This window comes from Mixophyes fleayi, chromosome 7 (assembly GCF_038048845.1).
Source record: "Mixophyes fleayi isolate aMixFle1 chromosome 7, aMixFle1.hap1, whole genome shotgun sequence".
Lineage (NCBI taxonomy): Eukaryota > Metazoa > Chordata > Amphibia > Anura > Limnodynastidae > Mixophyes > Mixophyes fleayi.
The window spans coordinates 20,550,310-20,614,533 of NC_134408.1; the positions used below are offsets into that span (position 1 = coordinate 20,550,310).

The window sequence follows — 64,224 nt, forward strand, 5'->3', positions numbered from 1 at the left end:
TGTGTATTATTGTGAATAGAAGCATTGTGGTGTTTGTGATTGTGCAGTAAGCTACCATATATTTACAAGGACAATGCTTTCCATATGGCAGGACTGTTAAAGCCACAGGACCCTCGAGCAGGATACTGAGGGAATGATATGCATAGGATCTGAGGCAAATGCTGATATTAGGCAAGATGGATTGTGTTATACTTCTGTGATCCTCATCTTGGCCAGTCCAGTCCTGGCATAGAGGACACAAAGCCAAGCTCGTATCCAACTATTAGCACTACTTCCCCTCCGCATCTTCACCCTCAGTATTGCTCATTCATGACTCTGTGCAGCTATACAGTTCTGATTCTAATGAAATGACCACATACGCCATAAGTCCTGGTAGGACTGAATATCAGTCTGTCCATCAAAAAATGTTTACATCAATATTGTAAGAAATCTCCACACATAAACATTGTCAACAATATTGCACCAACATACATCTCATCACTTGTCTTAAAATATCTCCCGACTCAACACCTCCGTTCTGCACAAGATCTGCGTCTCTCTTCCACTCTCATCACTTTCTCCCATTCTCGGTTACAGGACTTTTTTCGGAAATACGTGACGGGGGCTCTTTTGAGGGAGCTTACCTTGGACGTCTGCGCTTGGTAGGAGTGTCTTTGGGGTTGGTGCTGACGGAATTTTCGGGTGTTCCAATTCCCGAGCTCGTTTTTCTCGTTGTCTGTGCCGTGGCGCAACCTGGGGTGGAGAAAGAGAGGGGTACGGGGGGGGGGGGGTTGTGTAGTTTATTGCTCTCTATGTTGTTGGATGTGGGTGCTTCAGGCTATGTGGCTTTGTAGCAGGTATGGTTGTGTATTGTAGTTTTTGTACTAGGTGCGTAATAAATATACTTTTGCTCAAATTGCTCTTATAAGAGCAGTTTATCGATATTGGAATCCTTTTTGCTTAGGTCCGTTCTGGCTGATGCGTGGGTAGAGGCTGTAAGTGGAGTTAATCGTAGCGTGTACCGAGCGGGCTGTGTAGCTCTGGCCGAGCGTATTCTCCTGATGCCTCCTGGAGCGCATGCGTGTGACGGCCGCCGAACTTCCGGTATTGGTGGAGCGCACAGTGTCTGTGCGTTCCACTGCGGAGTGGATCTCGCGTGTGCCTTTACTGCTACCTTTGTATTCGGAAGTTAGTTGGGTGGTATTTCAGCGGTGTGCCCCCTACCCCCCCCCCCCCCCCCCCCCGTACCTCTTTCTCCACCCCAGGACTTTTTTCGGGCTGCACCCACTTTGCGGAATTCCCTCCCTCGCACAGTAAGACTTTCCTCTAGTCTGCAAACCTTCAAGTGTTCTCTGAAAACCCACCTCCTCAGACAAGCTTATAATATTCCTCAACCAGCATCTTAACCTCACTAGGTTACCCTATTACCACCCTCTACACAGCTAACACAAGACAACAACCCTCTGGCCAACATTGCTGTGTGACTGATCACACAGCTCACTCAATACTTTTTACCTTTGCATTCTAGCTGGTCCAATGTGCAATATGATGTAGCACATGCCCCTGTGTTTCAAACTCCCATTGTCCCATAGATTGTTAGCTTGCAAGCAGGGTTCTCTTACCTCTCTGTCTGTCTGTATTACCCAGTATTGTCTTATAAATGTTTGTTCCCAATTGCAAAGCTATACGGAACTTGCTGGCGCTATATAAATAAATGTTGATGATAATGATGATGTTAAATTATGAACCACTTACCCTTAACCAGGAAAACCAGGGCCGTAACTAGCGCTGTGTGAGAGAGGCTGAAGGGGGGGCAGGTTATGAACTTTTTAAGTTAATTTGGTTAAAATTGAAGGCTAGTGGGTGGCAGTTTTCCTTCTCGCCCCGGGCGCTAAAATTTTAAGTTACGTATCCATGTGGAGCATGTGAACACTGCAATTTAGCTTGGTGTAGGGAGAAAAGGGTTAAAACATCCTGCCAGCTCCTGAACTTCTAAGTTTATCCAGGACTCACAGCCTGGAGATTTAATGTCAACTGCTGCAGATGGAGCTTGTGGAAGCAGCTCACTGCACAAGCCAATTGGCCAGTCTTCATTCTCTCCAAATGTTGATCAGTGTGAGGGACGGGTACCGTCCAGTATAAGAGGATACAGATGGCTCATTGAGAGAACAGCCATGAAGCGTTTTTTAGACGATAGATTGAAAAAGTACCTTGTATCAAACCTACCCTTTAATTTTGTCTGTGCATTTATAGCATTTAAATTGTGATGTTGGGGATCTGTGTGTGCTTGCCCGGCACAGGGGCAGGGAGACAGGATGGAGAGATCAGACCATTTTTGTTTGTCACGGACTGCGATTCGCAGTGTAGGTCTAGCGATCTCTGGCTGGGGGCATCACACAAAGAGCAGCTTATCGAGAGCCAGGCACCTGACACTGGGGCAAATGTGCCTCCCTCTCCTTTATTCCAGTTCAGCGGAATAATCATTTGGCCTTCTACAAAGCCCATTCTTGTAGTCTGGCCAGCAGCCCAGGGGTTAATGGCCTTTCAGAAATAGGGGGGGGGGGGGGGGGGGGGGATAGTGACAGCTGGATTTGAAGCCTTTCCATGGGATGAACTCATGAACAACTGTTGGGAATAACTTTATTCAGGCAGCTTTAAGACCAGCCGCCTGCAAATGAGGAATAAGTGTAAGCCGTCCTCCCGGGACGAGCGGGGAATCAGGAGAGATGTCTGCTGAGAGGAGTACAAGATGTCACAGTGCGGGTTCAACGTGTGACCATTGCTGCAGCTCAATCACTCTTTATTGTTCCATGAAAGATTCCACACTTTCCATCATTTAAATAACCAAATGGAACGTAGAACAGTATCCTGTGTTCTAAAAGTTTGTAACCTAAATGCAGTGTTCTAGCAATGCTGTGCGGTGCCACATTCAATAGCAATATAAAGGAAGAACAACTGGCATGAATAGTAAATGCTGCTTTGGATATAATCAGAAACAAAACAGTACCACTTATGTCCTCAAGGTGGCGTCTGTTTCCTGTATAGTGGTCACTGTGGCTTGTAGACTAATCTAGTACATGGTGAATATACTGTATATTTATAGCTGACAAACCCTAAAAGTGGAACATCCCCATGAAAATCCCCGGCAGTTGCTACTTAATTTTACAGTATGCGCCGCTGGCTAAGAAGCAGCCCAGGAATTTAGTCATTTATCGGGTAAACTGAGCAGCCATTTTATTTTACGCCAGGGTTACACCAGTAACAATGTTAGGCGTGCTATGGGGTGCAGAGTAAGTGATGGGAAAGCACTACGATTAAGCATAAAAATAATGTTTGTGGCTATGCAAAATAGTGGGTGTGGTTTAAGTGTGGGGGAGTCTGGTATGAAAACTTACCGGCCAACTTCCTCCATCTAGTCGGGGTAGTCCGGATTTGATGTGAGCGTATGCTAATTCAAGGGTGTTTTAATGAGGAAGGGAGAATTTCAGGGCAGCCTAGTACTTCTGCAGCCCCCAAAGCAGCATGACCATGCCCCCTTAACCCGATTCTTAGGAGGCCAGTGTTGAAAGGTAGGTTTAATAAAATTGTATAAAATGTTTGTATTTTAAATAAGATATCAACGTCACATATCCTAAGATAAAGTACAAGAGGATGGACACTAAGGGGGAAATTTACTAAAGTGCTAGTTAGTGAAAGCACCAGAAAAAAGAGGAACACTTATTAGTTGTGAGGGCAATCAATTTATTTATGGAGGGCTCTAAAATAATTAATAATGATCTAATCGGGGTAAAGTTATTTCGTGAATATATTTTTTTTCAGGGGGGGGGGAATAAATGTATGATTATATTAAGCGCGCAATATTATTTTATATTTATAGTACAGGTAATACTACTTTATTGCTATTGGGGGCAAGTTGTAGTGCGGCAAGTGTGCAATATAAATGGTACCCACAATATGAGAAAATAAGTGTCATAATGAAATTATTATTGCCCCTGTTAGCAATCAAATAGTATAAACCAATTATGAAGTAATATTGCCTCCTAAACATGATGTTAAAATAATATTGCTGTCTTAATAAAGTCATACAATAATTCGGCCCGCCTAATATATTCATATAATAATTTTGCCCCATAAGATCATATTATTATTTTCGCCCTTTTAATCAATAACTAATGATTCCCCTCATAATTACTATGTGTATTGTACCTCTTCCTATGTTCTGAATGGCCGATAGACCAATAGTATTTGGTTTGCGCTTCTCACAACCACGGCGGTTTTTAAGACGGTCCTTTTTGGTGGTTTTTGCCTAAACCACACACCCACCAAAACACAGGAGAGATCACTGGTTAATAAATTTTCCCCTATATAATTACCAATATACTCAGGGCTAACTCAACACAAGAGTGTCCTCTGGTCTACAAATTTTAAAGTGGTCTCTGAAAACCCACCTCTTTACACAAGCTTATAATATTCCTCAACCACCCTCTTAACCTCACTACATTACCCTATTACCACCCGTTACACAATTTCACACAAGACAACTACCCCTTGACCAACATTGTTGTGTGACAGGATCATTTAGCTTATGAGTCACTTTTACCTTTGCAGTCTGGCTGGACCAAAATGCAAAATGTAGACTTAACCTCATGTATCAAACTCCCATTGTCCCATAGATTGTAAGCTTGCGAGCAGGGCCCTCTCACCTCTTTGTCTGTTTTACCCAGTTTGTTTATTAGTTTACTGTGTTTGTCCCCAATTGTAAAGCGCTACAGAATATGTTGGCGCTATATAAATAAATGATGATGATGATGATGATGATGAGTGGGTTTTTCTTCATTTACATTACTTTAATGATTTGCCCTGGCTGTATTTGGCTCTATTGTGCTGCTTAGTACAACACCGTGCCAACCTTGCGGGTTGTCGCTATCTCAGCTCCACCATTGGGAGAAGAAGAAAGTGTTGTTTCTATCAAATTACATTAAAGTTTCAGAACTTTTCTAGAGCAAAAAACAAATATTGGATGAGAAACAGATGTGGATCATTTTCAGAACTCTGCCCCTTTCAGTGTCTCATAACCCTTTCTAAGCACAGCCGCAGTACCGCAATACTCAGCTTATCTTATCAGGAGGCAAAACGCAAGCTGACAATATTACTCCTTTTATGTTCAAGGATGTTGCTGTCGTGGGAATAACGTGAAGTATTACACTATCAGAATGTCATTTTATCATCAACAAATATGTTTTTGATAGAGTGATACTTCCCTTTTAAACGTCTGATGCTGTAGTATTTGTAACACTCATTATTATAAACCTATAACAAGTCTCTTGTAAAGATGTAGCTACCCAGCAGCAGAAACTGTGTATCAGTGCCCTCTAGTGGCAAGATACAGTAATTATCCATAAATTAAGATTTTTATGTTTTGTTTTCCCTTTCATTTAATTTTGTTGGTATAACTAGTAAAACAGACCACTTAAATTAAGTATTTTGTCACGTTTTACCATCTTATATGATTATGCCCAAAAGGTTTGTTGTGAGATGTCAGCGTAGTGGTAGAACCTTAACACTGTTTAAGGCTAGGAAAACGTGGACTTGTTATTAGAAGTCACAGGGTACACTCTCTTTGAGGGAATGGTTGCGGACTGACTCATTTTTTAACCGATGTTTATGTAATATAATGCTAAATGCTAAAGGGGAAATTTTATTCAATGTACCCTCGTATGCTCGTCTCCTGCAGTGGAGGCAGCCATTTTGTTGGCTGAACCAATGTCCTGTTCCGGATCTCAGGCGGGCATGCTGTGCATGCATGCGCAGTGAAGCAGCGTCCTGTTGCTAGGCAATGGGACGCTCTTCATTCCTTCTGTCGGCGGTCAGCTGTATCTGACCGTCGAAATCCCCATCCACCAATTAAGGGCCATTTCCCTTTATTTAAGGCTCCTCCTATGTTCTGGTGGCAGAGTATTGGTTCACCAGCTCTAGCGTTCCTGCTGCCTGCTACCTATTCCTGTTATCTCCTGTTTGGCTCTGACCCCTGGTTTGTTCCTTGACTACTCCCTTGCCTATCGTTTGGTACCACGTTCTCCATTCTGGTCCTGATCTCTGTCTTGCCTCTGACCATTCTCCTGGATCCTCCCTGTGTACTGCACTATCGTTTGACTTTGACCCAGATTGTTCAACCGTTCCTGTTCACTACTCTATTGCATCAGTGACCGCGACCTACACACCTCACGCAGCCAAGTCCATACCTCCTTGCGGGGGTCCCTGGTGAACACTGGGGAATGCGCCTCCCTGTTCAGCTGTGTAAATACCAGTCAGTGATGATTCCAGCATCATTATCATCACACCCATCCAGTGGATGGTACGGCCCAACGCTGTTTATAACCACGTCTTCCTTTCATTGAGTAAAACTTACATGTCTTTCCTAAAAGACTGCTTGGTCTAGCCTCACTTATAAATAATTGTTAGAGGGGACATCAGGACTGTCTTTATTACATGTGGCTCTTGTGTGATTGAAGCTTTGTTTTACATTGTGCATGTCTCTGCCAAAATGCAACTGAAAGCAGCAAAATGCGTCGCTTTAAAAGTATTGGAAGAAACATAATTTCCGCTGGCTCCAAATTCAAGTTCTTTTGCGGAGTGGAAATGGATATGTGACCCTCCACACAATAAGGAATGTCCTTAAAATTGTGCATGTTCCATCCCTTCCACCCCATCTCATTTCAATAATCTCGCTCTACATAATAAAATAGTGTTTTTGTTCTGTACCACAATGCCAACTGCTCTGACAAACCTACTCCGTGCAGAGCAAGAAAAAACCTCACTCCGCCAACTTCTCCATCGGCCAGTGCAAAGTTCTGCGCCTCCACAAATGTTGCTATCATTCTCTGGCAGAAATATACTTTGCCATTTTGCGCTTGGTAAATCAAGGAAAAAATGGGCTGAGGTTTCTGTCAAATCTCCACCATCTCCCGGACGTTCCGGAGACATTTCGCGGTTAATTGAATCCCCCCTATAATATGATGATCTTTTATTTGATAATGTATAAACATTGTAGAACATAATATATCATTTCATGTGTTGTGATTACTTTTAAATCACTAATCCCATTTAATTTTCTTGTTTCTCATAACAAACATTAACCCTTTAATTATTTGCGGGTCCTTTGTTGGTTGGGGTCTTTCCTCTCTGTTGTTTGCATCCAGTGAATCTCACTTTGAATCCAGGACAGAGTGGACCATGGTGAAAACTCCGGCAAACAGAACATGGGAACCAACACACTATGGTGATGATTCTTTTCAAGTATTTTAGTTAAAAATAATACTTCTCCTATTTGATAAACGCATGCATATATTATGTGGGACAGGGAAGTCTATAATATGACCACCGGGCCATAAGCATTCATACAACTGTGATCTGTATTAAAGGCCACGCCAGCTGTTAACTGTCTCAGTGCTGATCTGAGCTGCGGAATGCTGGGGGTTATGTAAGAATGTCACATGTACGGCGTTATGATGCATGAAAGACATGACACGGAATTTTCAGACAGGCCCATTTAGCAGCGTGAAATCAGGCCTGTAACAGGCAGGGGCATGTGTGTGTGACACAAGGGGTCCCCAGTGATGGTTCACCTGCTACTAGGGGGGAAAGTTTCCCTCCTTTTCTCAAAGCCAGATGTCCAATGTGTAGATGCTGCAAAACTGTGTGAGAGTGAAAGCTAATGACAGTCGTTAAAAGGAAAATATTGAAACATTTATTTAAACATTTATAAATTTATTTCAAAGTTCAATTAAATGCATTTGCACCAAAATTATGCAGTGGGCTTCCACACTTCTCCCACTACATAAATGATCCTTTTTGTTTTGGGATGTTTTTCAGGCAGTTGGCTAAGGTCCCGTGTGTCTCGATGTTCCCCATGGAGCATACCTTAGATGTATTGAAGAAGTTTTTGTGATTATAAGGATGGCGTTCTCCTGTGGCTGCCAGGTGACTTCTTCTATAGCAGGCCTGTCCAACCTGTTGCTTTTCAGTTGTTGTCAAACTACAAGTCCTAGCATGCTTTGCCAGTAGATATCCAGCTGACAGCTGCAGGGCATGCTGCAACTTGTAGTTTGACAACACCTGGAGAGCCACAGGTCGATCAGACCTGTTCTATTGATGGGGAGATCCCCTGGTGGACTGGATTGTCTAAACCTTGTGAGAGTTTACAGAATCCCAGGAGGAAAGACTGTGTTATGCCAATGTGAATAACCTGGCTATAGGCAGGTGGCTGAATATGCTCGATAGTCATCTCCAAGTTCCATGGAACCAAAGCCATGAATTACGCGATACATATATTATATAGTAAAATATTTTATGACTTTTTTTTTCTGAACTATTGAAACCAATCACACAATATAAATTGTTGTGAGTGGCACGTTCCCTTAGTTGATGATGTCTCGTGCATAGAATAATTATTTGATGTTATGCAGCTTCTAATTCATGCAGTGTGATGGTCCATGGTCACTTCGGATGGAATTCTCTTAGTTTTCCAGCCTTCTACAAACATTGAGGATTCTCTCAACCTGTCTCTTCCTGGCTGCCTACAACACCTGCTCCAAACATACGTTCTAATAAAACAGAATGCTCACTGCATGCTCAGATCCTGCCTGCTGCCCACAGCCCTGTTATGTGATGTCTGCCCTCATGGCAATGCCCAGGACAATGAGAACCCTACATTGCAGGATACACAGCAGGTGCAATTGCATGTTATTATTTCTAAAGTATTCGATGCTTTACATAAATGTCAAAATGAGTTTATTCATAGAGGATAACATACCCTAGGACATAACATGGTTATGGCCAATATCTGCTAAGACAACCTAAAACTATTATTATTATTATTACCATTTATTTATATAGCACCACTAATTCCGCAGCGCTGTACAGAGAACTCATTCACATCAGTCCCTGCCCCATTGGAGCTTACAGTCTAAATTCTCTAATATACACACACAGACTAGGGTCAATTTGTTAGCAGCCAATTAACCTACCAGTATGTTTTTGGAGTGTGGGAGGAAACCGGAGCACCCAGAGGAAACCCACGCAAACATCGGGAGAACATACAAACTCCTCACAGATAAGGCCATGGTCGTTAATTGAACTCATGACCCCAGTGCCGTAAAGGCAGAACTGCTAACCACTGAGCCACCGTGCTTTCCCAACTAGACCATAAATGACACCCAAACCAAGGCCTGTCTGGTCAGCTTCATTACATGCACAGCAGAAGAGGTCTTCAGCTGGACACCAGTGTATAATACAGTTTGAGTCACCTTCAGCCCCAAGACATTTCTAGGAGCAGCAGCCCAAGGTGGTAGTCTAAAGGCCTAGAGCAGGCCTGGCCAACCTGTGGCTCTTCAGGGGTTCTGAAACTACATGTCCCAGCATGCCCTGCCAGTTATCAGCTGGATATCTACTGGCAGAGCATGCTGGGACTTGTAGTTTCCCAACACCTGGAGAGCACACAGGGTGGCCAGGCCAAGTTTAGAGGGAGACTAGAAAGGACGGGTAATAGGCAGAGAGAAACCGACAGCCAGGACCTTATGTAAAGTATCTGTTGCCCAATGCAATAAATAAATATACCATACAGAAGAACACCCTCCGTGTTCATGGTACACTGGTTTATTAAATGCTTCTGATTGGCTAAGACGCAGTATGGCAAATAGGAAAGGAAAAATTATAATCAACATGAAATAACTTATATGCTATTCTCTGTTAACCCATTAATCACCCAGAGCTGGTGTCTGCCTGTCCTTCTCTGGCTGGGCATTGATGTCCCTCCATAGAATATACCATATTTACCAGCATTCATCTCTTTCAGACCATTCAAACATTTGTGGCTCCTCCAGCTGAGATCATTCAGATACCTCCATTTCCCAATCCTCTGTCAGTAATATATGTTACATCCACTCCCAACCCTTAGGGATTATTTCCTCTGTTTCCTCTTCTCTAACCCTGGCCCCTACTGCTCTCTCCTCCGCTGCCCCTTCCATGATGAGCAATGGGGTCAAATCTGGATTATTTATGTAAAATGTTCTCTAAATATTATAACACTACAGATCTCTACGTCTTTACTCAGAAATACCTACTACACAGTGACGCAGGGGCCCATGCAGGGGTGGGCTCGGCAGGGGGGCATCGGCCCCCCGGGCCGCTCAGACTTTCCGCTTTTAGGGCCGGCCGCCTCCCGATACAATTTCCCTGTTTTTTTACCTCATCAGATGTGGCCGCGTCAGCGCACAGGCGGCCGCATCACATGACACGGGATGCGGCCACATCATCAATGACGTGGCCGCATCACGTGTAATGAGATGCGGCTGCCTGTGTGCCCCCCGCCTGAAGTCTCCCAGCCCGCGCCTGGGCCCATGGCAAAATTTAGGAAGGGCCCGGTGATAACATTCCATCCTCCCGAGGTCCCAGGTCTGCTCTCAGAAGTGGCCCTCGCTCTTATGAGCAGGTGCGGGGCCCTCACATTAAACCACTTTTGGGGCTTCTACCTTTGCCTCGACCCTGCGCATTCTCAGAAGAGGCCTACAGCACACTATGAACATGGAGGCCGTCAGTATGCTTATCCTCAATGCAGGGTTAATAGTTATTATTAGGGAAAAAATTCTCATTCAGACCCAAAAGTTCACCTTACAAAAGGGCCAAGAGTGCACCCAGTATGCTAATTACAAAGCTGGATCTCTTCTTCTCCAAAGCTGCCCCCTCCTGGACCTAACAGGAACTGTTTCATATAGAGATGTGTCTGACACCTCCGTCTTCCCACATCAGTTTTACACAAGCGTCTCTACTATATGTTTTTGGGGACCCTGCTCCTTCTACTATCTTTCGCTGGTGGCTTCCTGCTGCCTCCACTCCCCTCCTCACATCATGTTACTGCTCCTGTCACATGCAGCCCTGTCCTCACTAACACATCACTCATCTCCTGGTATACTCTGTGCTGCTGTGGACCCTGCTCCTTCCACTATATAACTCGCAGTCTGTGGCTTCCTGCTGCCTCTATTCCCTTCCTCACATCATGCCACTGCCCCTGTCACATGCAGCCCTGTCCTCACTAACACATCACTCATCTCCTAATATACTCTGTGCTGCTGGAAGACTCTGCTCCTTTCACTATATAACTCTCAGTCTGTGGCTTCCTGCTGCCTCCATTCCCCTCCTCACATCATGTTACTGCTCCTGTCACATGCAGCCCTGTCCTCACTAACACATCACTCATCTCCTGGTATACTCTGTGCTGCTGTGGACCCTGCTCCTTCCACTATATAACTCGCAGTCTGTGGCTTCCTGCTGCCTCTATTCCCTTCCTCACATCATGCCACTGCCCCTGTCACATGCAGCCCTGTCCTCACTAACACATCACTCATCTCCTAATATACTCTGTGCTGCTGGAAGACTCTGCTCCTTTCACTATATAACTCTCAGTCTGTGGCTTCCTGCTGCCTCCATTCCCCTCCTCACATCATGTCACTGCCCCTGTCACATGCAGCCCTGTCCTCACTAACACATCACTCATCTCCTGATATACTCTGTGTTGCTGGGGGACCCTGCTCGTTCCACTATATAACTCTCAGTCTGTGGCTTCCTGCTGCCTCCATTCCCCACATCACATTATGTCACTGCCCCTGTCACATGCAGCCCTGTCCTCACTAACACATCACTCATCTCCTGATATACTCTGTGCTGCTGGGGACCCTGCTCCTTCCACTATATAACTCTCAGTCTGTGGCTTCCTGCTGCCTCCATTCCCCTCCTCACATCATGTCACTGCCCCTGTCCCATGCAGCCCTGTCCTCACTAACACATCACTCGTATACTGATATGCTCTGTGCTGCTGTTCATCCCAATACTCTCCGCCCTTCCCCCACCACCACTTCCAAATTGGGGACATCCTGACGAGCAAGTGATGAAAACTGATCACAAATTACCTACCTCCACTGCAGTGGGTGCAGTCGTTATGGGTCCCAGAGGGGAGGGGGCCCAAGAATGCCATGTAATCCTCTCGAAGGCCCCTATCAGCTCAGAAGAGGTGTTATAGCTGCGTCTCTGGGCCCTCACCAAAATTTTGCTATATGGTCCGGCAATGGCGGGTTCCCCTGACTTTGACTCTAGGCACATGACTTAAACCTTAAAAAAAAATGCCTTAGTTAGTAACTTGCAGGAGGTAGATGGTGCTGGGGAAAGAGAGGTCTGCTCAGTAACCCCCTCACATCCTTCTGTACTAGAGATCCAGCAGAGGAGAAATGCAGAAGAGGTTATAGCTCTCCCACTATACTGGCTGGCAGCGGTAGGTAAAGTCTTGGGCTTCCAGTTTCAGATTCCTAAAAATATATATTTTTAAATTGAAAAAGAAAATGTGAAAATTAAAAAAAAATACCTTTATTAAAAAAAATACTTTATTTTACATATAAAACATTTTTCCTTAGCTGATCCCCAGTTATGGTCATCCTGAGATGGTGATAGTCATAGGAGGGCAGTATATCGGGCCTGGGGGCTTTGCTAACTATTGTTATCACCAGGTTTAGGGCTTTTCTCCCTGTTAAATAGAGCCCTAACTTTGAATATTGTAGCAGCGCTTGTTGTCTGGTCCTATCAGCCTCTGAGCGTGGCGCCTGCAGTACCGCTGGATGCATTTTGCAGCGTTACAAAACGCAAGTCATTAAAATACTCTCTGTGCGCACATTTACACAAAGTACAGTATAACCTCATAGCTGTCTATTGTGCATGTTGTGAAAGCTGCAATCTACCTATCTGTCATCCGTCAGTGCTGACAGCTACAACTGTTATACCCCTGTAACATTGCTCAAATTGCTGCATAGTTAATTAGTGAGCGCAGTGTAAAACAACGTTATGGTCTATAGAACCTTGTCACAATCCCTTCTCCTGAACTTCTTCATTAACAGCTGCTGGCAAGATCCACATGTTATGCTGTATATGCCGATGACTCAAGCCTGACCCCTACTGGCCATTCCAGTTACTGCAGTGAGAGGCACCAATGGGCCACACACACTGGGGGTCAGTTATCGACTGGAAAATCTAGGACCACTATGTCCCTGTTTTTCTGTATTGCCCAGGCGTTTGCACAGCAAGATGGTACATTTTGCAGGATGCTCAGTCATTTTCTCAGGGTAATAGGCACATTTATGTGGTATATTGGCTGTTTGGAGGTGTTCCCAATTTGCCAGCAGTTCGCTGTTTAACCACACAAAGCGGACATCATTTTACCAGCCCAGGGAGGATCTGGACAGGGTTTGGATGGATCAGGGGTGGGGCTTATTTTGTCCTGATTTTGCATGTCTCAATGTTGAGAGGTATGAGTTAGACAGAGCTTTATCAATCAGGAGAGGTTCTGTTACTTGTCTTCTCTTTGCCATAATCCTTTTATTGTTTATCACAGATCTGCTGACAATCTTCTTGAGATGTGATAATCCACTCAGACTACAATATTTTGGTATTGTGGTCTGATGACAAGAGATATGCAGGACCGCCAAGAGGAAATTTCAAGGCCCCGATACAGCATCTTGGGGGAGTGCCCACAACAGGTTGGTGGCTCCTCCCACTACCCAGAGCCCCCAGGCAGACTAATAGGGGACTTCCACACTTGTCCTAATTTTAGTGGAAACCAGTCCAGGCTGTCTGGTGCTGGTTATGGATTTTAATAAAGGGCCAAATGCCAGTTTTGCCATTTATTTCAGTGGGAAATCCAGCATACAAATAGATTGTTTCCCTCAATATGACACCTGTGTCTAGTACGTCAGCAAGTTTGCTTTTCCTGTGCGCTTTTGCACTGTGCGCCACCTCAACGAACAGCAAGATGCACTTTTAGTTTGCAGAGGCTACTGCCGTGTGCGCAGAGGACTCGTGCAACTTGAGGTGCGCCGGACAGTTCATCAAGGCAGACGTGCAAAACATAAGCCAAGTGCAGTGCACTTAGGTCCCTGTATTGCTGTAAATACTCTGAACAAACTGTGCTCCAAACGGCCAAGCAGATTAAGAGTGACTACAATAAGGTGCTCTAAATCTAGTCAAGTACATCTTAAAAATACACACTTACTTAGAGGAGCTACCCTTCCACTGGGCCTGTTCTGTCATGCTGCAAAATGATTCAAATCCATTCACAAGCCTGACTCAGTGACCTCACTGGTTCCTACTGTTACATCCTACTGGTTCCGTCCACAAAGTGGCTGCTACCACTGCCGGCAGGTGACAGGTCTCCAGTTTATCGCCTCTCTAATTGGTGCAGTGCACCTGGGAAATGTCTGTGAGCACCGTTGGTGAGAACCAGGCTGCCCTTACAGAAACCAGCAACGAACCAGACCCTGCGTTCCACCTGAGGGAATGTGTTTTTATAATCAGTCTGCAGAGAGGTAGAGCTGCTGAAAGATAGTTCTGATCAACACCTGGGGCTCCGTAGGTTGTCTGTGTCCTCTCTAACAGGATGGTGATATGGTAATGGATTCCACATGTCCAGGTGGTGACAAGGACCAGGATGCCGGGAGATGCCTGCGACTTTAATATCAAAGGATCAAAGCCGAAGGGATTGAGAAACTGACAACTTCTCCACACCGTAAAAGTCGGTTAAACTAACACTCAGCCGCCAAGTACTAGAATCAGGGTGATTTGGCACTTTAATCAAATAGTAGTGCTACAGCTGAATCCAGATAAATGGGATTGCCAGAGATTCATACAATAACCGGATAACAATAGGGTAGAAATCTTTACGTACGGAACGCTGAGAACCAGGGGTCTGATTCATTAAGGAACTTAGGCAAGAAATTTCTTACTTAAGTGTCCTGGACAAAACCATGTTAAAATGCAAGGGTGAAAATTAGTTTTCTATTTTGCACATAAGTTAAATACTGGCTGTTTTTCATGTAGAACAGAAACACTTGATAGCTTATTTTTGTACACTGAAAGTTAAAGTTGATATTTGTGTGCTACATGAAAAACAGACAATATTTAACGTATGTGCAAAACAGAAAACTAATTTTCACCCCTTGCATTTTAACATGGTTTTGTCCAGGAGACATAAGTAAGAAATGTCTTGCCTAAGTCCCTCAATGAATCAGGCCCCAGATTCACAGGTGTAACCAAAGACTGAAACATTTGCCACTAACAAACATCATTAGGAAACGTCACAACAGAAAGTCGTCTTACAGCACTTAACCAATGTCAGATGCCACATAACCATGACATAAGACCAAATGCCAAATTCCATATAAGTTTTTTGTGATGTGTCCTAACTGCAGAAAAAAGTTGATGTTGAATTGAAGCAAAGCTTTTATCACTATCATCTTTACTTAATCCAGATGCGGGGGAAAAAAGTGGATACAAAATTAACTTGTAATGGAGACAATATATTTTTGGGCAATTGTTTTTGCTGAGAATGTGTGAGTGATACAGTTTCTCAATAAAAGGTTATTATTATGCATTATTTATAGACTTATTACGCAGCGTGTACATAGAGGGGATCAGGGCCAGGGGAATACAGGAACCACAGGAGGGTGGGGGCCACAGGACACACTGCCAGCAGGTCGGTAGGGTCTGTTCCACATTCCGAGCAGGACACAAGTTCGGGGGTATGGGTGAGTGACATCAATTATTATTATTATTATTATCCTTTATTTGTTAGGCGTCACAAGATTTCCGCAGCGCCGTACACTGCACATACAGTAGACTACACAAGGTGAAACATTACAAAACAGAAAACAAAAATACCAAAACTTCAGAGACTCCAGATAGGCTAATGCAGTAAAGACGGAGCAGGTATGGAGAACAAAGGGAAGAGGGCCCTGCTCAAATGAGCTTACATCCTAAGGGAGGGTAGACAGAACTCAGGCACAAAGGGAGCCAGTTGAAGTAGGTGGGGAGAGAACAGGGGGGCTGGGAGGAGAGAGGGAAGGACAGGCGGAGAAGATGAGGGGGTTAGGTGAAAGGTTGGTAGGCTTTTAGGAACAGGTAAGTTTTGAGTGCCAGCTTGAAGGAGGACAGATTGGGAGAAAGACGGATGGAGCGAGGGAGGTCGTTCCAGTGAAGGGGAGCAGCACAGGGGGAAGTCTTGGATTCTGGAGTGGGAAGAGGTAATCAGAGTGGAGGAGAGGCGGCGGTCGTTGGCCGAGTGCAGGGAGCGGGCAGGGGTGTGAATGGAGAGGAGGTTAGAGATATAGGGGGCAGTAGACTGGGAGAGAGCCTTGTAAGTGATGGCCAGGAGTTTGAAAAGGATTCTGTAAGGAATTGGGAGCCGGTGTAGAGCAAGGCAGAGTGGGGAGCCCGACTAACTAGGGCCTGGTGCCCTTATAATTCCCTACCTATACTTATCTGTGCCAGGGCCTTTTGCCCACTACAGTGCCACGGGCCTAGTGCCCGACAGTGCCCACGGGCCTTGTGCCCGACCTAGCTGCACAGGGTATACTTACCTGCTCTGCGCATGATACTCAGCTTGTCCCCGACATGTTCTTTTCCGGGTCTTCCAGACCCTCCAGCGGGCGGCGCCTCTTCTCCTGTTCGGCGCGGCTCTCTTCTGGGCAGGGGCGCTGTCAGCCCTACAAGAGCTCCCCACCGGCGACTCCACCGCTGTCTTCTCGTGGCAGGGTAGCTTCCTGACCTTACAAGGCACACTGCCATTTCTGCCGGCGTCTTCCGTCTTCTGCTTGCTGGACGTCCCTCCGCGTCATCCTTCTTCGGCTCTGCCGAAGAACTGTTCTAAAGATGGCGGCGCCCGGCGGCTTAAATAGCCGTCGGCGCGCTGACGTCACTTGGCGTCGCCATGAGTGCTGATTGGCTCGCTATGGCGCCAATAATTCAAACGGCCGAAGGTGAGCCAGGATTGGCTCACCTATCTGGCCGCCGATTGGCCAGCAGGGGGAGGTAAGCCCTGATTGAGTCACTTGCCCTCTGCTGCCGGGACCGGCGTAAAAGAAAAAGAAGTACTCACCGGTGGAACACAGGACCGGTGAGTAGATTTTATTCTCTTCTGTCTTCACCCTCTTCACAGGCACAGCAGCGGGGCACATCTTCGCCCTCTTCTAGGGCACGGCAGCGGGGCACACCTCTACACATCAACCCAGAGATGTTTTTCTATAAAATAAAATAAAAATCGGTGCCACTTATGACCACCAGGTGGTGATACAGATCCCTTCCATGGAAACTACAGCTTTAGTGTCCAATGTATTTCTAACACCACCCATGGGCAGAATATATATATATACCAAACTGCGTAATTAACTTTAAAAATGTGGTTTAGCAACTGGAATTAGGAATAAAGGGATGCCACTGGTTCCTAGCTGCATTCTCATGCAGGTGACTGCTTCACTTTAAATACTTAGATGATTATTAAGTATAATGGTGACATTTTGTTGAAGTCAGCTTACACTCTCCAGTTATCCATGATATCCCTGGTCACAATACACCTGTGACACTAAGATAATCCTTCTGGTGCATGCAAGACTCCTAATACACCATAAATTAACCATAGGTTATTAAATTTGGCTATGACAGGGTGAGGGGGAGCCTTGTGGGATCAGGGACAGACCCAGTCACTGCCAGCTGATCTGGATTAGTGCTTTATTAACGCAACGCGGCTCTTCTCAGGATTTACAGAGGCTTATTACTTCTATTGTTGCTATTGCACTGAGATGGCTGAAATGTTTGACTGCCATCTCTTCTGGAAAAAAAAATGCAATATCCATATATCCCTCCTGGGTCCACATATCTTTCAGGGTTTAATCCTTCCTGTTGTGCTGCTCTAACACTTTCCCTACTCATTTTTGGTCTACGCTCTATGCGTAGACCCGCAGGGTCCTGAAAATCATTACTTTAAAGTCTAGGGGCTGATAGGATATTGCTTACAGCACTGATCAAATAGGAGTGTGGTTATTTAGTAAGAATAAATGTAGACATTGATCATTTATAAGCCATGAGGATGCACAGGCCATAATTTTGCAATTTGCCCATCTTGAGCATGCATAGGTGCAGGGTCACGCTCTGCTTTTGGGAAATACCCCCATCCACGTGGTCTGCATAACCATTTGCAGGATTGTGGTCCTAGAAGCGTATATTGGCCAAAGGTCGCTGCAAAGTCCTGTCTGCTATTATAACATTTCAAACACCCCCCAAAATGACAATAATTTTTCTCCTAAAATACTGCTCTTTTGAGTCTTACTTATGAGTTAACTTTGCACACTTACATGTTTATTACAACTATAAGCGTCCTTTTCCATATACATTGATATTTAAAGCACAGGCCAACGCCCAATTGTCACCTATGAGAACATGTGAAAATCAATTTGTCTTGAATATGGAAAAAAAAAAAAGTTTTGTGGCCACCTGTTCACACGGAACCAACCCCGACATGCATAAATTCCCGTAAGAGTCTTGTTTTGCAAAACGAAACCTCCGAAAGGGCCAGCCCCCCCTCCCCCCCCCAATCAGAACCTGCTAAATTTCACCTCCGTAGATGACGTCATTTCAACGTGCAGACTTCATGCTCCTCAAATACAATCATCTCTTTTATACCATATACTGGGCCTGAGTCATTAAGGAGAGCTAGGTAAAAAAAAAAAGGAGTAAATTTGATGCTGGACAAACCATGCTACAATGCAAGGGGTGCAAATTAGTTTATTATTATGCACATCAAGAAAATACTGACTTTTTTGTCATCTAGCACACAAATCCCAGATATCTTTATTTTTCAAATGAAATTTAAAGTTGATCTAGGACAAGCCCTACCCCAACTATAAATCTGTCCCCACATTTTAAATTTACCTCCCCCTCCAATGCAACATGGTTTTGCCGAGGTGCAAAGATACTACTTTTTTTTTTGTTGCTTTGCTCTCGTTAATGACTCAGGCCCACTGTGTCCATTTTTCTTACTATGGACTTTTCACATTATCATGAAATAACATGTTCTGATCACTTATAACATGGAAAACTAGCAGGATAATCAGAGGCATAGATACAGTTGCCCCTGCCTTTAGGATATTAAATGAAAATGCCCCACTTTAGTGTCTGTGACCTCTATGATACACTCATAAATAGAAATTTTGTTAAAAAAAAAATTGCAATCAATTTCAAGTTTTTTGCTTCATATAAGCCCAGCCATGCGATTCTTTCTCCTATTTCTGGATAACTTCCATATCTGTTTAGATGATCACCAGCTCTGATAGACAGACCTGCTGTGCGGACTTGGCACTGTACTAAATAACCATCAATTTCATGCCAAAATTCTAAATAAGGCAACGCTAAAACCTGTTGCTAACAGCAAACCTTGGAGTGCAAGCTTCATTGGTCCAGTGGTCTGAAAATGCATTATCCACGTCTTAGGATAGATTTATCAAACTTTCCAAAAAGGAAAAGAGGAGGTGTTTTCCTTACAACCAATCATATTCTAGCTATCATGTTCTAAAATGTACTAAATAGATGACAGCTAGAATCTGATTGGTTGCTATAGGCAACATCTCCACTTTTTCAAACCTGCAGTTTAGTAAATCTAGCCCCAAAAGTGTTAGGGAAACAGGTTCAGCTTGAGATCCCCATATGATGTTGTAAGTGGGCAGCTGAGTCAATCATCTTCTCATTTTGCAATGGCTTTCTGTATTCTGCTGGGAAAGCTCTGTGCTGTGCAGTTACCATTACTAATGGAAAACAGCTCCTCTCGGTATGCCTTCAGGAACCAGAGTTCACGAACGTCTCTCATAAATACAAACTCTTAAGCGCTGCTCTGAGAGGACTCCCCCCCCCCCCCCTCCCCCCTGGGTCCTCGATTGCAATCTGATGGCAGGAAGTGTTTGACATCTCTCTACAGCTTATTAAGCTGGTAGCGTCCAATGATGTGAGATTTACAGCTGTTGGGACACTCGGGGACCACTAACCTGACAATTTGTTCAATTTCTAAGGCAGACCTGTGTCCTGTCTCTACCTTGCCTGCTCTTTATAACAGCGGGGGCTGGGGGACTTGACACTGTGTAATTGAGGGAGTTGAGAATTGTATTTTAGCCAGAAACTTATATTAAAAAAAAAACAGTGTGTCTGAAGAAAGGATGCTTATCGCTAGTACGATTTATTACGATAAACATATTTCTATCTTAGGGCATTAAAAGGACTCAATATTACAATAAGGTTTAGTCCCATACTGGCTGCCTGTCTTCTACCGAATCCAATATAAAATACTTTTACTAACCTACAAGGCCATCAACAAAGCTGCACCAACATAAATCTCCTCTCTTGTCACAAAATATCTCCCAACTCGGCAACTCCGTTCTGCAAAAGATCTGCGTCTCTCATCCACCCTCATTACTTCCTCCCATTCCCGGTTACAGGACTTTTTTCGGGCTGCACCCACTCTATGAAACTCTCTCCTTCCTTCGCACAGTAAGACTCTCCTCTGGTCTACAAAATTTCAAGCGTTCTCTGAAAACCTACCTATTCAGACAAGCTTATAATATTCCGCAACCACCATCTTAACCTCACTACCTTTAGCCTGTTACACAATTTCACACAAGACAACTACCCCCTGACCAACATTGTTGTGTGACAGGATCATTTAGCTTATGAGTCACCCTACCTTTGCAGTCTGGCTGAGCCAAGATGCAAAATGTAGACTTAACCTCATGTGTCAATCTCCCATTGTCCCATAGATTGTAAGCTTGCGAGCAGGCCCTTCTCACCTCTTTGTCTGTTTTACCCAGTTTGTTTATTAGTTTATTATGTTTGTCCCCAATTGTAAAGCGCTACGGAATATGCTGGCGCTATATAAATAAATGATGATGATGATGATGATGATATGTGTATTGCATGTGCACATGGTTGTGTACACAGCCTCATAGAGGCTGGCGTTTCATGCCTGGGGATCAATGTGCGCGATAGAGGTGCCATAATGGTCTCCACTCACCATCAAGTTACCACCATACCTCCCAACATTGTGGTGGTTCAAATGGGGACAGAAAGGGTGATGGGGCATGACCATGGCATGGCATGGGCGTGATTCTATCATTGGGAACATGGTCACATCCCTGCGGGCATGTACTGAGCTTTTGAAGCACTTGGCCACCGCTTACTACTCTCCCCTTCCCTTAAAAGACCATGAAATTGATGCAATCATGGGTCACACCTTCACCACTGGATGAAAGAGAATGGATCTATAGATACCTCCCACCAATCCGTCCCGATTGGGCTGGTAGGACACAGCCCTCAGATCCGGACTGTCTCACCTAAATTGGGACAGTTGGAAGGTATGAGTTACTTAAAGATGCACAACCACCTAAGTGGCTAAACATTTCAGGTTCCCCACTTTGTGAGCAAGAGGACCAATCAGAAGCTGAAATGTCTGGGATTGCATCTTCTGATTGGTCTTTCTGCTCACACTCAGCCTCCGTCCCTTGGATCTGAGAGGATTTCTGCAAGGAGCAGCTGGAGCTCCGGGGAGGTGAAGGACCAGGTCACTCATAGATGATAACACAGCTTGGACTGCAATATGACAGTCAGGCAAATAGTTAAACAACAGTGACTTGTGAACACTGCTGTAATAAAGAGGTAGGCCACTGGCGTGCTACAGCGCTAGGCAGCCCTCTGGGGGAGTGGCCATTCTCCCATTTGGTGACGTGACCACACCCACTGTCCCGATCCTGGGAGGTAGACACGAAAGCATGTGTGGCAGCACACAAAGAGCCCACAAGCCTCATACACAGTGGCAGGGGAATGTATACACTGTGTGGGTGTCCAACTATGCATCATGGTGCAGGACACCACAGGGTTCAATTACATTACATTTAACACTAATTACCCTGATGGATTTACTTAGTATTGATAAAAAAAAAAGAACCTTAGGTCTGAACCATTCCTTGTATAGGGAAGATGTCAAGCTGAGCACAAGAAAAGAAGACTCACTACACTATGGTACCTATTATACACGTGGTACAATGTCTGGCCATTGTGCATTGGTCTGTGCTGGGGGCAGATTGAGGAGACCTTGAAACTCTTTCTCCATAGGCCCGATGGACACTCTACACTGCTTGCTCCATTCTTGGTCCAGCAGACGTTTGGGTAAAGTAGGGCTGGATACATCTTCGGAGCACTGCTGGTGGTACTTAAGCTTCGGGAGAAGATTCTAGGGACGTCAATGGATGCCCCACGTCCCTGGCTCCTTAAAAGGTTTCCTAAAATTTAACTGACTGGCTCCTGAACCCTACACAATTCCTCAGAGCAGTCTATTGATCATTATTTGGACGTCTACTTAAGCTGACCACCATCCGGTGAATGCAGCCCATGTTAATGAACCACAAGCAGATTTAAAACCGCCCGTGTACACCAACCCTTCCCCAAACATTAAACAATATTTAATTAACAGTACGAAACCCATGAAGAAGCTCATTTAAATATGAGCATCAGGTTTTCCTTTGCGGAAAGACAAAAACTACCTATTCTGTCTAGCCCGGTGTGAAAAGACACTTTATCAAAGACACTATCAAAGCAACTGTACGGTCTCGTTTCCTGGGGATATGTCCCCCAGACGGTGTTTACTTCCACCAGTCGGATGACTCATCGTCTGCTTACAGGGTATTTTTAACCAGTCTGAATGAGGTAATCCAGACATAGAAAACTATTGGCATATTATCTCCTAGCTTTACCTAGTGTGTTAAAAGAATCAGCAGAAGATTATTTTGTTTCCTTCCCTAAACCTAAAATTTCTTTGTCCGTTTTTTCATCCTTATTTTCAGTTTGTTGCGTAAACTAAGATCTATTTTATGAACACTGGTGCGAAGGGAAAAAGGTTGCATTGCCTATAGCAACCAAGCCAATATCTCCTTTCATTTTCAGAACTGCACTAGAAAAATGATGAAACGGTATTCTAGTGAAGTGAAGGATTCTGAAAATGTTCTTTAAAGGATGGAATTCAATTGCCGATGATGTGGCGCACAGACAACGCGTCGTGCACTTTGCCGGCAATTACGGTAGAAATATCTGCTCATTTTTCCTCGCACTTATGGGGTACGAGGAAAAATGGGCTGAGATTTCTGTCAAAATCTCCACCGCGAAGTGTCTCACAGACGTTCCGGAGATACTTCGAGGTTAATTGAATTTCCCCCTAAATGTTGTTGCTGAAACAACTATACATTGTTTGCACAATGTTTAAAAAAAACTATTATTTATAATATAAAATGTCCTTTTTTTTTCATTCTTTCAAGTCGTTTTTAACTTGGCTTCCTTAAGAAAATACACAAATAAATGGCCTCATACTACAAATAGCCTAATGGCAAATGCTGATTAGGTAAGAAAAATCATCAAAATTATTTTTAAACAAAAAATGGCAATAATTGAATTCTCCCTTCAGACAGTCATCATCCAGGTTAGCTTCAGAGTATCACTTTCGCTTGGTTGAGATTAATTAAGGGGAGCTGAAGTAGTGATACAGCGACTGGGACGGTTCTCAGTACTCACTAACACTGAGAAAGAGGCTTTTTAATCTCTGCTAATCCCTCCTTATACACTTACTCCTGTGGAGTCTTGTAATATTGTGAGGGGAAATCCGTCCTGTTTAATGCGCCGTGTTAAAAAACAATTGAATAGCTTTTAAAGCGGCTGCCTCTTGCACACCCTATACTTTCAATAGACCTTATACTGGAGCGCGAGAGGACTGTTTCATGAAAAAAAAACCAGAGCCTTAAAAATGGAATTGAATCGCGGGTAAAGTTAACCCGCTCGAAAATGATAAAAAACAGCATTAAAATGACTTAACGCAGTGTTAAAAAATATCTTGCGGTCAATTGAATTCCCTCCCTGTAAGTCAGCCTCATGGACCAGGGTATTGTACCAAACTTGGGGTCTGAGTAGGATAATGAGCACTGACGTGGTAGTGCATAAAGTGTTTTACTCGCTTGCAAAGGAAGTAATGTCTACACTGTCACATGCAAAAGAATTTCTGCCTCACGGTGCTTTAATCATTTGTTCCATTCCTATTTGTGTGCATGTGTGGTAGGGAATTTAGATTGTAAGCTCCTGTGGGTTAGAGACCGATGGAAATTATTACATATTCGTTGCACAGCACTTCGTAATATGAATCACTATATAAATAAACATATTAATGTGTTCCAGAACTGGTTTATAAGGTATTGATCAGAACTCAGCAGTGGAATGGTACGTTGTGTAAAATTCAAACAGGTGTCCAAGGGAGGTATGTAGGAAGTTAGATCCTGATTGGACAGGTGCTATAGCCGTCCAATCAGGTGTGCCCTTTTCTACATACCTCTTTTTAAAACAACAGAAAGTGCAATTTAGGGCATTTCTTTTAACACCTATTTAACACGATAAAGACTTATTTAAAGTGGCTGCCCTACTAGGAACAACCACCCCCTTGCAACCCCCCCACCCCTAAGAGTAGTAAATTGGTGGGGGCCTTTCCATGAGACTCCCAACTCCCGCTCAATGACGATGGAGAGGAGGAGATTTGTTTGGTGCTTAAGACTGTGACGGGACAGAAAATTCAAAGGACAGGAGGTGATTCCTGAATGCAAAATCTGATTGGACAGGTCCCATCCAACCAGCAAGAATGCCTAGGAAGGGAGAAAGACCTCCAGCATTCAATGGTGGCCACTCTTCTTTCCTATCCATTGGCGCTAAGCGGCAGCTGATAGAAGGTAATGGTGAGAGTTCACAAGTTGAACAAGTCATTTAATATTTTAAATGCATAAATGTGAGGATGTCAGGGCTACTCTAAGTGACCCTTCATGGCAATTAAAATGCAAGTCGTCAAAGAATGTTTCGACATACCGATAAACATCGTTAGATTTCACGACACGTTACTTGGAGTGATCCCACTCAGAGTGTTATAATTTGTCACAAAATGGAACCAGTGTTAGAATTCCTTACAAGTCAGAACAGCTGACAATGTGCTGCAAATCCCCTGCAGACAGCTGGCGGCCCTGCTCTCTGAAAGACCTTTCTCCAATACATACTCAGTGTCCACGCATCGCATTTTATTTGCTTCTGGATGGTTTCGGCTTCATAGCGATATTCCCCAAGATGCAAGAAAAAATTTGTAGCATGTTGTTGACAGACAGCAGCATCTTAAGCCCACCAAATTATTTTAACAGATGAAAGTCGAGACCAATAACAAGCTCTTGTTTCCATACCTAACCAGTGATGTAAGACAGCGGTGGACAAAATACTGTACAGTTCAGGAGTTAGTCACACCAATCTAGGAGTCAAGAGGATCTGTTAAGGAACTAGGGAAGATATGCATTCATTGGACATCATGTATGGAACACAAAACCGCTTCTCTGAAACACTAAGCACCTTTCAAATGGCTTTTCACCCCCAAATGCACAAATTTCCATCGGCAGATAGATCTGTGGAGCAAAATCCGTGCATCTGTGCGGAGCAGAAGTTTACACAGGCAGAGGGGAGAAATGAGCAGAGTGAAGGTGATAGGCGCACAGGTGTGCCACGTTTTTGGGGAGCAGCACCAAGACGAGGTTTCAGTTTACAAAGAGAGACTGTGAAATAAAGGGGTGGGAGGGAACATTTTTAGGGTGTTTCCCTGCAATGTTGAGGGGAGTGCTATCAATTCCACAAAAGGATTTAGATTCTGCATTAACTCATGATTGGCGGAGATCGTGCCTTGTCCTATGCCAAGCATAATGTAATAAAACATTTCATACACACATAAAAGTGGAACATGTATTAAAAATAGTATTGATGTCCCCTTACTCTCATAAATTATTTAATCCAGAAATAAGATTCAACCATGCAGTATTTTAGGGAAAAAATCTGAAAAGTGCTGCCTCTTCCAGATCTCAAGCCTCACGCTGCGAGCGCATGCGCAGTAAAGCGGCGTCCTGTTGCTAGGCTCTCAAATCACCAGCCTCCTGTCAGCCTCTATTTAAGGCTCCTCCTAACTAGAGTATTTTTCCAGCTCTAGCGTTCCTGTTACCAGTTACCTGTTCCTGTTGTTTGGTTCTGACCCCTGGCTTGTTCCTTGACCTCTGTTTTGCTCATCATTTGGTCTTGCATTGCCCGTTTTGATCCTGACATATATCTTGCCTCTGACCATTCTCCTGGATTCCCCCGTTTGGCTTCTGACCCGGACTGTTTGACCATTCCTGTTCACCACTCTATTGCATTGGTGACTAACTTGGAGAACCATGAACTACGCACCTCACGCAACCAAGTCTATCCATACCTCCCTGCGGGTGTTCCTGGTGAACACAGGGGGGGGGGGGGGTCGGGGGGGTTTGCGTTAGACTCCACGCTTCCCTGTTTAGTTGCGTCGATACCAGTCAGTGGTGGTTCCAGCATCATTTTCGCGACAAGTGTGCTTTGTAAATTAGTCCCTGAGAAGGCAGTAATGCATCTTGAGAGAATTGAGAGTCAGGTTTTTTTCCAGGCTCCTCTGGAGGAAAATAAACCAACAAAAATACCTTGAATATAAAACATCTCAGATAGGAGGTTAGACTTTAATCTGACATTTACACAATACACCCTCTAAAGACTTTCCAGCACTTTTCGTGGAGGCCACTTCAGAGGACGGAGAGGAGGGGTGTACTGTAATGTGCCCCGGGTGTACCATCGAGGTGCACTAGCACAAAGCAGAGCTGTTTTTCAGTCACATCGAAGGTGCTTTATGATCTCCTGAGAGGGCAGAACTTGCACCTTGAGAGAATTGAGAGCCAGACCTTCGTCCAGGCTTCTCTGGGGAAAACGAGAGATATCAAACACCTCAAGTGGAAAATTGCAAGTGAGTTCCCTATAAAGCAAATTGAAGAAAGCCATTATAGGGATATGCATATGTATGTTTTGCATTTAGGGACACCATAAATTCCCCATTCCTCATGGCCTGAATCACCAACCAAAGCCGAAAACCAAAGCAGATGCCCGCCTGCCCCCCAGACCAGCCAGCCCCTGTTCCCCAGGAGCCTAATTGGTGGGGAAGTAGGATGCTTGTGTTTCAGGGAACAAGATGTCTGCAAACCTGTAACATTCCTCAAAACATTGAAAATGGGTGTAATTGGGGGCCTAGCCAAGGCTGGTTTCTGGGATGGAGGTACTTGGGCCTTTCCCGCGTCTTCTGTCAGGATAAGCAGGCAGGAAATGCGGTCCACAGACTGGACGAATGACTGGTCCCACCATGGCTCAGCAGCAGATCCAGAGGGGGGTGATTGGGGCAATCATTCATACTAGTAGCACACTACATATGGCTGCATGGCGGCTGCACCGATGACATTTTTAACAGTACACCAATCATAGTGAAATAGGGGAGTGTATACTAAAACACCCCAAACCCTAAAAAAAAGTCAAGCTCTGCCCCTGCTATGGCTCAGGTGTTGCCTGGTGGGTTTCAGCGTCTGGGCACCGTCTGGGGATTTAGTCAGGTATTTGGTACAGACATGATGGGAAACTACTAAGGAACCTTGTCTTCGACATGTATCGCTCAGTATCACATCTACACTAGAGAGGAAAAAATTGTATCTGAACTACCTTGCCGTCCCAACAATTGAGGATAAGTCTTACTTGTCACCCTCTAGCTGGAGAGCAAGAGTAAAAGACAAAACATTCACTGAGATCGAAAAATGCTGAGGGAGCAGGAGTCACTCCAATGTTGGCCGGTACCACTGTGTCCTCTGTGGAGAATAGATTAATGAGTGCTACAAGGAATGAAGTTTGGAAGATGGATGCACTTTGGAGGCATGTTGTAGTAAGCACTGGATCAGTGTGGCACTCTGACAGCCTTATTCCAGGCTTATATTTGCTGGTCCATGTCACCTGTGCAGGATCTGATTACTTCTGCACTCTCTAAGCAATCTCCAGGAGACCCCTGGAAACTCTCACTTCTGCAGACTTCTCCGCACTATGGTGTACAACAGAACATCCATGTTGCAGATAGCTACGAGATATATAGATGATATCATACTTGCCAACTCTCCTGGAACGTCCGGGAGATTCCCGCATTTCGCATGAGTCTCCCTGACTCCCGGGAGAGTGTGGCAATCTCCCTGATCTGCCCACTTCCTAGTGAAGTGGGCAGAATTAGGTCCAAAACGCCGAGATTCACCAGGAATCGCAATGTTTTTGACGCGCTTTTCGGAGCCTCGACCCCTGCACGCCCACCTTCCCCGGCAGGCTCCCGGATCATACTTGCCATAAGTTGGCAAGTATGTGATAGATACCACCTCACCTCACAGTGCTGGAGCTTGTGTGTTAGTAAATATGTGTTTGTGTGTTAGGGAATATAGACTGTAAACTCCCATCGGGTGCAGGGACTGATGTCAGTGAAAAATATTCTTTATACAGCTCTGTATAATATGGTGGCATTATATAAAAAAACAATAATAGATATCATATGGGAACATTATATATATATATATATATATATATATATATATATATATAAAGTATATGTTTCACATATATCATAAATATATATCTTGTTTGCGTCCAATATTGATTATTGTGTAGAGAGAGAGAGATAAAATCTATTTATTAATCTTTCTCATTTATTCATCTAGTTCATATATATATATCTATGTGTATGTATATAGATATAACATAAATGAATAAATATGAGGTACAGTGATTGCTTACACTATATAACAGACATGGAGGCCAGAGCTCACTGTGTGATGTCCTGTGTCTGAGGCACATAAGTAACAGCGGGTACTCTAACTGCTCTGGGTACTCTGACTATTCTGAGTACCTGCATCCGTTGTCACGGCAACCCAGCCGGAAGTGCGTCACTGTACGGAACCGGAAAACGGAGGAAGCGCCAAATTTTAGCTGAGAAGTGAACCCTGAGGAGGAAGATTTCACCGGCGGAGAGAGAAAGAGAGACGGACCGGGACCGGGAAGTGAGAGCTCCATGTACCTGACTGAGATAGGATTATCATACTATACATGAGGGGGGTGGTGTCTCATATCCCAGCATGTCATAACTGTCGGGGAGAACTACAAATGCCAGCATGTCATAACTGTCGGGGAGAACTACATATCCCAGCATGTCATAACTGTCAGGGGGGAGAACTAGAGATCCCATCATGTCATAACTGTCGGGGAGAACTACAAATGCCAGCATGTCATAACTGTCAGGGGGGAGAACTACAAATCCCAGCATGTAACTGTCAGGGGGTAGAACTACAAATGCCAGCATGTCGTAACTGTCAGGGGAGAACTTCAAATCCCAGTATGTTATAAATGTCAGGGGGGAGAACTACAAATCCCAGTATGTTATAAATGTCAGGGGGGAGAACTACAAATCCCAGTATGTTATAAATGTCAGGGGGGAGAACTACAAATCCCAGTATGTTATAAATGTCAGGGGGGAGAACTACAAATCCCAGTATGTTATAAATGTCAGGGGGGAGAACTACAAATCCCAGTATGTTATAAATGTCAGGGGGGAGAACTACAAATCCCAGTATGTTATAAATGTCAGGGGGGAGAACTACAAATCCCAGTATGTTATAAATGTCAGGGGGGAGAACTACAAATCCCAGTATGTTATAAATGTCAGGGGGGAGAACTACAAATCCCAGTATGTTATAAATGTCAGGGGGGAGAACTACAAATCCCAGTATGTTATAAATGTCAGGGGGGAAAACTACAAATCCCAGTATGTTATAAATGTCAGGGGGGAGAACTACAAATCCCAGTATGTTATAAATGTCAGGGGGGAGAACTACAAATCCCAGTATGTTATAAATGTCAGGGGGGAGAACTACAAATCCCAGTATGTTATAAATGTCAGGGGGGAGAACTACAAATCCCAGTATGTTATAAATGTCAGGGGGAGAACTACAAATCCCAGTATGTTATAAATGTCAGGGGGAGAACTACAAATCCCAGTATGTTATAATTGTCAGGGGGGAGAACTACAAATCCCAGTATGTTATAAATGTCAGGGGGGAGAACTACAAATCCCAGTATGTTATAAATGTCAGGGGGGAGAACTACAAATCCCAGTATGTTATAATTGTCAGGGGGGAGAACTACAAATCCCAGTATGTTATAATTGTCAGCGGGAGAACTACAAATCCCAGTATGTTATAAATGTCAGGGGGGAGAACTACAAATCCCAGTATGTTATAAATGTCAGGGGGGAGAACTACAAATCCCAGTATGTTATAAATGTCAGGGGGGAGAACTACAAATCCCAGTATGTTATAAATGTCAGGGGGGAGAACTACAAATCCCAGTATGTTATAAAAATCTGGTTTTTACTTGATCCCAGAAAGCTGAATGGAGACACTGGTTGTCTGGTAAGGACATGCTGGAAGTTGTGGTTCACAAAACAGCTGGAGTATAACATACCTGTAAGTCAGTGGTCAGGGAACAGGGGTAAATTCCCCCAACTGGGGTAAAAATGAAATTCCTGGGGGTAATTCTGCCGATTCACAGCTGTCCGTTGGATTGTAGACCCCTTTAAATGTGAAATTGATGTTGTACCAGAAGAGCCTCAAGGGTCGGCAGAGGCACTTCTTGAGCTTCGATGCAATAATGAAGCACGTATTGCATTTGAAAACAAAGCAGAACTGTCATATTTTTGGATGTCAACAGCTGCAAAGGCATCAAAACTGCACATGAGGAGGCAGTCAAAAATTTGCTGCCTTTTACAACAACCTACCTTTGCGAACAAGGATTTTCCACTCTAACGAACATAAAAACAAAGCAGAGAAATCGATTGGACGCTGAAGACTGTATCCAAATTGCTCTGACATCAAAATGCCCCAATATTGATGCTCTTGTATCAAAAATGAAGCCAAATCATTTCTCCAAAACCTGAAGTTTTGAAGTTGAAGCTTTCAAAGAAACTTTGAATAGATTCAATAAAATTTTGAATTCCAATAATTAATAATATATGATTTCCTTCCTTTCAAATTACGGTGGTAACGTCGGCGTATCTAAATATATTTTGGGGTAAAAGGTAAAAAAGTTCTCTGACCCCTGCTGTAAGTGGTACCATTGATAGAGATCAGATAGTTCTTATGCTGATTAATTTTGGGACCATACTTGCCAATATCAAAGGCTTATATCAATGTTTTAATGAAATTTTACTATTTATTACACATCCGTGTGTATGTTAAATAATAGATGTATGTACAAGATTTAGTTCATCTCAAAATCCAATTATTGAATTACTTATCTTTTTTTTCCTTTTTCTCTTTTGGCCATCAGTCAGTCACAATGAGGTCTGGGGGCGAGGGTCCGTCTGAGGAGAATGAATCTTTTGAGGCCACCGTTCCAGAAGAGAGCGTGATAGTTATTAGCGATGACGAAGGAGACGTGTCACTGGGACTAGGGAATTCTGTGCTGTTGATAGAAGATGCAGGCGGTAAGTATAGTCAGAATAGTTTCATTTTGTTGGGTAAAATACCAATCTATATAGGGGGGGAATTCAATTCAATTTTTATTTTTTAAACTCTTTATTTTCACACCGTATCAGAGTTATATTGCAACATGAGATCCCAGTGAAAAGATACATTTTCCGAATCGTTTGTGGTTCAGATACAGAAACAACAAACAAGCAATATTTGTTACTGATCAGGCAATACCAGGAAGGCTTTTAAATCTTATTTGTTTTTACTTTTAAACTTACATTTCCTATTGATGCTCACAGATGGCTCGCTCGTAGAAGAGAAGAAGGTCTTAGAGGTTCTCGATGAGGAAATTGCTATAACCTTCAGCAAAAAAGCACACGTGATGCCACATGCCCGATATGATTGCTCAACACACCCTTTTGTGTAAGGAGAAAGTGGTCTCTGTTGTGAGCATAATATTGTACAGCCACGGTGTGGTAAGAACTAACTGTTTCTTTATTAGGCGTACTGAGCAAGAGACACAGATACCGATAGAGGTGAATGCAAGCTTTTGTGCCGAGTGCTACTGCTACCTATGTGACAAACCTGCTTCGGAGGTAAAGATAATCTTAAGTATACTGTTTTATTGTATAAGAAATATAGTCGCTGTAACCTTGGTTATTAAATATTTTGTGCTGGTAAAATCCCATGGATTCAGAGAATTGGATCCAACGCAAGTACAAAAATGCCATTTTCTCATTCATCTTAGGGGGGGGACACTGGAGTATCATGGGGTGGTCCCAAAGTTGCCCCTAAGGGAGGGTACGCTGTGATGCAGTAAACCTTGCAGATTACCAACGTTATTTATCTGGGAATAGTCTGGAGGCTAGACAACCCCTATTTTGGGCATCATTAAAATCCAGAAGGTTCTGTCTGGCTCAACTCCTTGGTCCTGTTGACATAAATAATTAAAGCCCTGACCACATCTAAACAATGAAGAGAGGCTTCTTCATCCTGGGATTTACATTGATGCAAGGCCGGAACCTCTGTATCCTGTTCAGGTGGAACCTGGTAACAACCTTTGGTTGGAAAGAAGGGTTAGTCCCAAAGATAGCTCTGTCCTCATGGAAAATGAGGAAGGGGGACTGAAACCACGCAGTGCGATTTTTGGACTCCGGCTAATAAAGCAGAGAGACATGGCAACGTAAGTCTGACAGGTTCTTCTTAAATGCCGCCAGGTAAAATGTAAATGGGGGATAAGTGAGGATGTGATGTCTGGGTTAAATAATTAGTGTACGGATGTATAATGCTATTACATCTCTCCTGTTCAGTCAACCAGGTCATTGTTATACTGGTATCTCTGGATTAGGCTCCTAGGGGTATAATTTTTAAACTGCGGGTTTAAAAAGTGAAGATGTTGCCTATAGCAACCCATCAGATACTAGTTATTTATTTAAAGCATTCTACACAATGACTGCTACAATCTGATTGGTTGCTGTAGGCAACATCTCCATATTTTTTTTTAAACCTGCAGTTTAGTAAATATACTCCCTTGCCACCTTCTTCACAGGGAGCCAACAGTCCCCAATCACCATGGGGGAGGACCCTCAGGGTTATGCCTTATCACTGGCCCACCTATCATAACCTGGTTACTGCTGCTAGTCCGCCCACTATTAACTCCACCATTGTGGGAATATTGAAGGGGATATAATCTATGTTTTGACTGTACTGAGATGTCATGAATAGGTGACTAGGAACTGCGCTTCCGTCACGTGTATGCTGTGCCTGCGATTCACAGCTGGTGATTGTACATCTGCTTGTCTGTATTGCGATCTACGGAATAAAGTGCGTTTTTGCTGCAACAACTGTCTAGGTGATTTCCAAGAACCCTCTAGGACATGAAGTCCTCACAGAGACTCGCATAGCTATAGAGACAGCTAGGAGGGAAAAAAACAGTCTTTCATGTCAAGAACTTGAGATGCACCCAGCCCTCAACATGGTCTGAACCACATAATCCGTAAACCTCATGGCTTCAATAGCCACGCTGTTAGAGCCAGCCGAGGTAATCTCTGGTGCAGGAAGGGACCTTGGTCTTGGAGGGAGCCTCTTCCTTTGTGAGGTCAGAGTACCATGACCTCCTTGGCCAGTTCGGAGTTAACAGGATCACTCAGGTCGCACTCCTTGGTGGGTGTTAACTTACACCTGAGGGTACTTTGGCCTGAAGCAATAGGTCTCAAACTTGTGGATCAACCAGGACACCATCATGTCGATGTTCATCAAGTGGTGGAAGACATCTGGGTGTACAGACCACTGCATGAAGGACCTGTCGGCTGAGATGGTCAGCTACCCCTGCAGTAAACACTGCCGCAATGGGCAGAACATTTCGTTTTGCCCAACACATGATCCGGCCAGTTTCCTTCATGATCTGGGCACTCTTGGTGCCACCATAGTGATTTAGATATGCAATGGTGTTGTCGGACTGGACATTTACTGCCCTTCCTTGCAGAATGGGCTGAGCCCTGACCAGGGCGTTTTACAATCTCCAGTACGTATATCCGAAGCTTTGCCTTCTCCGGTGTCCAAAGTCCCTGAAAACGGTGCTAAAGGGTAATCATCCCCCCAACCTTTGAAGCTGGCTTCTGTGGTTACCATGGTCCAATACCATGTGGTGAATGGGAGACCCCTTTTGAGGTGGTTGCTCCTCAACCAAAGACCAACTCGCAAAACCGTGGAGAAGGTCTGATGCACTGAGTGGTCAGTTGCAAGTGAGACTTGTTCCGCTTTGAAACTTGTTAATTTTGTAACTCCCTTGAGTTGAACCTTGTGAGCTGTACCGCTTCAAAGATTGAGCCAATCTTTCCTATTTTTCCCATATAGCTGTCTACAGACGCCAGTCGTCAAGCCAGGAGGGACTCCACCAGTCCCTGCAGGGAGAGGATTTTGTCCTCTGGCAGGAGAATTCTCTGAATGCGAGTGTCGACCAACAGCCCCATGAAGACAATTAACTTGGAAAGAATCAAGTTGAATTTTTTAAAATCGATTATTCAACCATGTGACTCTAAGGTTTGTATGGTCTCCTGAAGTACGTCAGAGAAGCCCCCTTGATCATGAGGTCATCCAGGTAGGAAAAGATAGTCACACCCATGGAACTCTACCAAGACCATGTGAGACATGGCTGCTGTACAAAGACCCTCAGAGCTATGGGTAGACCAAAGGGGTAGAGCCCAGAACTTGAATTGCTGGGACTGTACAACAAACTTGATGCTCCTCCCAGATCGGCACGTGTATGTCGACATCAAGGATGTCCATAGATACCATAAACTCCCCACGTTCCATGCTGTTGATTACAGACCAGAGATTCCACCTTGAATTTGTCCACCTTGAGGTGGACATTCAGAGATTTTAAGTTTAGGATGGGCCTGAAGGACCCATCTGGCTTCTGTACCAAAAAAAGATTGGAGTAGCGCCTCAGACCTTCCGAACTGGGCTCACTACGCTGGAAAAAGATAGGGTCTAGATGGTTTCCCGCAGAGCCTGACGTTTTACGTCTGTGTGAAGAACCGCTTTTGGTGGCTGCCTCATCTGATCTATGACATGATTCTTCCGACCCAGGCGTTGGTGGTTGAATTGAACCACATGTCCTGGAAACTCAACAAACTGGCAAACACACACACCACAGGGGACCCCCAGGTGAGAAACCTGTCTGTCATGCTGACTGCTTGTCTGTCCACTAGGCAGCTGGACGCCTAGTTGCCCAAGCCTGCCTAACTGTCTGCTGGCCCCCACAAGAGGCCTGAACCACCCTCCCCCGAGAAAGTTTTCGAAACATCCAATTTTCTTTTGCCCCTCGAACAGTGAAATGTCCGGGTTTACTGTGACTTAGTATAAACGTCAAGCTAGCACTCGCAGGCTATAGTACAAACGTGTTTTATTATGCAAGTAGTTGCTTTCTAACCACCTGTCTGCGTCTCCCAACTGTAATTCCAAAAAATTACCCTTTACCAGTTGTTCATATAAGTCTCTTGTTGAAATGGTTCAGAGAGTAAATAATTGAAAATGTGTATAGAAGTAAAAATAACGGGTGTTTAGCTGGTGGAGGAATCTCATTGTATGGTTTCACACTGGTGTTGATGGAATCTAGCTGCTATGGGCTATATCCCTTTTTATTATCCACCAATTTTCTTAAGCCCGCTATTACTTTATATTGCTTTTTGTTGTTTGCCCTCCCATATCCTCTATCATCTGTATGGGCTTTTACACAGTTTTATCCAATTCTTTCCCCATTAGTGTTCATACTGGACAGTTTTCTCGGGCTGTCATTGCAATGCCCACAACAAGAGCAAATACTGGAAAGAGCAGAGAGACGGGGCTTTGGCTGGAGTACTAACCATATTTAACCTGGATCTTACGGAGATCGACTCTGAGCTTAGGGAAGGAGGTGTGTATTTCACTTCATTTTATATATTTTCTTTTGTACCTGTTTTATGTTGCAAAGATGTTCACAACAGGTGTTTTGATCATTTTTATATAAACAAAACCGGTTTCCGTCCGGAGCAGTAATTGAACAGGAATATCAAACCATATAGGTATAAAATCAAATAAGAAACACAAAGAAAAAATCCGGACAGGGTCAGGACTATCCTCCGGTATAAAATCAACACAAACTAGAAAATAAAGTTTAAAAAAAACAAACAACTTGGTGCCATACCTACTGGTGAACTTGGAGAGCAGTGCTTGTAAAGGCTGCTTCAGAGAGGTTGTCAAAGTTGGAGATCTTTGTAGATATTATTTGGCCAACTGCACCTTCTGGGCAGACCCCATCTATGTACGTAACCTTATGTCATTTTGGATTTCTCCTTCCCATTGCAATTTTTTTTTTTTCTTTTAAGTTGTGAAAATAGGAATTGGGTTAGTTGGGAGATTTAATCTTGACAAGGTCAGGATGCAACACAAAACTTTATTTCCTGAGAGTTTCAGGTCGTAGCCTTCATCGGTTGCCTACTGGAGAGTGATTAAGGGATGGGCATGGAGATTTTGACTGCCATCATATTGTTTTCATGTGCTTTTATATTTTTTTTTATTAGTGAAGCATTAGCAGGAAGAGTCTGCTTTGCCTTCTGAGGCTCCAGTGCAATCTAGGGTAGAACTATTGTTCGGTTTGATCCGGGGTGCTGTCTGCTTGGTGTTTGTATGTTCTCCTTGGCTTTTCTCACACATGTCATTGACATTTTTATACACTTCATACTGCTATTTGGCCATATATGTGTGAGTGTTTGTGTGCCGGCGTTAGGGGAGTGAGATTGTCAGCGCCCCACTAGGACCTGATTTTTACAGCGCTGTGGAACGTGTTGGCTGGATATAACTAAATCATTTTGTTTTTTTGTTTTGTTAGGAAACCTGTTGGAGAGTTTCCTGTCGGAGCTGCCGCCAGTGTACCGCCAGTACTTGGAGGGCACAGTAATGACACGTGACAGTATAGGCCAGTGCTCGTGTGCATGCCACAAAGCGAAGAGGAGATACAAGTGTAATATATGCGCATTGCATCACGCAGAGACCCGCGTACACACGTAATGGCAATTACTGTCGTTTAGCTGATATTCCTTCTGTATGTGGGTAGTACGTTTGTACTATGAAAGGCTGTTTAGTGGAAATGTTGCTAACTTGCCTGAAATCTTGCTCCTTCCCAGCGACTGGTGTCGTCTCCTCTCCCCATGATGCCATTGGCCCTTTCAGGTCACAGAGTTGCTATCAGCCTGCACTATTATCGGTGGTTGTTTGAATTGTCGACTCTGACAAAGCAGACGGACCTAGCCGCTACAAATTAACCCCGAAACCAATAATAGCGATAGTATGACAATATGGACTTGCCATATAGCAGGCAGTCATTCTGTCCGGCAGCTCTAATGACCTACAGATGTAGAATGCAGCTGTCGGAAAGATCTACATAAAAAAAGGACGTCATTCTTAATAGACTCGGTGCAAATTGCGCTTTTAAAGCAGCAATGCCTGGATTACATTATACAGGCGGTGGGGGTCGCCCATTGCCGCTTTAACAGTGCCATTTGACTGCCTATTAAAAATGAAGTCTTTTCTTTATGTAGATATTTCTGACAGCCACATTTTACATCTGTAGATCATTAGAGCTGCCGGACAGAATGACTGCCTGCTATACGGTAAGTCCATACTGTAATACTATATACTATTGGTTTTGGGGTTAATTTGTAGTGGTTAAGTCCGTCGGCTTTGTCAGAGTCGATGACACCACTACCACCACTATTATCTACTGATAGTATTCAGTGTTCTGCCTTCCATTAAATCTCTTCCCAGACTTAAGGCAGGATAGCAGCTGTGTGACTGGACAGACCTATGTGCATAGTGAGGTCTTACGTTGTAGCATTGGCCATATTATGGTAGCCAACGAGTCCTGGGGTTTGTTACAGCGCTCATGGTACATAATATGCGCTGCTTATATGAAACTATAAAGAAAAGTTGAGTCAAGAATGAAGCGTTGACATTAACGGACCACAAAACATAAAGTTCCATTTTGCTTCCATGAAACCACTAATAATCTGTTATATATGTACAAGATTCAGCAATTTATGAGCGCTGAAGTAAAATGTTGGTGAGGTTATCCTTATATAGAGCTTGCTATAAACACAGGTCTTTTGTGAGTGGAGAAACAATTAACTAAACGAGAGTTCCACCACAGTCTACATTCTGTATTTCACATGCTGTTACTTCTGTGCTGTATAAAATGTTAGTGCTATAGCACCACCATGTGGAAAAATGATGGTCCTGCAAAACTGGACAACCAATTCCAATGACTAAATTGGACAACTTTTCTTTTTTTTTTTTTTTTTTTCTTTTACATGACGGGTTTACTTCATTCATTGTTTATTGTCTGATACTTAATTCTCACAATAGATCATGTTTCTAATGCAGTTATAAACAAGTGCACACTCTGGTGATTGATTATCTCAGCAAAGCGGATAAAGAAAGTCCAAAGACCACTGCAGTGATGCTGCTTGGAGCAGCCAAGGAACTGGTCTCTCACAGGCCATTGCCCTGGTAAGTGTGTTCTTCACTGGCGTAATCTATTGTCTGTGCGGTTATTGGGGTTACTGTCTATGCTCCGACAATGGACGTGTCTAAACTTTACATGTAACATCTTGGAGAACTCTGGGTAAAGGTGGAGACCCTTGGATCCTTTTCCTACTAGTTTGTGTTGCAGGTTTTCACAGGGGATATAATGAAATATTCAGAACCCTATAATGATTCTGACCAGTAATGTTTCTCCATTATATTAAAACCACTGCATAGCTGAGCGAGAGACCTGTTGTTTAGCAGTATTGGGCGTCATGTCATGTTCTTCCACAAAAGGGATTGTTATATTCTGAATTAATATATTTTTCTTTTTTTCACCCTGGAAAAAAATAGCCCATTTCTTTTTAAGGATCCAACTGCAAATTTTAAGGAAGCCTCTTTACACCTAATGACCAGGTATGTCTAACTACACCATTCCGATGGGATTGAGCTGGAATATGAGTGTTTGTGGCTACCTGCAGCAGCAGATGTTTAGTTGCACTCAGTCAGGTCATGACCGATGTCTTTGCAGCTAGGTGTTTTGTGGCTATGACGGTTGCTGGGTGTAGATTTTCTGTGGCTATGTGCATTTTATACATTCAGCTTTTCGCTTTATATATTAATATACCTGAAATGTAGTAAGTGCAACAATGCTGAATGCAAATGAATGAGAGCTAGAAACCAGTCAGTAGTTGGATCATTGCAGTGTATGATAGAGTTGTATTGTACTAACATACAGTATCTGCTCTGCAAAGGAGTAACTTCCTGTCTGGTCAATAGCTGCAGCTCTGTGACCGGCACATTTACTAATGCGCGGAGACAGCACTAACACGTTTGCTTTACAGTTCCTACCTCATTCTATTGTATTGACGCTTTCAACTTATGTTTCAGCAGAATCTCTGTCCTTCAGGGCAAATTTAACATGCCAAGTTATTTTGTTATTTTTTTTTACAAATATTGGCAGCTGCGTAATGCCATCGCAGCACAGTCAGTGCTGGCCTGACATATTCCTCATCGGTACATTCCAAGGTTGTAAGGGGTATGAAGGGCTTGAGATCTAACCTGTGCGCTTCTCAATCAATGGATCAGACAAAGAAGTTTAAGTTGCCAGCTAGGACTCCATTTATTGGCTTCTGTCAAAAGTGGAGCCTAATATGTGTTGTGTTCGTGGTGGTAAATTTAGACTGTAAGCTCCAATGGGTCAGGGGCTGATGTGAGTGGTTCAGTATTCTTTGGAAAGCACAGCGTCTACACTGCAGTTACTTTTTATTAGTCGAAGAAGAGCCTTTATTTCCAAAACGTATATTTGATTGTTTGTGATGCTTCATGTGTTGTAAAAGCAAAACAAACGGCTTGTTTAATAAAGATTCAATTTCAAATGAATTAAAATAAAAAAAAATCATTCCGTTAATGTAGTATTGGGCATTTATGAATATCATTATTCATAAGACAGATTTGGCCTATTTTTCAGGTTTATTAATAAATGCATTTCACTGTAATTTTTTCTCCTTTTTCTTAGGATTGTAACCACTTTGCAAAACCTCCTGGTCGTGGCAAATTATCCACCAAACCTTCATGAAAAGTTTGTTTGGTTTTTTCAATCCATTCCGCTCCCTCCACACTGCTACTCTTTAATAAACTGGTAAGTGGCCTTATACACTCATGTAGAAGACCAATGAATCTCTGCCTAACAACCCTTGTAGAATCCTTACTTGTGTTGTCTGTTTTTATTTGTTTTATCATTAAACAGATTTTATCTATTTACTATAGATGTATTTTGCACAAAAAGTGTATTTCGGTTTTCTTGTTGGATGATTTGATCATTTTAGACCAAGTTTGTTTTTTTAAATTGGCTGCGTTTATGGGCCCATCAGAACTGCCGGAAAGTCCAGTTGACGTTAATTGCGTCCGTCTCCTGTGTTCGTCCTTGGACGATCGCACTGGCTGGGCTCATATGATTTGGCCATCTGGGTTACCGTCTGTGTACGTAGAGGTAGCCGCTTGCTATCCTTTCCTGACTTTGGAATTCGTATCTCTTCAGCCTAAATGTTCTGAGATGGGACAACTGCTTCTTGACGTCGGTGTTGGCTGGTCAGAACCTGTCAGGAGTGCGCACAAATAAAGGCAAGAAGGAATTCCTGTGGGAGCCCATGACTGTAGTGCAGGCTAGGGTCCAGAGACTGGGGAACGAGCACAGGTTAGTTCTCCTATCTGTTGGTGGCTTTCCTGCATTTATAGTTGCTTGTCTAATATTCACACGGTGCTAGTAAATTAGTGGTGAAAATGAGAGGTTCCTAGAAAATGTAGAGGCTGCAATGCTTGTAGATATTTATTCAGCCCACAAAATCTATTCTAGAATTGATGTGAGTTTGTGTCCTGTAGTTACAGACAGTTGGTGCGCTATCTGAATGCCGTACGAAGCACCAATATGGCTGGGTAAGCCCCATTTATACTTTGGTTTAAAGCCAGACTCGTTATGAATGACTGGCTAGCTGTGACGCCTACTTTGTGCCCGTCTTTTGTCTTGCAGGTTGAACTTCTTGAAGCAGAAGCTGTGCTTTTATATGTGCAAGTACGGCGATTTCACCTCGGCGGCCCACTCTCTGCTGCAGATAAAGGGGATGCAGGGTAGCATTAGCAGCCTCCTTACACCAGCCCAGTTTGAACTCTACATGACTATGCTCCGAACCAAAAGCTGCCCCCCAGGAGAAGAGCCGGCGGGGCAGGAATTGTGCACAGTTCATGAAGGTCAGTGGTTAGAGAGGGCTCAGGCAACGCAGCAAGCCGCATCATATTGGAGAAAGTTGGGGCTTTGTGTTTCCTGGCTGAATGCTGACCGTTGGATAAGCTGTTTCTCTTCCAATCCATTTTCTGTGTATTTTATGAGTGTTTGTTGTCTTATTCCTTCTATTCTAGAATGTGGGTCGCAGCTGTATTACTCTTCCTTGTAAATGTTGTGTGCTGTCTTCACACAGAGCTCTGTGTATCTTATACAGAATGTATGTATTTTTCCAGGTATACCAGTAAAGAAAGGCGTCTTGGTGCGGATAGCATTAAGAATACTTTTCTGTAATAACAAGCTGCTATATGAGGTTAGTGACTCCTTATTTACTGGTGTTTTGGTGTTCAGCCTACAAATTAACAGGGCTCTCATTTCTGTCTTGTGTGATAATCTCATAATTAGGCGGGGGCAGAGCATGTTGTTACTGAATGTGTATCCAGGTTCTAGAGTCCCAAAATATATTCAGAGTAGGCTGAGAGGGGTACACAGAGATCCTTAAGTTTGCTAATAACCTACTGAGAAAGAGTACAGCTGTAACATGCTTTCTCTTGTATTCAGCAAAGAAACATTGCATTGAATGTCTTTTAACACAAGTTGCATGTGAAGCTAATATTGCTCTATTGCTTATAAAGGAATGAATAGATTTCAGTTTACTTATTTTGTTCTGTTCTGAAGGTTACTATACGAATGGTAAATAATTGGTACTGAATCATTTTTTTTGCATAACTTGCAATACTAGATGACTGCCTTAGTCTTTTGATGTGGGCACACTCCTCTTTAGAATACATCTGCTTCAAATGCTGCCCTACATCAATCAACCCCCCAATAAAATAAGCTGTCAGACTTTCTTCTATTAATGCTCACTCCACTCTGCTTTCTTACTGTGTGCTGTCTGACCCGTGGCGTTAATTGTTGATAACCTAGATGCTTTTCTCTGTCATCCATTGGGGGTATAGAGAATGGACAGGGGAACTGGCACTTTAACTTCTGTTAAACTAAGCCCTAGCTCCTCCCGCTCTATACCCCACTTCCTGTCTGAGCTTCAGTCTAGTTTAAGTGCCTGGCGAACGGGCTGTGTCTGGGCTGCTCGGCAGCCGATTTCTGTGTGGTTTTTTTTTGGGTTTTTTTTTTTTAAGCTTTATTTTACTTTTTAAGAATCGGAGACTTGTGTCTCCTAGACCTGACAGCCGGCGGCTCACTGAGCCGCATAGACGGCTGGCGGTCAACGATATCGCCGGGTGCCGGCTTCTAAGTTTGGAGAGTGGTCAGTAACACTGCCTATTAATTTTTCTCTGCCTGTTGTTTTATTAGAATAAACTAACTACAACAGCGCGCCGAGCAGCCGGAAAAAGTGAAAGTACAGCGCACAGCAGGGACGGCTGTGCGCTGTCTGGAGGGGGGGATCGGAGGTGCCGTGAAGGCGCCTCCTTTGCCAGCCCTCCCTCTCCCAATGTTCAGAAACCCTCCTAGGAGCCGGGCACAGTCACTGCAGGCTGTGTCCGTCGTCCTGTGGTCAGAGCAACTAAGCTGCACACACTGCGTGAGGAGGGATGGCAGCAGGTAAGTGAAACCCTCTCCCAGCACAGTGCTGAGAGAGGGAGGTAGAAAATCGCAGTGGTCCCCTGAGCAGGCTGCTTCTTACTAGAAGCAGTCATTTAAAAAAAAAAAAAAAACAGTTCTATTTGTAGCTCAGGAGACTGGGTCAGGCTAGGGTCACTAACATAGTGAGCCCTGCTAGGCACTGACAGTGCTGGGCCCTGGGGGAGTGGTGTTTTCCTGTTTTGCACTCCTCCGTGGTGGTCTCTCACTGCTTAGTGTGCAGACACCAGAATAGACAGCCATTTTATAGCTTCAACTTCTCCCCTTTTCTGTCCTGAGTCCTCTTAGGTAAAGGGTTTGTGGTTGTTAATTTCAGTTTTGTGGGCTGCTTGATATTTATATTGTGTTTTGTTACACTGTTTATTACAACTGTTTTTAGTGTGTTTTGTCCCATCTGTTAATCTGTTAACATGTCGGGGGAAAATCCATGCGTGGTAAGGCTGATGTTACATCTATGCTGAGTTTCACCTGTGCTGTATGTCACGTTAAGTTACCATATGGTCAGTCAGAGGCGCAGGATGTGTGCGCAGCCTGCCGGCCGTCGCTGAGCATACAGAGTGATGTAGCAGCTGCTTGTTTAGATACAGCAGAGGCTGCCTGGGCTCGAGATCTCTCCAATACGGTGGCTTAACTTGCTCTGTTGGTGCAGTCACAGGTTGTGGCTGCACCATCTTCTGAATCCGCTTTTGCTGTTGCGACAGACATAGGTTCTAGTTTGCTAAATCAGGGTTTGATTGTTTCAACCCCGGCGGAGTCTGTAGAACCAGCTTGGGTACAGGGTCTTGCAGCCTCTGTACAGGGTTTGGTTTCGGTTTCTTCCTCTTTAGAAGGGATTTTGTATTCTGCCGCCCTGTCTTCCTCACATAAGTGTAAGAGAGTGTAGCACCTCCACCTGGGAACCACAGTCAGAATCTGACTCATGTTCCTGAAGAGGGTGAATTAGCAGTGGATTCAGATATAGATGCTCCTTCGGTGGTGGAGGAGGTTAATTCTGATCGTCGGAGTGTAGAAGAATTAATTCAGGGTGTGCGTCAGGTACTTGATTTTCCTGAGGAAGAGGTTCCTGATGCTGCAGAGGCTTCTCTCTTTTTGCACACCAGAAAAACAAATGTTGGAAGATTTGTTGTCAGAGCCTTGGGCTTTCCCAGATAGGAAGTTCCAAGTGTCTCGGCGACTGCAGTCCTGTTATCCTTTTCCTCCTGAAGTTCTTGCTTAATGGGAGACTCTTCCACGCGTGCATGGTTAGCCAGGGTAACTACTATTCCTCTTCCTAACGCAGCCTCTCTTAAGGATGGTACAGACCGTAAGGTTGAGGCCGTCCTTAAGTCCATTTTTGTAGCAGCAGGTGCCTCTTTGAGGCCTGCTTTAGCATCTGCGTGGGTTAGCAAAGCTGTAGAACGCTGGTCAGAACAGCTGTCTGAAAGTTTGTTGGCAGGCAGTCCGTCCTCTGAATTGCTTCCATTAGTGCAGCAAATTCAGAGGGCTACAAATTATTTAGGAGAGGCCGTTATGGATGCGGCACTGATTAGCGCACGTATTTCTGCCTCTGCAGGTTCGGCTCGTCGCACTCTCTGGCTTAAGTCTTAGGAGGTTGATGTGGAGTCTAAAAAGGCTCTTGAAACCATACTTTTTTCTGGGGGTGTTTTGTTTTGACCTCAGCTTGACTCCATTATCAGTCATGCAACTGGAGGAAAGAGCACTTTACTCCCTGTTAATGCTCCCAAACAAAGAATGTCCAGATTCCGGTTCTCGGGAAGGGTTCGGGGTTCAATATTCTTCAGGCCAATCTTCTAGAGGCCAGTCATCCATCCCCAGGGGTGGTTTGCAGTGGGAGTGCAAGGCCTGGTCTGCTCGACGTCCAGCAGCGAAACCTGCAAATAAGCATGTTTTTAGTCTACCACCGATGTCTGGGCTCTGGGGGTGGTAGACCAGGGATACAAGATCGATTTGCTCTGTCTTTCTCCCAGGCGGGTCTTCACCACAGGTCTTTCCACTTGTCCACTAGATCAACTGGCTTTACAAGAAGCAATTCAATCCCTCCTTTCTTCCGGAGTGATTATTTCGGTGCCAGATTCTCAAAGAGGTTTGGGTTTTTTTTCCAACCTTTCTCTCGTGCCAGAACCAGACGGCTCATTCAGACCAATTCTAGATCTGAAATCTTTGAACACCCAGGTCAGAGTGCCCAGGTTCATGATGGAGTCTTGGCGCTCGTTCATTCACATCATGGGGGCTATAGGCCTCTTTGATGTCTATCTCGAAAGGTCATCAGTCCATTTTGAGGTTTGCTGTTCCAATTTCACTTCCAATTTCAGACTCTTCCGTTTGGTCGAGCCACGGCCCCACGTATCTTCACCAAGATCATGGCGGTCATGGCTGCTCTGCTAAGGTCCAAAGGGATTATAATTATCCCTTACCTAGACGATCTTCTTTTAAAAGCAGATTATCCAGAGGTGTTTCAGTCACTTTTCCAAGTTGTAATCCACACCCTAGAGCAGTGATGGCTAACCTGTGACACTCCAGGTGTTGTGAAACTACAAGCCCCAGCATGCTTTGCCAGCTATCAGTTAGTTATCTACTGGCAAAGCATGCTGGGGCTTATAGTTTCACAACACCTGGAGTGTCACAGGTTAGCCATCACTGCCCTAGAGTCTCGCTGTTGGGTTCTCCAAGTTGATACCATCCCAGGCATGATCTCTTATTCGACACCCGACTACGACGGGTGTTCTTACCCCAGGACAAGATTCTAGCCTTGCAGACGATGGTGAAATCTCTGTTGGCCTTCGATACATTTCTCCATGAAGTGTCCGAATTCTTAGGAGCTTTTACAACTACTGGATGTGGTCGGGGCCCTCGGATGCTATGTGGACCGTACTGCTTCAATTCAAAAGACTAATAACTATTTCATTATGTATGATGTGCACAAGCATGGTTGGTTGGCATCTAGATAATGTATTGCTCGTTGGATAACGTCCACTATTCGTTTGGCTTTTATTGAGGCTGCTAGACCGGTGCCGATTGACTTGAATGCTCATTTGATCGGGGCAGTTGGCGCTTCCTTGGCAGCGTGTTATGGTGCCTCAGCCGAACACTTGTGTCGGACGTCTGTCCACATTTTTGGGTGCAAGATCTTGGACGCAGCTTTTTTGGAGCAATCCCACTCTTAAGTTAAAAAAAAATCCTCTTTTCTTTTTTCGCCCTGTCAGGAAAACTATATCTGTGAGTCCATTGGGAGACACTGCGCTTCCTCCCCTTGTTGTGGCTTTTTGATTGCTTATGTTCTATGTATGTTGTTATTCCTAGTTAGGCTCTCTCTTCTGTGCTTTGTTGTAAAACTGAGGATGGGCCCGGATGGGAGGGGCATAGTAGGGAAGTAGCGAATCCACTTTACAGTTTAAGAATTAAAGTGCCCTTGCTTCATCTACTGTATCCCATATGGACTCTGAGAAATGGATGTTACGTGGATTGGGGGGTGGAGGGTGGTTTTACACCAGCAATTCCTCCTATTTGTTTCCAGGGAGCAGTTTCTGGTGCTCCCTTTTGGTTTTTTGTTGGCTCCACAGGCCTTCAGCAAGGTTGTGGCTTCTATGGCAAAAAATACATTTGAGGCTGGGAAAGCTGAGAGTCTGACTTCCTGAGTTATCGACTCCTGGACCCAGGCGATTGGTTGGTTCATCTTGTGTATATATACTTGTGGAATCCCTGGAAATGTATCTACTGGTCACTCAGTCTGACAACTAATCTGGTCTTCTGACCCACTCATGTGCTGCATATTGGTTGTGGGGACAGTGGTGCAGTTCAACATGTGTCCCCATCTCATAGGGTGAAGAAACCCTTGTTCTTGGAAACCAGCTTATTGCAATAGAGCCTATAATCACAGCAAAGTTACAGTACCACTGTGCAGATGTGTGCTGCATATTTGTAAAATAGCTTCAGTGCATAATGTAGTTTGGACCTGGCTGAATTATAATTTGTTTGAAGTAAAAAGTAATAGAAGAGAATTGAAATTCAATATTATTTTACAGTAGATGGCAGCAGCATTACATCTAAATGTATTTTATTAAGTTATGTTTATCAGTGTTAATACCGTATTTGAACTGATGGGACTGAATTGCGCCTTCATTTTTTTAACAGCCAAGCAAAATAACAGGCGTTGTATCAGAGTGGTGCAGCGTAGCCAAGGACATAGTGTAGTTACAACAAACAGCATCCTGATTACCGTGCGATCTTCTGAGACTTCACACATACAACATAAAATCAGTGCATCTAAAAACATCTGTGTAACAGTAAGACTTAGTACAGATATTGGGTAATGTCTGTAGCTCGGGGGCATTTTCATTCTCCAGACCACTTTGAAAATAGGATGTAGACAGTTGAGATTGACAGAAGTTATGCCTGAAATACTGAGTGTGGACAACTTGGAGGCAGACGTTCTAAACCAGTGTTTCTCAAACCCAGTCCTCAGGACCCCTAACAGTGCAGGTTTTCCAGGTGACAAGGGGAATAATTACACCACCTGTGGATCTGTGTCAATCTGTAATGAATACACATGTGCTAAAGCAAGGAGATATGGAAAACATGCACTGTTAGGGATCCTGAGGACCAGGTTTTAGAAATACTGTTCTAAACCAGCAGAGTCCAGATCACTTTACTCCAAGGTTTTTCAGCATCTAGTAGCTATATTGGGATCACCATATATAGACCTGCTGGCATTGCATTGAGCAGCCTCTTTAATGTTCTGGCGCTTCTCATTGACACTCTGGGGGTCCTGTGGCTGTCCTGATTCGTTAACCTTTTTTTGATTTCTTGGATTTTATAGAATTTCAGGCTGAAAGAGGTTCTAGTTCTGTTTTATTGCCAGTGATCGGCCAACATTGCCCTGGTTTGACGTTCTGGTCAATCTCTAGTTTGACCAACCACAGCGTCTTACTCTTCAATCTGATCTCCTGTTTCTGGGCACTATCTGTCAACAAGACCTACAGCAGTTGGCTTTAATGATTAGGCTCTTGATGCCATGATCCTTAAATGGAAGGGCCTTTCCAATGAGGTGATTGAGTCAATGTGCAGAAACCATCTCCCTTGTCTACCACAAGGTTTAGAGGTCCTGTGTTGGCTGGTCTCCGTAATGGGGCTTCCCAATATTTTTTTTTTTAATGTATCCCATCTGCCCCTGAGTTTGCTTAAGATACCGTTGTCTGCGCTCTCTGTTCTTTCTGTACTAATTGGCTCTAATACCAAATGTGTTTTGGTGAGATCATTCTCCTGTGGGGCCTCAATTTTATTTTAAAGTTTGCATGGGGCTTCCTTTTGAGCACTTTCATTTGGTTCCTTTGTTTTCTTACCTGGAAAGTGTTTTTCTTCTGCCCATTGCCTCATGTAGGCACATCTGAAGCTGCAACTGTGTCCTACAAGGCAGTTTTACATAGAGAGAGTACGGAGAAGGAGGTGTATATATTTGGGTGCACTCTGGATTGTGTAAGTGAGTATACAATCCATGGAGTGCACAGAAATACACCTCCTTCTCTGCACTCCTCTCCTCTTTAAGACTGAAAATTGGTAATTGGTTTGCACCCTCCAACTAACATAGGTATACACTTGATTGACTTTGAATGGGAATTTTAATCTCTAAAACTATATTCCCCTTGGATTATCCTCACACTCGGTGCGGAAGTAATTTCTCTTCTCTTACAGTTTTACATAAGACACCTGGTTGTCTCCATCATCATCATCATCGCCATTTATTTATATAGCGCCACTAATTCCGCAGCGCTGCACAGAGAACTCACTCACATCAGTCCCTGCCCCATTGGGGCTTACAGTCTAAATTTCCTAACACAGAGAGAGACTAGGGTCAATTTGTTAGCAGCCAATTAACCTACCAGTATGTTTTTGGAGTGTAGGAGGAAACCGGAGCACCCGGAGGAAACCCACGCAAACACGTGGAGAACATACAAACTCCACACAGATAAGGCCATGGTCGGGAATTGAACTCGTGACCCCAGCGCTGTGAGGCAGAAGTGCTAACCACTTAGCCTCATACCATTTTCCAAATTCTTTTGGATGTTCATTACTAGACGTATCTCCCTTCCAGTTGAGGGTGGCTTTGTGACATCCCACAGTCAGTGTCTGCTTTCACTTATCGGAGGCAGGGCCAGAGACCAGCTCACAGGGAAATGCTCTTTTTTTGTTTCTTTGTTCTCTCCCTTTCTTATTCTTGTCTCCTTGTGGACTAATGGAGGACTGAGGAGTAACATAGGAGGAGGTTATAGGGGTGAGGGAGACGGTTTATTGGTAGATACAAAAGAAATCCTTCCTTCCTGCTGTAGCGACTGGTTACAGATTGTTCTATTCCTGCTCAGGTTAAATTGGACACAAATGTTTAGGAGACATAAATAGAATAAAATTAGGTGTTCAGACCATAGTCAAATACTTCTTCAAAATAGTCAAAATGATTCCTTTCTGGCAGCTTTTATATGGTTCATTCGGTGTACAGGAAGAATTGTAAAATAACCTGTGTGTGTTCTTCTCTTGTGTTACAGCCAAAATGCTGGAGTGCTCTAGTCCGGATCTGGTGCACAAGTGAACATTTGTCAAAAGAAGGAAAGCTGGTGCCTTTCTGTATATATGAACCTGATAAAATTCTTCAGCGGGTATGTTACAATATTAAATTCCCTACAGCAGGGTTAGATAACCAGTGTACTGTGTCATGTAAGTTGGGGGGTGCACAAAAACAGTGGGGTGAAGCTCCCGCTACAAGGGGAGCCCCTGTCCCACGGCCTCTGACAGTAGAAGTGTGACCGTCCTGAACAAAAGCTTGTTGCCATGGTAACTGCTAAATGTCTCTTGTGCCTTCTAATCTGATCTATATATCTATAGACTGTCTAGGCAGCCATGGACACTTGTCTCTAACCGTTGGGAGCCAGAGACGAGTAATTTTGAGCAGTAAAGTGTGTGTGTGTGTGTGTGTGTGTGTGTGTGTGTGTGTGTGTGTGTGTGTGTGAGCTGCATAGAGAAGTGGGGTGTTCGGTTAATGCAGTGAATGCTTATAATAAGCAGCCGGTCATTTATCACAGGTTACACAGCCCCAATGACCAGCATATTATACCAGTTTTGCACCGCTCAGTGTGTCATAGCACCTTGTACCGGGCAGGGGAAGCTGCATGGGGGGAGCGTTCTCGGTTTTTCCCCAGTGTAATTCCTGGTCTCGGTGTTGACCTGTCATTGGGGGTTGTCTACCCCTGATCTACTGGTTGTAGAGCGAGGTCCTAGATTGCCATGAAATCTGTGTTGGAAGGTTAAGCATCCTTTACTTGGTGCAGGTCCTGTGGGATTTTGCTTCTTTAAATTTGCCCCAACTGTACCTATACTGCACTCCTGGGGTGTAATGAGAGAGACTTTGGTGCTGCAGGTGAAACCTGTTGTTGATCCTGACTGTAACATTCTTTTTGCTTTTCTTAGATGGTGATGGAAATGTCCTGCTCAATCCTGGATGAGTTGCTTCGGCAGACCAATGTCCATTTACCTGATCCTTTTCATAAAGTATGTTGTATTTCTCTTCTCTACGTCCAAATACCTGACTCTTCAACTAGTATGTGTTCAGCTCCTTTTGTAGATCGCCCCCCTTATCTAAACCAGTGAAGATCCTGTACGTGTCTCCACATGCGCTCAAACACTACTCTGCCCGTTTCATTCTGGATCTAATAGTAGCGGCCCTGCCTTTTCTGGTCCAGTTTACACAGCGGCTATTAGTGCTGGAGTGCAGATAATTCTCTCCTTACCGCTCTAAACGCTAGGTTCGGTGAAATGCAAAATGAGTAACATCATTGGCAGTGCAGAAATATGTCTGCGCAGCTAACGCGGCGCGTCTTGCAGTGTGGACTCTTCAAATGTGGAAATCGTGAACAGCAAAGAGCGTAGAAATTTTAGGCAATCAATATCTTCCTTCCATTTATTATGTGTGTACTCTCTGCCATTGTTCCAGCCGTCCTCTTGGATTGCTGCTGAGCTAATCCTCATCGTTCAGGCAGTTGTCCGCTTTATGATGACCTCACTTTCTCCACTCAAGGGCATGTTGGAACTCGTGCTTTCATTTGGGGTAAGATTACGCACCATCGTTTAATGCTGCGCTCTTCTTGTGAATCTTTACTTCGTATAAAGCCCTAAACACAAATAAGCTTAGTTTCAGCAAACTTGTGGATGTTTTAATATCCTGATGATAAGCATGATTGTAATGTATGCATATACCTATGGTAATCTTTTAAAGTACATGGGCAAAGGCCTTCTAAACCTAGGTGCATATCATATGCTTGATAATCTGCTTTGGACTCTTATTTATAGGAAGTGATAGCAGAACAGCCTGTATGATCTATAGATGAGTATATATTTGAATGAAACATGGCACAGTTTGTCTTACCCACATCTATTTTATGTCCTGCACTAGTGTAACCATTGGGCCCTATCTCTTCTGATCGAGGGAGTCTGCTTCATGCAAAAGCTGCTATTTAACTTTATAAACAACCTCAACAAGGAGCTGTGTGAGGAAGAGCACAATGTGATAGACGTGTAAGTTTTGTGTGTTCACAATACTAGTGATGGAGCTGTAGGTGACCTCTTGTGAAAACGTAGAGCAATGTTTATTTCCTAAGCTTGCACTAGATAAGTGAGGGCAGTGTTTCTATTTACGCTACCAGATTGCCCGCTGATTGTGGGCTCCCCTCGTTCCCATCTTGGTAAACGCAGCAAAGGAGGGCATTAGAAAGAACGTGCTGTTCAGCCATTGTCCTGCTTGCCTGGGACATTACTTGTAAAATACAATCTACCAGGAGAAGGAGAGCATAGTGCCATACCACGGTACCTTGCCAAGACAAAGGGGTCTGCCGGTCCTACGCAAACTATGATTTGACACTTGAATAAAGAGAACGGCTCCACACATAGCAATATACTTTCACGGTGAATCCTCAAATTTGTATCGGTAGATCTATATTTATTTTAGTGAGTGAATTGGCTAAAGATCTGCAGTGAAACTGTCTCTGTAGCACTTTACATGCTGACCAGAAAATCCTATCTTATACTGGAGGGACCTAACGAGGGTGAAACAGTCTGTAGATCAGGCCTGTCCAACCTGCGGCCCTCCAGATGTTGTGAAACTACAAGTCCCAGCATGCCCTTCCAGCTATCAACAGGTTGTCTACTGGCAAAGCATGCTGGGGCTTGTAATTTCACAACATCTGGAGGGCCGCAGGTTGGACAGGCCTGCTGTAGATAAACCTGCGTTGAGCTCTAATAACCAATTAGGCGTAGGTCAAGGGTCTGCTATGTTTAATGACATTTCCCAGACTTCCTTTCTACTGAGAGAAACGGTTCTACTACCATATAGGCTGTACAGCGCGATCAATGCGCAGAGGAGAGAAAAACCACGTTGCAGGTCAGGATGATGTGACGCCGCAGTTTTATATGGTCTTTTGGTTGTTATTCATAGTCTTTTTGCATAGAGAAGAGAACCTGAAATTTATGACAGATTTTGTTTTTTGTTTTTTTGTTTTCTTCTTTTGGCCCTTTATAGATTTAGAACTCGTGGTCCTGTCTATGTGTCACAGCTCGTTAGTTTATTCTTGCTGCACATTAATGAGGGACTTCGGTCAGTCGGATTCCACATCATCGATATTCTCTTACGAAACTCATCCAAGTGAGTATAAAATACGAGAATTTGGGCATTTGATGGGATGCTTTAGCATTTAAAATGCTTGTTTTTATGCTGATTTAAGCAATTTATTAGACAGCAATCCTCTTTATAATGCAAGCTTAAAGCATGAAACATGTTATAGCTATTGTGGCACACAAGTCTTAATATCGTTTAAAGCACTTGGTGCAGAGAATATACATGGCGATGTTATGGAAGGGAATGGTATAAGCTGGGGAGCACTGTAAACACGATTATTCACACGTAAAGCAGCTGGAGAAATCGCATTTAAGAAGCATTATTCTTAGAGAACTGGAAAAACACAGGATCAGCGATGCTCTCAGGATGGGGAGTAGTAGCTTATAGTAACATATTTTGCCTTAACAGCTGAGCACCAAGTCGTTTTAAGGATTATATGAATAATAAATTTAGTCTGATTAGCCCAAGCTGTGTAAAACAGAACTACTAGTTTGATATTGGCTGTAATCCGTTTAGTACACAATGCAATATTCTGATTGGCTGTTATGGCTTACAGCACTTGTGATATTAACTTGTGTAATTCTTAATCATACTCCATTATCTGACCGTGGGACCAATAATGACCACTTTTTCTGCTTAGGATTCCCTGGACTCCAGTTCTTGGCAATAACTTAAAGAACTCTGTAAGTAAATGTTACTACACCTCCTTTTTCATTAGCCAATAGCGGGCCTGGACAACCTGTGGCTCTCCAGGTGTTGTGAAACCACAATTCCCAGCTATCAGCTAGCAAGGCATGCTGGGGATTGTAGTTTCACAACACCTGGAGAGCCACAGGTTGACCAGGCCTGCAATAGAGAGCTCTGTGGTAACCTATATTTAAAGGGAAATGGTGTATAAAATGAAAGTGGTCATAGGTGATGAAATATTGTGCTCTGTGCATCCGTTCAGCAAAAAAGAGGTTAAACATAATTCCAGAACATCAAGAGAAGAGTGAGGGGGGAAGAAAACCATAACAGGATAACTCCCAAACCTGAAGGTCAGACATCGTATATTAACCAGAGGAGGTCACTAGGACAGCTTTCCCTGAAGTACCAATGGGACCATATAGCGTCAAATTTAGTTGGTTTGTTGTTGAGGTAAGAATGGATGCTCTCCATGTACTCGATATGCCAAACGAAGATTTTAAAGGCTGAGATTGGGTGGGGGGGGGGGGGTTCTGTTTTCAATTTTTGGCAATTTGAGATTTAGTGGCTGCGAGGATGCGAGCCATAAGTTCTTAGCAGTTTGGGGAAAGGCGAGCGAACATTCCAGTGGTCTTTAGGTATGGGCTGGTCATGGATGGAGGCCTGAAGAAGCAATTTTTTAATGCTTGGCTTTTTTCGCTGCTTGCTTTGTGAGGACAATCTTCAATTCGCTAAAACGACTTCGGAAGACGTTCAAGTTGGAATTCCTAGAGCAGAGCTGCTTCCTCTATTATCTTGTCCTCAACCTAGGCTGTTGGTGCAGCCAGGTTAATTCACTGAGGGTGTACAAAGGCCTCTAGCTCAAAACCTAATTGATGGATAATGCCTCCCAAAAGGTCCCGGTCTATGCTGCCTTTTTCGTGAAAGGACTCGTATTAGAGAAGATAATCAAGGATGCTGCAGATAGATAGTTTTACTTCCACAGAATAAACTCAAGAGAGTTAGCTGCTACAAGAGCATCTTTCTGTCTTCAGTTATTAAACGGTCATGGGACTAGACCTTAAAGTCCCGACTACCTCCTCAGGGGCAGCACGGTCCTTCTGGAGTTGTAGAAGGATGGACACAGACGTCTTGCTCTTGTCTGTAAATAGGATTCGGTGACCTAGAAATGGTAGGAGCTCGCTTGCTCAGTGTGTGACCCCTGGTTCCTTGGTCATCAACTAGGGATATCTGGTCTACATCTTGGAGCTCGCACCGATCCATTACTACTTCTCATGGGTTTCTTTTTGACCATTCAAGGTGTTATTCTAGATCACCAGAGGGATAAGAGTCTCCATAGGGCGGTGGTTGGGTGGATCGGTCCTATCTTACGACAGGTAGCTAATACAGACACATTCTCCCTATTGTTTTGTTTTGTTTTCCTTTAAGAATTGTTTAGTTGGTTGCTTACTATAAATCGGTGTTTCTATGACATCCTTTAAAAATAATATTTTACCATGTTGGTAAATTAGGGGGTTTGTAATAACTCAAGTCACATGTTTTTGTTTCTTAGCCGTTGGCCTGTTTTACCGTACACTGATTTGATTTTCTCCTCCAGGTTCTCAGCAACGGTTCTTCATATTTAGGCAGTGCCGTAGAGCGCCAAAAATTGGTTGCGAACATTGAAAGTTTGACTGCACAATCCTGAAGTCCTGCCTCCCGTGACTGGTTCCAGTGGTTTTGCAACGTGTAAAGAGACTGCAAAATAATCTGAGACCAAACAAGTGCGGTTTGCAAAGAGAACTAGAGTTTTTATGTGACATTTGCACATTCTCTATGCCTTTGTGCCTTTTTATTTGTGAATTAACTTCTCGGAATACTTAACATTCTAGGTTTGTTTTGAGTTGAATTTTCATTTCATCAGCTGAATTTGAGGAAACTAATGGTTCTGGACGACTCCCATGTGTATAAAGCTGCATGTAATTTGGTGGAAATATGGCCTGTTCTGGGCAGCAGGGATTAAAATGCATAATTTATCAAAGCACCAGCCTGATCGGTCTTTAACGTTAATTTATTTAAGTGTCTCTCTGGCAAACACAGGACCTAGAAACTGGCTCATTATAATGTGGAGCAGGTGTTTTTGGTATTAAGATCTTATGTCATAATGTTCCAGCCTATTTGTTACTCTTTGATCGCTTCCTGCTGTGGGGCTGTTCTCAAAAACGATTGAATAAGGATCATGGTTTATTATACAAAACAATAGTAGGAGCTAGAACCTATCCAACTCTAGGATCGGAGAACTAGGCTAGTTTCTCGTATATATGGAATACTTTCTAGAATCTCATGTTACAAAAATGTGTTCCGTTTTCATTATCTATAGAGGTTACAGGGACATATATCTTGTGTTGTGCACTTCAATGAGAACACCTTTATTTCCCAGAAGCCCCCATGCTCCAAGCCCCAGAAAGTTAGTTTTTTTTTCCCCCCAGTACATCGTTAATTGCCCGTGTTCTTCTCTTACTGAATTTCTCAGCCGCCCAGTCTATTGGCAGAGCTGAAATTCAAAATTCTGCTCCTTGCTGCAGGTACAGCTGTCACTGAGATCCACATCCTTCTGCTATCTTAGATGTGAGGGGTTAGAGGGGGGAAAGACCTTCACATCAGTCAAGCAGACAGTCTGACTTCACGTGCAGCCAAACAAAACGGCTTACTCCGTATAAAGGACATTACATAAATCTGACCTAATATATATTTCTGCAATATTACTTTTTGGAAAGAGACTAAATGACAAAACAGTAAACCTCTGCGTCTTGTTAATATGATCAATTTAAATCATTTCCTTATTTGTGCAGACATCCTGAGTGTCTCGTCCTCGTCTGAAAGGCTTCAGCATTGTGGCTGGGTCTTGCTGGATTTCCTTATCAGACATAATGACACTGCTGCAGTCACACATTCAGCCAGTTGTGTACTAAACATATTGGAGACGTAAATCTACATGAAGAGGACTTTTTGTCTCCAGTGTGGAAGTAGCCACTTTTGTAGCCTATTAACATTGAGGCACAAAATGCCTCATACCTCATCAGTGTCATTCATTGCTAGTGAATTGATTGGCTGCATGTTCTTGAATACTGGTTCAGCTCACAGAGAAGTTACCAGCACTGCATAGACAGTGGGAACACTTTTAGTTGGTTACTGTCTTGCAAAACATGGGTTTTACATTGTGATCTTTAAGTCTTCAGCATTTGTTTTTTATGTTTAGATTATTCTTTAAAACTTGCTGGCTGCTGGCTTTACAAAATTTATTTTGTATTTTATTGTACATAGTTTATATATTTGTATACGGTTTAGATCTATATAAATAAACTTGAGTTCAGAACCAATTGTTTTCGTTTTTTATTCTCTAATTTAAAAACAAAAAGGGAGAATTGTGAACAAGATGGATACATGCAAACCAATAAGCAGAAGTTATATGCAGCAAATGTCACTCCAGGAAGAATGGCAGAAGCCAACCACATAAAATAGAATTGGATTGGCGTTGGTTCCGAGATAACAGGACAATCTTGCTCATCAAGTAGATTCTGAAATATAAAGCTTACGCTCCCTGTCGAGCGTTATATGCAGTGGTGCAAGATATTAAATGCTCCACTTAAACTTTAAAACCAAAGGGTCTGCAAGCAATGACTTAGGCTAGGTACACACTGAAGAAGTTTCCGACCCAACGTGTTATCTCAAACGATTATACCTATAAGTAAAGGTCTGATCACTCTGGCAATTCATCCATACACACACGATTTATCTTCAGATCTGTGCTCTTCATCTGGTCCTCTAGTGTTCAGAAAATGACAGCACAATATTCATTCATTCTTGTCACATTGTCCACCTTGTTATAGCTATCCACATGTCCTAACGAATTTCGTTAGCTTCTGTGGCACTGGAACGAAACATTCTGTCTCGGGACGAAGAAATGAATTATTCCTTCTACAGGACTCTCTACATTTATTCACCAGGACATTCATTGCTAGCTTCGGCTGAAAAGAACACGACTAAACTCTCGATCTGGAGATCGTGAGCATGAGGGCATGCACACTACATGATTGGTTGGAAAATATTAAACTGCACGATCAACCAAATGAGCCGACAATCGACAGTTTGAAATTACTTTCGACCATCATGTCACTATACACACTAATCTGACTTCCGTCTGTACGGTCGTATGTCGGCTGAATTGCCCGATTATTGGACCGAATGTTCCAATGTGTACCTAGCCTAACCCAGAAGAAATATCTGATGGTAGCACACACTTGTTTTTTTTAATCGCCTTAGTAACCACTTTTACCAGTCCAGAATTAAACAAATATACGACGGGGCGACTATACGGGAATAATTTTTTCCAGAGAAATGACAGCTCCAAAAATAGATGGAAGAGAAGGTACCATAAGGAACATGCAATTTAAGTTTCACTGGCTTCAGAGACTAGTGGTGGCAGCGCATTGATGCACTACATACTTATGACATGTTGGTTTTGGGCATCCTTAATAATCTGCACAGTCTGAAAAGGCTTTAGGACAATAGATTCCTAAAGAAGGCAGCTTTGCGTTGGCGTAGAATTAGCAGCTCTTGGTAAGTTTATAGGTCTTTCAAATAAACTCCAGCAATGCTCCTCTTGAGCCTGAAGAAAGATGCGATAAACCAGCATAGGGGATGAATCTGGACGCATGCAAACTGTGCTTGGACAAGGCATCTGCTCATTAAATGGTACTGTGTATAGAATTTAGGTTATATTTATACCTCGCCGCGGTCTGTTGGAGAAAAGCTATATTTTGGCAGAGGAGTCAGACAGGTGTTTCAATGTTCTATAAACCAGGAGGGTAAGCAGAACTGTCCCTAAACTTGCATGAAGACAGGCCCCTGAAAGATGTTGGTTGGTATCTGAAATTTAAATGAAAAGGGTGACTGCTGTCTTTAAAAGAAAACCCAACTAGACAAAGCAATATATTCGATTTCTGCTTTTTGAGGCTAGCTTTCATTTTTTGAATTTTAATATTTATGTAGAGCCAATATGACTTACGGCACTTTATATTGTTGCAGAGGGTGAAGTTGCCATTTTGGGGCGTGCTCCGCTGCTATCCTTTAGAATCCTAGCCCTCTCTGCCTCATTGGAGCTTACAGTCTAAATTACCAACACACATGCAGTCTAGGGTCCAATTTTGTTGAAATACAGTTATCCTACCAGTATGTTTCTCTTTCGTTTTATGTGGGGGACTCTGCTACCACGGGTTGCAGGATGGGATCAAGGGGCTGGCTCTTAAATAGTTCACTTTAAATTTTTAACTGAAGCTCCTCCTGCAACCCCTGGTATATCCTAGTTCTGTAAACTGCCCAAGGCGTTGGCCTTATTGTTGGGAGGGCTGCTTCACAGCTCTCATTAGTGTAGTTTTTTTTTTTTTTTTTTTTTAGTTTTTTTTGTTATTGTTTTAGACTGTCAGACTGCACTGCGTAGTATGTGAAGAGGATTGGCTGATGGGAAAGTGAATTAAGATCACTCCCCTCTTATTCTCCTATTCTACCCTCCATCCTATGCAGGGGCGATGTGCCAGACTCGCCGAACGGCTGACAATGCCCACTCTCTAAAAGCCAGAAGAGTGACATGCAATACAAGATGTTGGCTGCCGTCTTGCTTGTTGTTCCGCTGGTCTCCTTAGGGGAAGAGAGATTGGTGAGCACCAGTGCAAGTGGAACAACCCTAGAGAGGGGTGTCCACTAAGCTAAGCGTTTAGCTGCCACACTAACCACACTCTTAAGGGGGAAGGAGTCTGTTTCTGAGAACAGAACCAGACCCCATCCTGAATGGTTTTGCTACTCAGATTCCGGAGATGCTTGTTCCACTGGAGGCCGAGTATTGTAACGTTTTCTTGTATCTTCTGTAACTGTGTGTGGGTGAGGCTCCTAGAGAGTAGGATGCACATAAACATCCTCGGTCAGCTCAGGTCTTTGTGGAGAATTAGGATATGGATGGTTATCCCTATAAGGAAGGGGGAGCTCCCTCAGTTATTGAATCCCTTAGAACAAGAGGGATTTGAGATAGATGCCACCAGCTGTCAGAGTATTGAGAACCTCATTATGGCGGTTCGACAAACTCTTGACTTATTGGACATTGAAGATTCTTCAGCTGAAGGATCAGCCTTATTCCACTGTAAGAAAAAGGTCATATAGTTTCATTTTTCACAGCAATCAGAAGAACGCTAATAAGCGTTTCATCGTTCCTCGCCAATTCATTGGCCTCTACCTATTTCCATAGGCTGCAACAGCCAAGTAGGAGCAAGAACTCGGGGTGCACACATTGGTGGCTTGCTTTACCAAAACTACTACTCTGCCCATTCTGGTGTTGGCTTACCTTAATGATCCAACTGGCAGGAAGATGGAGGGTAGTTTTAAGGACATATTTGTTGTGGCAGGTACTGCCGTTCATACCATGCTGTCATCTACTTTGGTTGCTAAGGTAATGGAGTGCTGGGCAGACCAGATAATTGAGGGGCTTCAGAACGGTACCCTTAAAGTGGAGCTTTTTGCCTACAGCTGAACATCTTCAAGATGCTTCAGTCTATGTTAGTGAGGCAGCTCAGGATAGCGCAGAGGCTGCTTCTCCAGTCTGTGACCGCCAGGTGAGCTCTTTAGATGCACTCATGGGAGGTGGATGTAGACTCCAAGCAGTTCCGAGAGGAATTACCTTTTGAAGGAGGTATCGTTTTCGTAGGGTAGCTTGACCATGGGTGATGAGGGAAGAGTGAGTACTTTACTCCTAGGTAATCCGCCAAAGACAAAGGGCCCCAGGTCGCGGTACTTTTGCTGTGTTACACCTTCTTTGCAGTCCTCCGCCGTGGATCAGAGGTGTGTTAGATCAATGACTTCAAGGGTTCCTCACTCTGCCTTTCTTTTCTACTGCTCTGCCCAGAGAGCAGGCAAAGAGAGTGCCTTTCAGCAAGACCATAGTCTCCCTTCTTTCGGCAGGGGTCATATTGCCTGTCCCGATAGAGCAACGGATCGGGGTGTTTTACTCTTAATTTTTTCCTGGTCCGAAAACCAGATGAATGTTTCAGACTCATCCTGAATCTCGGGGTCTTGACGCCAGGTTGCATGTGCACAAGTTCAAGGATGTAATCTTTGAAATCTGTGATACAGGGCATGGAGGCAAAGAAGTTTTTGGCTTCCATAGACATCAAGGATACCTACCTTCATGTCCCCATCGGGGAGGGGACATAATTTTCTTTTCAGATTTGCCTTGGGAGACGCCAATTATCTGTCTATTCGGTTTGGCCCCAACACCACAAGTGTTTACCAGGTCATGATGTTAATGCCTGTGTTGATGTTAGGATCAGAAAGAGTCAGTCATCCATTATTTGGACAATCTGTTGCTCAAAGCAGACTCTTCTTCTTTGTTTCTGTCCCACTTGAATTGCAGAGCTCAGGTGTTGGAGCACGGTTGGATCCGGAATATCAAAAAATCCAACATGTCAGTGGATACAGTTTCTGGGACTGATATTCAGTATGCGGCCCCAAAGAATGTTCCTACCAGCAGACCCTGGTACGGAGAATCCTGATAGGAAGATAGCCTCTACATACTATGCATCCAGTATGTCAGGTTCCACTCTTCCTTGTTCCCGTGGAACATCTTGCCACACCGGCATGTTTATCGTAACCACGGACGCTGGTCTCCTAGGCTGGGAAGCAGTCGCCCTTCAGGTTCAGAGTCTATGGTACCTAGCCCTCAATTTTAACAAAATGAACCTAAAATATTCCTAAATTGCGCCCCCCCCCCCTTCAGCGTTGCGCTCTGGGCGGATGCCCCTGTCGCACAGCCCTAGTTACGGCCCTGGGACATGGTGATAGGGCCATGCTCTGTGACGCAACAATGTGCTGCTTATCCAATAGTATTTGAAGCACAAAATGCACCATGTTCTTTTAAATCCGCACTAGTTCACAAAAGATATACATTTATTTAAAATTTAGACAAAATTGGATCCAGACTTCCCTAAAACCTCTGCATTGTGAATATTGAGCGAACCTTGGATATTTAAACATATGATTGATTTATTTATTTATGGGCAGGGGTTCTGCTTTTCAGAGCTTAAGATTTCACTGTTTGGGCAGATGTCACCAATTCACTAATATTTGGGGAAAAGAATGTTCAATAATCAGCTTATGCTAGAAAGCAGAGTTCTAATACCAGTCTGGGTAGCTGGAATCAATTTTCATTGTTGAAAGATATAAAAAAAAAAAAATTAATCTCTTAAGGATTACTTAAAAGCCTGTTCATCCCCTCACATCTACTGTAGACCGTTTTTGTTTCCTCAGTTTATGTTGATGGAGAATAATTTAATGGCATCTTTGTTATATTTTGTTAGAAAAATATTGTTATGTAAATCTCTATGATTGAATAATTCAAGCAAAAATGTCTTGGTAATGTCAAGTGATGACATGCCGCTTGGTGGGTACATCAAACGAAGTTGGGTGACAATCCTCATGCACCTCGAATTTTGTACTTTGGATCAATTCACTGAACAGTTAATAGATCATCATCATCATTTATTTATATAGCGCCACTAATTCTGCAGCGCTGTACAGAGACCCATTCACATCAGTCCCTGTCACATTGGAGCTTACAGTCTAAATTCCCTAATATAGACACACACAGACAGACAGACACTAGGGTCAATTTAATTTTGATAGCAGACAATTAACCTACCAGTATATTTTTGGAGTGTGGGAGGAAACCGGAGCACCCGGAGGAAACCCACGCAAACACAGGGAGAACATACACACTCCACACAGATAAGGCCATGGTCGGGAATTGAACTCATGACCCCAGCGCTGTGAGGCAGAAGTGCTAACTACTAGGCCACTGTGCTGCCCCACATATCCGTTTTATATGCTTCAACCAGAAACTGATGCCCAGCTCTCGGAAATTATACCCCTTATAGCAGTAGTCATTCATCATATTCCTTGTCTCTCGGCTAGAACACATTTAAGCTTAATAGCTTCCCTGTAGATCAAAGGGTTAACTATTTTGCAGTGTTCCAACAAAGTAATGTAACAATTGTGACTGTCTGTCAAGTTCTATCTAAGTGAACAGAGAAGGGGAGGATAAGCTCAGACTATTACTTTTCCAAACTGAACTGATAGATGTCTGCTGTTGTCTTTAGCTGCCAAGCAGGGGCGGGCTGGGCAGGGGGGCATCGCTTACATTTAGAGCTATTAGGGCCGACCGCCCCCCGGAAGCAATATCGCCGGTAAAAACTGGCGATAAATGTGATGCGGCCGCCTGTGCGGCGTGCACCCCCCCGGGCTGACATCTGCCAGCCCGCGCCTGCTCCCAAGTAGATAGGTTAGAATCCGCATTTGCCTATTCTTCAACCTCAAGATAGTAGCAAACTTAATTTATTGCTGAACATTAAAGTCAAACAATTAGTTTCCTCTATTTTGTCTATTCTTGTGTATGTTTTTCTTCATTTTAGTTGACTCTGTTTAGAATGTCAACCCTGTTTTAGATCACATACCTTGCCTACCAGTCTTCTACCCTCTGTCATCCTGTATGTTCTCTGTCGTCCTCATCTGTTCTGTTTCTATGTATTTGTTTTGTTTTGTTTGTATCAGTTGTGCCGATGTTCCTCTACAGATTCTTGTGGCGCCTTATAAATAAACAACATCGATGATCATATAGCGGCATGGTGGATGTCAACGCAAATTACAAATCAATAGAACAGACAAAACCCATTAATGTGAAATGACATTGGTGTAACAGTGCCTTATATGTGAAAGCATAAACCATCTGAAGAGAACACAAATACTCCTGTTCAGTCTAAAGCGTTCTAGGATTCTAGAACAAAACCATTCAGGTAGATTAATGTTAGTACGTGTATGTGTCTGTCTGTCTGGTGGAGAATATTAGACTGTAAGCTCCACTGGGGCAGGGACTGATATGCATGAACCACGACAGCACAGTGGTTAGCGTTGCTGCCTCACAGCGCTGGGGGTTACGAGTTCGATACTAATCAGGGCCCTATCTGTGAGTTCGCCACACAGTTTTGTGGGTTTCCTACCATACTGCAAAAACATACTAGTAGGTCAATTGGCTTCTGACAAAATGAACCCTAGTCTGTGTATGTTAGGGAATTTAGACTGTAAGCTCCAATGGGGATTGATGTGATGGGCACATCCTCTGTACAGTGCAACATACTATGATTGGTGCTATATATACAATAATTCTCTGTAAATCACTGCTTAATTTCTTGTTGATATATAAAGGTTAATGATATCTGATCTTGATGTTTTATACAGCGTCGTCTCCCCCAATTAATGTGTTCACCTGCTATATCTTTGTTTTACGAATACTACCCTTGGTGTTCTTCATGTCACTGATGGACCGTCAGACTTTTATCTCATTAAGAGATTGGTCTAACTCAGGTCCGACCAACCTGTGGCTCTCCGGGTGTTGTGAAACTACAAGTCCCAGCATGCTTTGACAGTAGATAGCCAGCCGATAGCTGGCAGGGCATGGTGGAACATGTAGTTTTACACGACCTGGAGAGCCACAGATTGGCCAGGCCTGGCCCAGGCAGATATGAATGGCCTGCTCAGGTGTGGCTGCTACGATAGAAGATCTCTGCCCCCTCTTCTGGTACTGACAACAGCCATCTAGTGCCTTCGGCGGGGGTATATGGGAATGGAGGTGGTTGACAATAGGTGGACAACCCCTATCAAGTATGAAATGTATATAGATAGGCACTCCATACCCTTTGACCCTGTTTTATGTATTCTCAGTTTTCTCCACTGGCTGGCGCTGTGGAGCACTGTGGCATTTTACAGATCAAATACCATAATAATAAACTGTAACGCAAACAAGTGTTGAGAATACCGCACGGCTTGACGTTAAAACTCTTGTAAAACGATGTTAGATGTTCAAATCCTATAATATCCACCCACTGCATCCTTGTTCATAAAATATCACAATCAGATTTTAATCCACAAACTCCTAAAATGTGTGAAACCAAAATAGCCCAAACCAACGAACCAACCCAACCGGCTTTCTGCTGGTTTAAACTGGGATCTCTCCCTCGCAAGCTAGAGAACCAGTTCAGATGCGTACAAGC

General features: G+C 43.7%; 1 protein-coding gene across 2 annotated transcripts; it reads left to right on the forward strand.

The window, feature by feature from the left end:
• Nucleotides 1-28,735: 28,735 nt before the first annotated feature.
• LOC142097438 (uncharacterized) lies at nucleotides 28,736-56,457 on the forward strand. Of its 2 annotated transcripts, none has more exons than XM_075179272.1 (20): nucleotides 28,736-28,863; nucleotides 31,174-31,330; nucleotides 31,616-31,739; nucleotides 31,819-31,912; nucleotides 35,583-35,733; nucleotides 36,688-36,862; nucleotides 38,238-38,363; nucleotides 38,733-38,795; nucleotides 39,898-40,020; nucleotides 40,420-40,575; nucleotides 40,761-40,814; nucleotides 40,909-41,126; nucleotides 41,394-41,470; nucleotides 49,296-49,406; nucleotides 50,215-50,295; nucleotides 50,738-50,851; nucleotides 51,197-51,318; nucleotides 52,319-52,441; nucleotides 53,055-53,097; nucleotides 54,696-56,457. In XM_075179272.1, exons 2-20 carry the CDS (start codon nucleotides 31,183-31,185, stop codon nucleotides 54,783-54,785), a joined length of 2,193 nt encoding a protein of 730 aa, XP_075035373.1. In that variant the 5' UTR covers nucleotides 28,736-28,863; nucleotides 31,174-31,182; the 3' UTR covers nucleotides 54,786-56,457. The 2 variants fall into 2 exon arrangements, with proteins under 2 accessions (XP_075035373.1, XP_075035374.1); XM_075179273.1 differs by having other exon boundaries at nucleotides 28,736-28,850.
• The last annotated feature ends 7,767 nt before the right edge of the window (nucleotides 56,458-64,224 follow it).

What these genes read in the sequence shown, in the direction of transcription:
- LOC142097438 (XM_075179272.1), top strand. Translation starts at nt 31,183, where the DNA reads ATGAGGTCTGGGGGCGAGGGTCCGTCTGAGGAGAATGAATCTTTTGAG. An exon ending in AGACTGGGGAACGAGCACAG is followed by an intron (nt 40,576 to 40,760) that starts GTTAGTTCTCCT and finishes TGTGTCCTGTAG; the next exon opens with TTACAGACAGTTGGTGCGCT. An exon ending in GAGCACAATGTGATAGACGT is followed by an intron (nt 51,319 to 52,318) that starts GTAAGTTTTGTG and finishes GGCCCTTTATAG; the next exon opens with ATTTAGAACTCGTGGTCCTG.